The 69381-nt window shown below is 49.9% G+C and overlaps 4 protein-coding genes across 5 annotated transcripts in view; 2 read left to right on the forward strand and 2 right to left on the reverse strand.

Annotated features, from left to right (window-relative positions):
• Positions 1 to 15698: 15698 nt before the first annotated feature.
• Positions 15699 to 16641, reverse strand: FAM229A (family with sequence similarity 229 member A). Its single transcript, XM_059377044.1, has 3 exons — positions 16415 to 16641; positions 16187 to 16333; positions 15699 to 15957 (listed from the first exon to the last, which is right to left on the reverse strand). The coding sequence occupies exons 1-3, from the start codon at positions 16549 to 16551 to the stop codon at positions 15855 to 15857; spliced, it is 387 nt and encodes a 128-aa protein (XP_059233027.1). The 5' UTR covers positions 16552 to 16641; the 3' UTR covers positions 15699 to 15854.
• Positions 16642 to 16835: 194 nt separating this feature from the next.
• On the forward strand, positions 16836 to 20567 carry TSSK3 (testis specific serine kinase 3). Its single transcript, XM_059377043.1, has 2 exons — positions 16836 to 16924; positions 18065 to 20567. Exons 1-2 carry the CDS (start codon positions 16912 to 16914, stop codon positions 18724 to 18726), a joined length of 675 nt encoding a protein of 224 aa, XP_059233026.1. The 5' UTR covers positions 16836 to 16911; the 3' UTR covers positions 18727 to 20567.
• Positions 20568 to 20627: 60 nt separating this feature from the next.
• Positions 20628 to 42608, reverse strand: BSDC1 (BSD domain containing 1). Of its 2 annotated transcripts, XM_059377041.1 has the most exons (11): positions 42564 to 42608; positions 42240 to 42300; positions 37313 to 37429; positions 35172 to 35339; positions 33503 to 33557; positions 30687 to 30802; positions 30203 to 30271; positions 29950 to 30028; positions 28242 to 28721; positions 22400 to 22503; positions 20628 to 20897 (listed from the first exon to the last, which is right to left on the reverse strand). In XM_059377041.1, the coding sequence occupies exons 1-11, from the start codon at positions 42572 to 42574 to the stop codon at positions 20865 to 20867; spliced, it is 1293 nt and encodes a 430-aa protein (XP_059233024.1). In that variant the 5' UTR covers positions 42575 to 42608; the 3' UTR covers positions 20628 to 20864. The 2 variants fall into 2 exon arrangements, with proteins under 2 accessions (XP_059233024.1, XP_059233025.1); XM_059377042.1 differs by lacking the exon at positions 30203 to 30271.
• An 18627-nt stretch (positions 42609 to 61235) lies between these two features.
• The window catches only part of ZBTB8B (zinc finger and BTB domain containing 8B), a 23566-nt gene continuing 15420 nt past the window's right edge, over positions 61236 to 69381 (forward strand). Inside the window, exons 1-2 of the mRNA XM_059376199.1 lie at positions 61236 to 61290; positions 68728 to 69381. The exon at positions 68728 to 69381 is cut by the window's right edge and continues 347 nt beyond it. Coding sequence (XP_059232182.1) covers positions 68768 to 69381 — 614 coding nt within the window. The 5' untranslated portion in view covers positions 61236 to 61290; positions 68728 to 68767. The remainder of the gene's footprint in view (positions 61291 to 68727) is intronic.

Genomic DNA, 69381 nt, shown 5'->3' on the forward strand with positions numbered 1-69381 from the left:
GAGCCTCAGTGTCCTCATCCGCAAAGTGGGAATGATAATAGCCAGGCCTGGGGTAATTGTGCAGTAAATGAGCCGGTGCCAGCAAGCGAAACCCTTCTACGCATCACCTGAGGCACAGAGCAGAAAGGAAGCAGTCAGCAACATTCACAGGTGCCACCGAGTGAAATGCTGGGCAAGAAGGAGGCACCAACTTGGCATTCAACAATGTGCCCATTCCCTTCCCGGCCTGGGGGAAGGTGGAGGCAGGAGGCCAGGAGGCCCCTGAGACGACCTTGCATCCCCTCCCTCAACATTCTTCTGGGGGCAGTGGTAGAAGGACCCCCCCCCCCGGGCTGTTCTAAGGATGCTGAATTATTCAGAGGGAGATTTATTTGGCTCAATCAATTCCTTATATGGTAAAGGAGTCTGTCTCTGATTCTCAACTTCTCTTCCTGCAACCCAAGAATTGTCCCATTGGGATCTTCTCTTAGTGACTTTTCCTAGAAAGACATGCTAGGAAGTCCCCCTCTGATACATCTGTCTGTCCCCTCCGAGCCTCTCCTCAAATTCTCCTTCGCTCCTGTCTACCGAGGTGTCCTGATATGCTGGTGGCCCTCCCTGAGCACTCCAGGTCACGCCTCAGAGAGATCAAGCTTGCCGCCTGTCTCCTCCCTTTTTCTCTGGCTCACTGGACTTCGACTCTATTGGCTCTTCAGCTCCTCAGTGTTGAGCTTCCCCTGCCTCAGGGCCTTTGAACATGCTGTTTCCTCTGCCTAGATTGCCTCTCTCCACTTCCCTACTTACTGAATTTCTACTCTTCTCTCTCTCTTTTTTAAGATTTTATTTATTTGACAGACAGAGATCACAAGTAAGCAGAGAGGCAGGCAGAGAGAGAAGAGGAAGCAGGCTCCCCGCTGAGCAGAGAGCCAGATGTAGGGCTCCATCCCAGGACCTGAGATCATGACCTGAGCCGAAGGGAGAGGCTTTAACCCACTGAGCCACCCAGCCGCCCCCACTCTCTTTTTTAAGGTGTTATTTATTTGAGACAGAGAGTGAGGGAGAGAGACCATGAGTGGGGGTGGGGAGTGGGAACAGCAGAGGGAGAGGGAGAAGCAGACTCCCCTCTGAGCAGGGTCTTGACACGGGGCTTGATAAGGGGCTCAATTCGGGGCTCGATCCCCGAGACTCCAGGATCATGACCTGAGCCCAAGGCAGATGCTTAACTGACTGAACCACCCAGGCACCCTTCTACTCTTCTCTTAAAACCCAAATCAAACCACTCCCGAGGACCTCCAGGTAGAGAGGCTCTCCCCACCACATACTCTATAGCTCTGGGCTTAGGGCTCTCACTGCTCTGTTGCCCAAGATGGGAACCTGACAACCGCCCCCCTCAGCTCATCATCCCCCTTCCTCCACCTCCAGGATGGCGGCCCTTCTCACCTGTGCCAGGGACCTGCACCACAGCTGCCTTCCCGTGACCTTCTGTCCCACATCCAGCCTCTCTAGCTGCTCTCCTTTGCCTTGGGGCCGCTTTCCAGTAGAGGGTGCCCAATAAATAATTCTTGGCTGATGGGGTAAATGTGCTGAGGAAGGCAGAAGGAATGAAAGGGATGTCAAAATCAAACATGTCCCCTTGGTTTGAAACCTTTCTGTGGCTTCCTACTGCCCTCGGGGTGTCTGTCCCTTATACTGAAGGTTTCACCCTCAGTGCCCAGGACACAGTCCCGACTGCCCACCAAACTATAACCTTGCTCTCCCTGCCATTACACAGGGAGTCCCTCAACCTGGTCTGTCCCTTGGCCAGGCAGTAGGGAGACACTGGGTGGTTGCAGTCACCCAGGCAAGATACGATGGGGACCTGAACTAAAGGTACAGAGCGCAGCCCACACCAGCATTTCCAAGCTGCACCTGTCGCCAGCGTGGGGGCTTCCACATGTAGCTTTGGAGTCAACATCTGAGATGCCCGTTAGAGGCCCCGGGGACAGATCAGGCTCCCAGATGGGTCCATGAGCCTGCACTTCAGAGTTTGGGGTGTCCCAGATTTTTTTTTTTTTAAGATTTTATGTATTTATTTGACAGAGAGAAATCACAAGTAGATGGAGAGGCAGGCAGAGTGAGAGAGGGAAGCAGGCTCCCCGCTGAGCAGAGAGCAAGGCAGCGGCTTAACCCACTGAGCCACCCAGGCGCCCCTGGGGTGTCCCAGATTTGAACAGGACTAGATGGATAGATGGAATTCACCAGAGAAGGAGTGGCTCGAGAAGGCAGCTCCAGAGGCTCAACAACATTTCCACTCTGGGAGGGGAGCTAGCGGGGGCAGCTGACGGTCAGTGAGAAAGGAGGAGGTCCAGGGGTGGGGGTGTCCTGGAGGCCGAGGGAAGCAATGGTTTCCAAAAGGAATGAGTGGCCCACCATGTCAAATGCTGCTGAAGAGGGGGAGGAAGATGGAGGGAGAGCGGTGTGAGCGGTGTTCAGGGGGCAGAAGAGGCGGGACTTAGGGAAGGACTAAGGACTGAGGGAGCTAGTGCGTGAGGGAGAACTGAGCACGAAGCCCAGGGAGGGAGGGCCCAGCTCAGGCAATGGGGGGAAGGAGGTGCCAAGCCGCACACGGGAGCCTAGAGGAGGAGTGGTGGGTACACATGGAAATGGAGAGGTCAGTTTGGGACAGGCTGAGGTGGGGTGACTTTGGAATGTCATTAGGATCAATGGGTCTAGAGCAATCAGTGTTGGAGAGTAAGATGTGTGTGTGTGTGTGTGTGTGTGTGTGTGTGTGAGGAAGTCTATACGCTGCTGACAATCAAAGTTTCTGTCTCGGGGTGCCTGGGTGGCTCAGTGGGTTAAAGCCTCTGCCTTGGGGCGCCTGGGTGGCTCAGTGGTTTGGGCTGCTGCCTTCGGCTCGGGTCATGATCTCGGGGTCCTGGGATCGAGCCCCGCATCGGGCTCTCTGCTCCGCAGAAAGCCTGCTTCCCTCTCTCTCTCTCTCTCTCTCTGCCTGCCTCTCTGCCTACTTGTGATCTCTGTCTGTCAAATAAATAAATAAAATCTTTAAAAAAAAAAAAAGCCTCTGCCTTCGGCTCGGGTCATGATCCCAGGGTCCTGGGATCGAGCCCCATATCGGGCTCTCTGCTCAGCGGAGAGCCTGCTTCCCTCTCTCTCTCTGCCTCCCTCTCTGCCTACTTGTGATCTCTCTCTGTCAAATAAATAAAACATTTAAACAAACAAAAAAAAGTCTCTGTCTCTAGCCTGGATCTCTCCAGGACTCCAGCTATCCTTGGAGATCACTCTGGATGGCCCACAAGGACCTACAACAGCAGGAAAATAGGCCCCGTGGACTAGAAGGGACGGAGCTGTTGGCGGGAAAACCAGGGAGAGACAGGTCCAGATGAAAGCGATAGTGGCTGGGATGAAATGAGGCCAGAAGGCAGAGGAGAAGACAAAGTCCAGAGATGTTCAGGGAGCAGAGAGCTCCAGAGACAGGGACTGGGTCCCATGTGGAGGGAGATGGGTTGAAGGTGGAAGGGAGATGCTTCTAGAAGTCTGCTCCTATGAGGAGCTGGAGTGGGGCTCCTCTGTTGTTACCTGTTTATGTGACTGAAGCCCCCACAAAGGGCATGGATGAGCCATCTATAGGCCTCATGAGATGGGGAAGGGGGCTGCTGTTGGCCACTGAATAACCGAGTTAGGGTAACCCCCCAAAGACTCCCTCATCTAGCCATCAGTACCTTCTGCCAGATCTTTGTAGGGAGGCTTGGACAGGATCCACTCCTGGCCTCAGCCTCAGGTAGAAGCTGGGAGAGTGTGTAAGAGGGAGCCCAGGGACAGGTGCCCTGAGGCCTTGGACCTGGGTGAGGGCCAGAGGCTACTCACTGCTCACCAGCATCGACTCTGAATCCCCGGCTCTAGACCTGGAGATGTCATGAGGGGACCATGTCCCTTCCTTGCTTGAACCCTGTCCATGGATCCCAATCTCCTCCTGGAGAATGTCCAACCCCTTGCTTTGGTGTTCAAGGTCTTGGAAGCTCCAGGTCCAGTTAGCTTCGTTTTAGGCAGAGCCCCGGTGGCTGCCCTTCTCACAGTTACCTCAATGCGATGATCATTTCAGCCTATAAACGACCCAGCCTTTCTCCATGCTGCCCATTCAGCCTGGAGGGCTATTCCCGGTGTGTGCCTACCCAGTGCCTGCCCTCAAGGATCCCCTCCTGAGGTCTTTCCTGACCTACCAGAGGACTCACTGTGCCCCCAAACAAACTAACGGCACCCTCCCTCCCGTGGCACTTCACTGAGCTGGACTACGTCTCTGCTTTCCTCCTGCTATGGCACTGTGAGAGTCTGGAGAGCAGGAGCCGGTCGGGTTCCTCCATTCTTCCCCGTTGAGGGGGCCCCAGGGTGGGGGAGGGGCAGAGACGGGGGCAGTGGAAAGGTCAGGAGTGACAGCTCTCCCGGCCCTGAGGGTTCAGTCTAACTCAGCGTGTGGGTGAACGGGGAGAATCAAAATGATCACCCCAAAGAAGAGAGAGGCGAAAACGGCTTTATTTGGACTGTGAAGGGCGGAAATATGGAGATCCCAGGGGAGAGACCAATGGTGGAGAATCTTCCCCACAGAGAGAGATGCGGGAGTTTGCGGTGCTCCGAGAACACCTCCCTGCTCATCCTGGCCTGGCTCCAGTCAGCCTTGGGACCATGATGCGATGAACCTGAAGCCTGTCTCCCCGGATCCCTGGAAGGCAGACATCCATGAGTCTCCTCTGGAACCTTTAGGCAGAGTGTGTGTAGCTGGGCACCCCACACTGCCTGGGGTCACACACAGCTCTGTCACCAACTAGTGGGTGTCCTTGGGCAGGTCATGTAACGGCTTGGAGCCTCAGTCTTCTCCTGAGGACAGTGGAAATAACAGCGGTACCCACCCCGAAGGTTTGTGATTAAGTCTCGAAAAAGAAAAGGCACGCAAAGTTTTAGCACACTACCTGGCAGAGAGTAAATGAGCAATACCTATTAGTTGTTATGATGATTACTGTTTTGTCAGGACATCTGGGTTCTGATCCCAGTTCTGCCCCATTTCTCTCTCTGGGCCTGCCTGAGTTTCTGTCCGTAAAATGGGGTGTTGAAGGACTAAGTGAGAAAATGGATGTGGCAGAGGCTTCCAAGATGAGTGATCACCCTGCCCCTCTCAGGTTCACCTCCCTGGGGCTGCACGGGGGTGATCACCCCCACTCTGTCAGGTCTTTACTGGGCTCTGTCCAGGCAGGACTCCTCTGCCCGCAAGCAGAATGAGAGGAAGGACTGTGGTTAGATAGCATGAAGGACTTCCTGCCGGGCTACAGGATGCTAACCCTGGAAAGGAGCCAGAGGTCGTGGGACTGAGACTGCTGGTGAGAGGGCCTGCTTCCAGGGGAATGGCCAGGCCAGGCTAGGCTAATGAGGCCAGAGTAGCCCAGAGGGTGAATCAGATCAGCAGTGACCTCACTTCCAGACAGCCTGGAGGGGCCCTGTTTAAACGTGCCTTTCGATTCTCAAGATCACAGAGAATCAGAGACACAGCAGCAGGGCTACTCCAGGGCAGACGGCCAGAGGCGAGGGGCCACGTACCAGACATAGGCTGTTCCCTCCACTCAGAACACTCTTCCCAGAATCTAGAGTGGCTGACCCTTCATCCTTTGAGCCTTGTTACCTCCTCAGGCAGGACTTGACCAACCCATGCATTCACTCAACATTTACTGAACCTCTATTATGAGTCAGGCACTGTAGTAGACAGGACAAAGTCCCTGCCCACTCTATATAAAGTAGCACGTGGCCCACCCTATTCTTCTCAAACCCAGCGCACTGTTTATCTCTGACTTCTTTCTATTGTTTCTCTAACCAGAACGTAAGCCCCATGAGGGTAGGGACTTGGATAGCTTGTTTTACCAATGTGAACCTGATGACAGGGTATAAACCTGGCACAAACTAAAATAGGCCTTTGATAAGTATCTGTTGAATAAATAAGTGGACATAGAGATTAGAGACAGATGGACACCCAGAGAAACAGTCACGCTCAGAGGCAGAGTCAGACATTCAGAGAAACACACAGGATGACTGCCACAACTGTGACTTCAAGGCCACCCAAGCCTTCCTTTCTCAGGTCATTCAGCTTGGTTGCTAGGTAGAAACCTTGTTTGGAACTCTATTTTACTTTATGCTTATGATTATGATTATTTTTAAAAGATTTTATTTATTCATTTGCCGCAGAGAGAGAGTGCACAAGCAGGGGGAGCAGCAGGCAAAGTGAGAGGGAGAAGCAGGCTCCCTGCTGAGCAGGGTGCCTGATGTAGGGCTAGATCCCAGGATGTTGGGATCATGACCTGAGCCCAAGACAGCCGCTTAGCTGATTGAGCCACCCAGGCGTCCCTATTATTATTATTATAAAGTAATCTCCGTGGCCAACGTGGGACTCAAATTCAGGACTCTGAGATCAAGAGCTGCATACTCTACCGGTTGAGCCCGCCTGGCACCCCTATATTATTTTACCTTTTGAGGTCCCCTCTGATGAACAGAAATTTTAATATAGTCAAATCTGTCAATCTTGTAAAAACTCTTCCTGGCGGTCAAAGAAAGGAAGGGATGAATAACCCACGGAGTCCCACAGCTGGCCCGAGGGGTCCTCCACACTGCCGATCAGCCCCTCCAGGTACTGGAGTCTGAGAAGCTGGGCTGCGGAGGTCCCATCGGTACCTTGCCCTTCCCCCAACCATCTCCGCTAGGCCCCGCCCCTGGAGCCCCGCCTCCTCCTCCTCCTCTATCGGCCGCGCCCTCTTTTGGCTCCGCCCCTCACCAGATCTCACGGGCGCAGGGGAACTAGATGTCTCTTCCTCTTGCCCAGGAATTGGTAGTTAATATTCTGCCATCGGTGCTTCCACCTAGAGGGAGGGAAAATTGGGCCGACAGAATGGGGGCAAGGCTCCGCCCCGTCCACGCCCATTTCGCCTAGCCCCGCCCCTTCCTTCCACTCTCTGCAGCCTCAGGCCCCGCCCCTCCCACCCAATTTCGCCCCCTCCTCCTGCTCCCAGGCACCGTCAAGCCTATTCTATCCAATCCCTGACCGGCCCTGGGCTCTGGGGATTCGCCCCTCCGTCACAGGCCCCGCCCCTCCCGCCCCCTCCAGGGCCTCCGCCCCGCTCCGCGCGCTCACATGAGGCGCGGACGCGCGCCGTAGCAGCTGGGCCAGCGCGCGGAGGGGACGTCGGCCAGGCCGGTGGCCCCCGGCAGCAGCAGCAGGTTGCGCGTCGGCCAGCGCCAGGCGGCGCCCGGCGGGCGGCGGCGCTGCGGGCTCAGCCAGTAGTCACCCAGGCTGCGGCGGGAGGCGGGCGCCGGCAAGGCCGGGCCCCGGCAGCCCCAGAAACACAACTCCTGGTCCAGGCGGTGCGGGGGCGTGGCCCGAGGCCGCCTGCGGGGGAGACGGGGCAGCGGTCACCTCGGAGCACCACGGGCGGGGAGAAGGGGGCCGCCTCGGATCCGACGCGGCGAGGCCTGCGTCGGAGTCACTCTTGGTGGAGGGACTCTTTAGGAGGACAGGGAAGGGCACTGGAGGGCCTCATGGGGTCCTCGGCCCGGACGCCACCTCCCCCAGCTGCTGGACCAGGCCCCTTTATGCCGCCGGCGCCCTCCCCGGGGCCCCCCTCACCGGGACAGAAGAAAATTCACCACGAAGTGGGCAGTCTCGGTGAACAGCATGGCGTCCAGCCGGCCCGGCCCGACTTCGACTTCTTAAATACCCGCCGGGGTGTGTGTGGGGGCGGGGAGGCCTGAAAACCCATAGTCCCCCCGGGACAGCCAGCCGTTTTTAGCAGGAGGCATCAGTGGGCAGAACGGGGTGGGGGTAGTACCAGGCCCTTTGGCATGTGGGGTCTAGTCCGTGGTCTGACCTCATCAGCCGTTTTGGTGGGAGGGGGCCAGGCACCGGATTTTGAGATCTCCTGAGACACTACCACTCCCCACCTCCCCACCCTCACCACCCCAGTCCCCAGGACCAAGGACGGTAAAGGCGGCAGCAAGAGGGGGCCAAGGGCAGTAAGGTCAGCTGCAGGTTAGATAAACCTTACCCGTGGCCGTGCTCAGGCAGAACCCACACCTTAAAAGGTGGCCCGCCTCCCCAGGCAAAAGATCCCCCCCCACCTATGCCTCCCAAGGATCTCTTACAAGAGCTTTTTTCCTTACCTCAGGGCACTTTCAAATGTGAGAGGCGGCCACCTCTAGTTTAGGAGTTCTTATCTAGAGACAAAATATGAATGAACTTCTGGGGAATCCAGGACCCCCTAAACTGTCTCAAAGTTCCAAATACACATATATTTCTGGAAAGAATCTGGAAAGGATCTCGGACAGGATCACACTGCCGGTCCAAGAAAAAGCTAGAAGCTCTTGATCTGGTCTAACACACTTGCTTGGGAGAAGGGGAAACTGAGGTTTAGAGAGTGGTTGAGAAAAGCCAAAAGTAAAACCCAGCTTTCATACAACTCTGCCCACCCCTCCAGGAGGTGAGACAACCCCCTGTGCCCTCCTTCTGAGTGGAGCATGGGGTTCAGGGCTCAGCTCAGGGCTTAGAGCCCAGGCTGGGCCCTGCTCCCCGACCCCCTGGGATCTAGAGGAACTCGCTGGCCCAGCTCCCTTTCCCACACTGCCAGTTTGGGCTATTTCCCCCCCAGTGACTCACACTGGCTGCTGGGGAGAGTGGGCAGCTGTTCCGTGCCCCCAGGGCCCAATACAGGCCCTGACTTGCCCCCCAATTGTGTGGCCATATTTGGGGATTTAATCTCTTGTTTTCCCTCCTTAGGGAATCTCCCTCCCCTCATCCCTTCCTCTTTTTCCTATCTCCAACCTCTCCCTCCCTGATGGCTCCTTCCCAGCAGCAAACAAACAGGCTCTAGTCTTCTCTATCTTTGAAAAAGAAGAAAGCCTTCCCTCAACCCTATGTCCTTCTCCAGCTCCCCTTCACAGCCAACATTCTTGAAAGAGTTGTGTACACATGCTGTTTCCACTTCCTCACTCAGCCCCAGCAATCTGGCTTCCTCCCACACCATTCCACAGTAACAGCTCTGCTCCTCAAGGTCATCACTGACCTCCTTGTTGCTAAAGCCAAGGGATGGTCCTGAGTCTTTATCTAACTTGACCCCTTAGCAGCGGCTCACTTCGATACAAATTCTTCCTGCTTGAAATACTTCTGTGTCCTTTTTTTTTTCTGGACATTGTGCACTCTTCATTTTCCTGCGATCGTACTGGCTGCCGCCACATGGCAAATTTCTCATCCTTTGCTCACTGCCTAATCATGGCCCAAGGAAATCTCGTTGGTTCCCAGGCCTTGGGGATCTGCCTCTGTTAGAGACTCACTTCTCACTTTGAGCCTTCTTCTGTCTTCTCTGCCCCACACCAGTCTCCTGGCACCCCTCCTACCTCCCTCCTCCAGATGTCCCACCTCCCGGGAAATATGCCCCACACCTACCCTTCCTCCCATCCAGGTTCCCTAGCTTGGCCGTTTCCTCAGTTACCAGAACCAAAAATCTGGGTTTTGTTGTAGAAGCTTCTCTCTCTTTTCATATTGAAGCAGCTATGAAATCCTATCCTCTCCAGAACATTTAGGTTTTTTTTGGTAAAGATTATATTTATTTATTTGAGAGAGAGAGAGAGCTCGCACAATGGGAGGAGTGGCGGAGGGCGAGAGAGAGAGAGAGAGAGAGAGAGAGAGAGAGAGAATCTCAAGCAGTCCCTTTCCATTCACCCCCCCCCCCCCCCCCCGGGGGCATGGAGCCAGACTGACTCGGGGCTCAGTCCCACCACGCTGAGATCACAACCTGAGCTGAAATCAAGAGTCTGACGCTTTATCAACTGAGCCACCCACGCGCCCGCCCTGGACATTTTAAAAATCCCATAGCTGGGGCGCCTGGGTGGCTCAGTGGGTTAAGTCGCTGCCTTCAGCTCAGGTCATGATCTCAGGGTCCTGGGATCGAGTCCCGCATCGGGCTCTCTGCTCAGCAGGGAGCCTGCTTCCCTCTCTCTCTCTCTCTGCCTGCCTCTCCATCTACTCGTGATTTCTCTCTGTCAAATAAATAAATAAAATCTTTAAAAAAAAAAATAAAAATCCCATAGCTTCTCTCCATTTCCACCGCCAGTGAGTGCCTGTCCAAAGCCCCCTCGCCTTTCACCTGGGCCCCTGCAGCCGCTGCCTGACTTGAATCTGTAGCCACTCTCTATCCCTAACGTGGTCTGTTCCCACAAAGCAGCCAGGATTGTCTTTCCAAAATATGAGTTTGTTCCTCTGCACAGTGTCTTCAGCACCAAGTTTACCCTTGGCATCTACCAGTACCGGTGCCAGGGATAGTCCCCTCATGTCCTTGCCTGGGTCACTGCTGCTTGTCTCAGCTCCAGCTTGTCTCTGTTTGTCCTTTGGGGAACCATTCCGGGCCTCCTAGCTAGCTCTGCTGTTAACTTCTCTTCCCAGCACTGGGGCCTCTCCTCTGTGGCCTTCTCAAGCGTTGTCTAGCTAGTCTAATCTGTAGACCTTCTCCCAACTCCTGAGCCCTGCCACTCGAGGCCCCTGGGGTGTCAGGAAGAACCTGACAGAGGCCCTGCCCTCAGTGAGTCCCCAGTGTGGTGGGGAAGGCAGACATTCACTGAGGAGCAAGGTATGTCTGAGTACACAGTGGGACAAGCAGGTGCTATGAGAGGGGAAGGTCAGGTGGTCTGAGGAGCCTTCTGCGAGAAGGGACAACTGGGGGAGGTTGGAAGGGTAAGTGGGTTGGGAGAGAGGCTGCTCCAGGCAGAAGGAGCGACATGCTGAAAGTGGAAGAATGTTACCTGCATCGCTGGGGGATGTCTGGTGTGGCTCGATAAGTGATGCAAAGAAGCCATTGATGAGTCTTAAATAGGATAATGGTATGGCTGGGTTTGTGGTCTTCATAAATAACTCTGGACTTGGGAATGACGGGTCCCTGTGGGGCAAACGGACTCTGGTTGCCTGGAAAGAAGGTGAGGGCAGAGACAGGGAACAAGAATATTTGTGTTGGCTTCACCCTGGAGAGTGGGTGGGGAGAGGCCCGCAGGTGCTGGGACACCGGTATCCCTGTGGTGTCCAACCCTCTAACCTAGCTGGTGTCTGGTTGCCTGATGTCTTCCCTTGGGCCCTCATCCAGCCTTTTCCCTGGAAGAGCAGGTGGAGGCCCGAGAGGCAGCAGGCTGCTGTGAGGGCCTCGGAGGAGGCAGAGGGGAGGAGAAGGGGAAGTTGGGCCAGAGTCCGGATGTGACGGGGTTTCAGGGAAAGTGGCATCTGGGGTTTCCTCAGAGTCTGGAAATTCCACTCTTTCTGGTTCCCCTTGAGGACCACCCCCCACACCGCCTCCTGTTCTGAGGTGCTCCAACTCAGGAGTCCAGTCCCTGGAAGACCTCTCTAGGCTTTCTAGGGGCTGTGAGTCTCTGTCTGAAGGGTTGCGTCTGTGATGGATCCCAGGACTCAACAGTCCCTAATGTCAGCACCCATTTCCCATGAGCTGGCCCAGTGCCCATGACCCATGACCCCTTGTAGTCCTCACACTAGTCCTAGGAGGCATGTAGCTTACTTGTCCCCGTCGTACAAGGAGACTTCCAGGGCTTAAGGAACTTGCTAAAATTCCCACAGCTTAAATTTGAATGAAGATTTGACTGACATCAGAGGCTGCTTTTAACTCTGTGCTATATTAAGCCCGTCGACCCCCTGGTTGATTGGCTCAGTAAGGGAAGGAGGCTTTGTGGGGTATTTGCTTATGGTTGGGGTGGCTGTCCCCTCCACCCCCATCAAGCAACGGGAAAGGGTAGTACTGACGTCAATTGTTGCCATGACGATACAGCAACCTTTTCCCTGCCATCTCCATGGTAACCTGGGGGTCCATCTGTACTTCGCCCCCTCCTTCTAAAAGGGGGTCCTTTAGGGAGGGGCTAGCTAATAAGGTATCTGAGAGGCAAGTCAGGGGAAGCCGTAATTGGAGTATGCCCCTTTTCCCAGGTCCCTCCTTATTCTTTGGGCCCAGAGAATAAGGTTGGGCTCAGGGAGTCCTGCCTTAGGGTCTGGGGGCAGCTTTACCCTTAAGGGTGAGGGAGGAAGCTCTCTCTTTCCCACTTGGTGATTCCCCTGGAAATGCCCCCCAACCAAGATCCTAGGCTCACAAACGGAAAAGCTGGGAACTGGCAGAGAGAGGCAAGAGGGATTCCCCAGCCCTCTCCAAGGCTGGACCTCACCCAGGCCCAGGGGACATGACTGGCTGGCTCTCTGCTGCCCCTCAAAGCCAGAGGTAGGAGCAGCAGCAGCCTTTCTTGCTCCAGCGCTGTCTGTGCCCGAGACTCCTGCCTGGTGCGGGAGATGCACGCAGACTTCCAGCAGGTGTCATTAGCCCCATTTCACAGATTTGGAAATGGAGACTCAGAGAGGCTAAGTAACGAGACCAAGTTTGCACAGTTAGAAAATTGCAGAGTCGGGGACGCCTGGGGGGCTCAGTTGGTTAAGCGACTGCCTTCAGCTCAGGTCATGATCCTGGAGTCCGGGATCGAGTCCGCATCAGGCTCCCTGCTCAGCAGGGAGTCTGCTTCTCCCTTTGACCCTCCCCTTTCTCAAGCTCTTTCTCTTTCTCTCTCATTCTCTCTCTCTCAAATAAATAAAATCTTAAAAAAAAAAATTGCAGAGTCGGGACTCAAATCTAAGAATTCAGGCCAGTGACTTTTCCGGGGGGACAAAGGAAGAAATGATAACAGGATGGACAAGGGGAAAAGAAATCGGTGAGCGAGCGCGTCAGGTTGGAGCGTGTCATGCTGTCACCTGTAGAGCGAAGCTCAAATCCAAGCCTCCTTGGTCCAGCTTCTCTTCGGTTAGGTTCTTCGTCAGATCCCCTGAATTCTGAGCTCTGCCAGGGCCAGGGATCTGTCAGATTCAAGTCTAGGTTCTCAGCACCTGGTGTAGCCCATATGGGTAGGTGTTGGAAAAAGGTGATTGAACTGATTTCTTGGAACGCCCCTGCACTTTCCAGACTTCAGGCCTTTGCGCACAATATTCCCTCCACTTAGTGGAACTAACTGGCCCCAGGGTCTGACCCCTCCAGGCAAGGTGTCTGTAATGTTCGCCTCACTGACTATCCAAGCATATGGGGGATGGCTGGCAGTCAGTCTTTTTTTTTTTTTTTCCTTTTTTTAAAAGGTTTTATTTATTTTAGGGAGAATGAGAGAGCTGGCGGGGAGTGGAGGTGGGGGAAGCGTGGAGCCCAATGTGGGGCTTGATCCAATGACCTGAGATCATGATCTGAGCATAAACCAAGAGTCAGACACTCAGCTCAACCAAGTCATGCAGACACCCCCCCTTTTTTTTAAGTGTATGTGTTTAAGCAAGCTCTACACCCAACGTGGGGCTCGAATTTACCACCCTGACATCAAGAGTTGCATGCTTTTCCAACTGAGTCAGCCAGGCAGCCCCCCAGTTTTTTTAAACTAGTAAGGAAGGAACTTGCTGAAGTGAGGTCTTCTGCCCGCTAGGCTGTATGAGTCCGTGAGGGCCAGTGCCCGTGTCCTTCAAGTTCACTGCTGAATCCCCAGTGCCCTGCATGGGCCTGGTGGATGGACTTGTACTGACTGAGGTAGGGAGAGCCCAAATGAGAACCCAGTGGCCTGACTCCTTTCACACTGTCCAAGGCTTCTCAGTGCCATGGAACAGAATAGCCACCCTGGCCCCTGCCACTGTCTCTCTCTCTCTCTGGGCTTCTTTTCCTCTCAGGGATACTGAATCTTTACATAAGCTCTCTCTTCTCCTGGAATATGTGTTTTGTTTTGTTTTGCATTTCTTCCCATTGTTTTCTGGTGATGCTGTCCATCACCTGGCCATGCTTCCACCTCAAGGGCAGGTTCTGCTGGCCCAGCTGGATCAGTTACAGTCTCGCATTTCCCTGAAGATGGTAATTGGCCAAAACAGTGTGCATGCGACTTAAATGAAGGGCCAATCACTGCCCTTCCCAAGGTCAGATAAACTGAGGCTGGGAGAAAGCACGTCTCCCTTCTACTGCAGATTTCCAAACTGCCACAGCCATGTTCCCTGCCCAGAGGAGATAATCAGGGATAAGAGATGAACAAAGGAGCAGTCCTGGTGGGCCCAGCAGACACTTTGGTTTCTACAGTTCTTCCTTTGAGCTTAGGTATCTGGAAAGCTTTTATTCTTCCCAGCCACTGGAAACAACCAATTCTTTTTTTGGCATAAGTTAACTTCATTTGTTTGTAAAGGAGAGACCTTACCAATACAGAGGCCAATAATTTTTTCTCTCTAAACTTACAGTGGTCTTGTAAGAAGGGGGGTGACTGTTTACAGGAAGGCCCCCTTCTAGCACAGCTCAGCGCGGGTTATGCCGAATAGGGCCTGCCTGGCTGGAGTTTGATGGGGATGGAAACAGCTAGATTACTGCACTTAATAGAGTGAACTGAGAGCCCCGGGGGCTCTCTAAGAATGGAGGAGGTGGGGAATAAGGAGGAGAGAGAAGTCAGCACTGTGGCCTGAAGCCACGGATTCTTCTGGTGGGTGAAAGGGAAAGAGAAGCAAGGGAAGACTTTCCAACACCAGGGTGTTTGAAGGACCAGGCACTGAGTGGTCGTCTAAAATCCTCACTTTGAAGTAGACCCTTTATTGGCAAACATCCTTTCCTCTTTTTTTTTTCTTTTTAATATTTTTATTTTACTTTTTAAAATTTTTAATTCCAGTTAGTTAACATAGTGTAATATTAATTTCAGGTGTACATTATAGTGACCTCTTCTCCTCTTTTAATGAGTCTCCTAAGTTTGGGACTGCCTGGGAGAGAATTAATGTGGAAACTGAGAATGGTGGTCCTTTTGGGTGAGTGTGGGATTTTGAAGTACTCTAGGGAGGGCTGGGAATTCTACTCCATGTGGATTAGCGGTGTTAGGTCCTTTGCCTTTAGATTTCAGGGGACAGGAGAGAGTGAACCTGACCTCTGGGTTATGTGTATTTTTTCCCCAATATTAAAATAATACAGACTCATTAAAAAACAAAACTGGAAAGTGGAAAATACTTGTTCAGCTAAATGCTATACTTCCAGGCATACTTGGGTCATGGATGGATTTTAGAGTATTAAGTCTGAGGACACTGAGAAGTGTGCTAGCCTATCAACCATCATCTGCGGGAGCCTGGGCAAGTGTCTCAGGCTCTGTTCCCTCGCCTATAAAAGGGGAATGAGAAATCAAGGTGTTTCAAACGACTTCTCTCCCAATCTTTTTCTGGTTCCACTATTCCTAGGAGAAATCAGGCTCTAGATGGCCCCTAACCTGAGCCGCCCAGGGTCACAGAACAGCAGGTAGCAAACTCTAATTCCAACTCGGGAGCATTAAATGGGCGGGTGTGGTTGGCCATTCTCTTTATTCTGAGTTGTCTGTCCAGCCCCTCCAGTCGGGAGCTTCTCTGGACCCCCAGAATCTAGCACAGCTATGCGGATTGCATTGGAAAACCCAGGAGAGGGATGAGGAGAAGGATGAGGCCAGGGGCCGAGGGGAAAGATAATCCTGGAAGGGGTCAGGATCAGTAAGAAGTTGGGTGCAGGGCGTTTGGGCCGACGGGGAGGGCCGGCCTCTAGGGCTAGGTCCGAGGGAGGAGGCCGCCAAGAGGAAGGAGCTGTTGGATGGGGCGGAGCAGTTTGCGGACCGATGGACGGGACAGACATACACGGCCAGCCCGGAGTGGAAAGAACAGTTTATGCTGTGCTTTATTAAAATGTGCATCATTCTTTTATTTTAAAATGTGCATCATTGTCTCGTGCTCGGCGCGCGCGACCTCAGCGTGGTGGCCCGCTCTGGGCCTCGTCCCCGCCCGGCTCCCGCGGAGCCGCCGTGCGCAGGCGCACTCAGGTGGCGCGGGCCCGGGGGCTCCCGCCCATGGCCAGGTAGACGTCGATGGGCACGTGCAGCAGCGTCAGGCAGTGGCAGCCCGGGCAGCGTCGAAGCGGCCTGAGGAAAGTGGGGCCCCGCCTCTGCTGTTGGGAACTCGCCTGGGGACTGCACCCGGGCCAACCCGCCCCCACGGGGGTTCCGCGGTGGCGGAGGGTGGGGGAGGCCCTGACGCCGGGACGGGGTTATGGGCAGGGAAAGCCTGGACGCAGGCGGTCCGGAGGCCCCGCACAGCGGGGACGGTCGGGGCGGCGGGGCGGGGGGGCGGCGGGGAGGGCGCCGGCCTCACCTGACCGGGTTGTGCTCCGTGGCCACCGGCTCCTGGCTGTCCTGGGACTCGGGGGCGGCGGCAAGGCCAGGGGAGTCTCCGGCCTCAATGGGGAATCTTCGACCCTGCGGGGGCTCCTGGGCACTCATGTCCAGGCCCCGGGGCGCTCTGCGAGGGGAGTGGCAGTCAGGCCGCTCCTGGGCCGCCGGGCGCCCCCTGCCCGCGCCCGCCCCCTGGGCCGTTGCTCACCTGCCGGAGGCCGAGGCCGGTCCCAGGCTGGAAGCAGCTGCCGGACCCCTGGCCGCGGGAGGACGCTCCGGTCCAGGCGGAGCCCGGCAGGTGTCTGCGGCGCGCCGCGCCCCGGGCATCGAGGGGGCGGGCTGCATTGTGACCCGGGCCGCGGCGCGCTGACCTCACAGAGCCCGTTCCTCTCGCGGGGAACCACCCTCCCTCCCACCCCCATCGACTCGGGAGGCCCGGCACTCAGTGCGGCCGCGAGCCGGGGCTGGAGGGCTCCGGCCATGGCGCCTCGGCACTGGGTCGGGCCGACCCCCGGCAGCCCGATGGGGGCGCAGGAGGCGGCTGCAAGCAGCCGCGAGGTGGCGTCCACGAAAAGGAGCAGCTCATCCCGGGCAGCGCGCAGACGCCCCCGAGCGCCCCGGGGCGGGATGCGACTCCCTGCCCGCCTGGGGGACGGGGGCACAGGCGCGGCGAGGACTTAACCCGTGGTGGGTTTGGTGGTGGTGATGGTGAGGGCAGGTAAGGGCACTGACAATTTTGGCCAAGGGTCACACAGCATTTACATCACAATTGGGCCGGAGTTTTAAAATGTCTGGCCCTCTCCCTCCCCACCACCCGTGGCTGCTGTGTTCAGACGGAGAATGTTCTAGCGCTGGGGGCGGCTGCGCATGAAGTCCTTGGGGGGAAAGGGAGCAGGCCAAGGGCGATGGTGGAGTAGAGCTGCCTCACCGAGGCAGCATGAGCTGAGAGGGTGATAGGAAGGAAGGAGGCGCTAGACAGCATGGAGGACTTTCTGCTCTCCAGTGGGTACCAGCTGGGCAAGACCATTGGGGAAGGGACCTACTCAAAAGTCAAAGAAGCATTTTCCAAAAAACACCAAAGAAAAGTGGCAATTAAAATTATAGACAAGATGGGAGGGCCAGAAGGTGAGCTGGGGCCCCTTTGGAGGAAGGGAGGGCTGGTTGAGGTGGGTGGGCACTTCCTCCAGTTGGGAAGGATCGTCCCCTCCTCCCGTTTGGTCTGGAACCAAGGAGTGCAGGGGAGTTTGTGGCTCCGGGGAAGAGGAGTGGGGAAGAGGAGGATGCTGGCAGTCCAGGAACGTTGCACCTCTAAACCCCAAGATTAAAGTGGCGGGAGGTAAAGGGTTCTCAGAGGCACAACCCCAACTTGCTGGGCCTTCCCTGTTCCCTCTGTCCGCCACAGAGATGGGCAGAGAGGCCCTGGCCTAGGCTGGCAGAGGATAGGAGCTGCTGCCAAGGCAGGCGGAAGTGAGAAAAAGGAAGACAGGGCTTGGGAACCGTGGGTCAGGAGGCAGGTGTGTGAGGAGCTGGCCCACCACGCTGTGGGCAAATCAGGCCTCATACCTGAGATTCAGTGGTTTTGTCTAAAATCCCTCAAAGCACTTTGATATCTGTGGTTTCACAGGTTGCTCACAATAGTCCCTGAGGGTACAGGGAGTTGTTCCTTTGAATAATATATTAACTAAAAAATAAGTGTGAGCATTTTTTGCAATGTCCAAGCAGCTAGACTTTTACGATTGAATGGGAACCCAGGCACCAGAACCAGACACGGTGGGCAGACAGAAGCTGGGAGGCAGGAGACAGTGGAGAGTTATGCCCTTCCGGACTTGATACCCCACATCTTTTCCCATTTCCTCAGAATTTATCCAGAGATTCCTGCCTCGGGAGCTCCAGATTGTTCGCACCCTGGACCACAAGAACATCATCCAGGTGTATGAGATGCTGGAGTCTGCTGACGGGAAAATCTACCTGGTGATGGAACTGGCTGAAGGAGGGGATGTCTTTGACTGTGTGCTGAATGGGGGGCCACTGCCCGAGAGCCGGGCCAAGGCCCTCTTCCGTCAGATGGTCGAGGCCATTCGCTACTGCCATGGCTGTGGTGTGGCCCACCGGGACCTCAAATGTGAGAACGCCTTGTTGCAGGGCTTTAACCTGAAGCTGACTGACTTTGGCTTCGCGAAGGTGTTGCCCAAGTCACGCCGAGAGCTGAGCCAGACCTTCTGCGGCAGCACAGCCTACGCTGCGCCCGAGGTGCTGCAGGGAATCCCCCATGACAGCAAGAAGGGGGACATCTGGAGCATGGGTGTGGTCCTGTACGTCATGCTCTGTGCCAGCCTACCTTTTGACGACACAGACATCCCCAAGATGCTGTGGCAGCAGCAGAAGGGGGTGTCCTTCCCCACTCATCTGGGCATCTCGGCCGAATGCCAGGACCTGCTCAAGCGGCTCCTGGAACCAGATATGATCCTCCGGCCCTCAATTGAAGAAGTTAGTTGGCATCCGTGGCTAGCAAGCACTTGATAAAAGCAATGGCAAGTCCTCCCCAATAAAGCAGGGGGAGAAAGCAAACCCAAAAACCCGCTTCTAAGATGCTGATATGTATTTTACACTTTACTTCTCTCCTGAAACTTACCTACACCCTCCCCAGCTTTACTTCTCTTTCCCTTAAAAGATCTTCATGCAACCAGAGGGCCTCATTCAGACTTCCCTTTTATTACAGCTAACAAGTGATTTTCACACAGGTGTTTAACTCAAGTTAATGAAAAATAGACCCCAGAATCATACACACACACCGGGGAGGAGAGGGGAAAAGTGACCAAGAGCAACTGGAACCATCGCTGTTGCAACTTCCTTTCCAAATAAAAGCAGAAGCGTTGAGAATGCAGAGACGGCCTCTTGACTCCTTGCCTCAGTGAGAGGCCTGCTGGGGGCCCGGTCTCTGCCTCACCCCAGAGTCTAAGCTGAGTCTAAGGTGAGGACAGGGGACCTCCTAGGGACCCAGACCACCCCTGCTGCCATCCCTGCCCCTTCCCCAGGCTCGACGCCAGAAGCCAGCCTGCACACTGTATTTGTCCTGCCCTGCCTCTGGGGCAGCCACTGCTGGGGATAAGAATAGACCCCCAGACACCTTCCAGCTTCTGTTGAATCTCTTTAATGCTGTTAACGGCAAGTCTGGAAAAGGTTCAGGACAAAGTTCTTTTTTCTTTCTTTTTTAATTACAAAACTAACAGCTGTTAGAATCTTTTTTTTTTTCCTTTTTTCTTTTCCTGGCTACAAAATACTCTGGGGAGATGCATTATAATTTAAAATATATAATATTGCACAAACAACCAAAAGGTTAATTAAACTAAAATAATTACAAAGAGAAAAACCCCATCCCATCAAAAAAAAAAAAAAAAGATTCAACATTCTTTCCATCCCACCCCCTCACTGAAGGTCTGGAGTGGAAGTGACTGCCACTCTCTTAGCACACCTGACCACACTCCCTTTAGATCACTGGTGAATAAACCAGACTCAGTACCAGAATCACCGAGCAGCATCATGAAGCACCAGGGTCTCCAGGAATTCCTGCAGTCCCTCATTCCCCCAAGAGAGGAACAGCTTTACCAGAGTGGAGGGTGAGAGCCACAAAGACTGGGTCAGTCTTCAGGAAGAAGAGCTTTTGCAGAAGCCTGATGAGAGCCTCAAGAAGTTCACCCCCAGCATATCCCTTCAAGAAGCAGAAGGGCTGAGGGGGAGAAGCTGGGCTTACCAGAGTCAGAAGTACTCGGCTTCGATCGCTGCTCTGTACTGTTGGTAGCTGGCTTGTGTCCTAAGCTACAGGGGGGTGGAGGTGGGTAGCTGGTTGGACAAGGTATCCCGCCAGGCAATGCACAGAAGGGCCTGAAGTGACCCCCTCCCTTCTCAGGGAGGGGAAGAAATGCAAGAGCAGACTCTTGCTGGTGGCACAGCTGGGCTAAGGACTTGGGTGCATCTGACACAAAGAAGCCCTGGGAGAGGCATGGGGACATACCAGCCTGGGCCAGACAAGAGGAAGGAGATGGGAACTCAGGGTTTGGTCTCTAGATTTGGAACCACGAGGAACCTTTCTGGGAATGGAAAATGCCTGGGAGGGAGAGATTCCCCAGGAGAGGCAAGTTTCCCAGAGAGGAATGCCTCTTACTCACTGGGCTAGGAACCAGAATGTGCTTGCCATCCCGGTCTAGCCAAGGACGGTGGGATGGCCTTCCTTGCCTGCTTATGGGTGGACAGAGTGTTGTCTCCGCTTCCTCCAGGAGATTGGTGCTTAGCTTCCGTCTACACAGGTAGAGGGGCTAAAATGATCCCTTGGGACTTCCCAGCAAGAGTCCCTAAGAACAATGGGTGTTCAGCAGAGAAATGTAGGCTCTTCTGGTGAGGGGGTTAAGTCTCTTCCCCCTTGAATCATCCTATGGTTGGCACAAGTCAGAGTTCCTGGTTTGGATTTAGTGAACCCCTTCCCGGATGTGAGCAGAGGTCCAAAGGACCAGCAAGGAGCCACCCCAGAATCTGTGCCCAGAGCTCTAGTTGACAGAGGCCATTGGGGGGACATTCTCAGTCAGTGTCTTCCAGGGCTGGGCGGAGACGAGCGAGAGGGTGGGAGGTTCTGTGGGCGGGGGAGCTGCACGCTCCGGCTCCCCTCATTCCCAGTCCTCCCACTCGACATCTTCCAGCTGCAGACAGAAGGGCATAATGGAGAGCACAAATACATATTTACTCCTCTGAGTCAAGCCCAGGCCCAACCTCCCCTTGCTGCCTCCATTTCTGCATAGGCCCCCCCGCAACACCCCCCCCCTGCAAAGACCAGCCCATCCATCCCCCCCACCCCAGCCTCGCCTGGGACCATACCCTCCTGCCCTCTGGGAGAGTGAACCACTGTCTTAAGGAATGTGTCTGGGGAGCAGAGCTGCCCTCCGCCTAAGTGGTGGGTCTGCTGCTCTGATTATTCCAGACCCAAAGGAAATGCTTCACCAGCCAACACTGGATGCTAGAAGGGGACACGTTGCCTCCAGGAGCCATGTTGGTCAGTCCCTTAAGGAGAACTGGAGAGGGGCACTGTAACCAGAAGCAAGGTGGCACTGGGCTCGGGCACTCACAGGGTCTTCCTCAGGGGCTCTAGCACCCTGCTCCCCCAGCTCAAGTGTCCCCAGGGCACTTTCTGTCGGCCTGCTGTCAGCTGATCCCGGGTCTGAGAGGCGGTAGAATGACTCTGCTTACGTAACCAGCTGTCAGGTTTTACAGAGGGCCGTAGAAACACAGAAAGCATCAAGCCCCTGTGACATGAGAGGGGCTCAGGGGCCTTCTCTGCTCTGGGTATAGTGAGGTCACAGGAGCCAAAGACTCTTGGGTGGGTCTCTACCTCTCCCTGGGCTTCAGTTTTCCAATATGAAAACCGAGGCCCTGCCTGTCTCTCTCATCTGTTGCCCTCTTTACAGCAGGTTCATGAGCTACATGGTGGAAGGATTCATGTGGTTCTTGGGTGACAGTGGAAGAAACATTGACTTGAATCAGATGTCTGGGCTGGAGCCTCAGTCCTGTCACTTAGTAGTTCTGAGAGCTTTTCTCCCTGTCTTTCATTCAAAATGACCCACTCGACTCTGGCAGGTAAAGAAGCCTAAGAGTAGGAAGGCCTCTGAGCTTCTAGTTGGACTGGGTTTTGTGGTGGCTTCAGTAATGTTCACTGCTACTCCCATGTCTTAGGCACGATGCCTAACATGTCTAGGTGTGTTATCTATCACAGCTTACAAGCGTCTAGGGCCAGTTCTAGGTTTTCGATGGGGAAACAGAAGCTCAGGTTAAGTGACTTGCCCTAGATCACACTGCCGTTTGCCCCAAGGCCAGGAAATCTGTTCAGGTCCCATCGCTGGGGACCATGAATCAGAAGATGTGGGGCAGGGTTTGGAGCCTGCGTTTTTTTTAGTAGTTCCTCAGGTGACTTTCATGCAGAGCTAATGTCAGGAACTCTCCCACCATCCATCCTGGAACTTAGGGCAAGCAGAGCCTGCTGATGGGAACAATTCAGGGCCTGAATGGAGGCTCCAGCACCCTTCCCAGAACTACCATCTCAGAGAGGAGCAGGGATCCACCCTTAGGGGATGGCTGGGCCCAATGGGGAGAGTCCTCAGACCTTGGGATCATCGGGCTTGCTTCCCTGAGGCCAACCAGGCCCACTCACCTCCCCAGAGGCATCCACTTTGGAGAGTGCCATCTGCACTTCTTCTTCGGTCATGTCCAAGTCAAAGTCCTTTTCCCAGTCTTCACTGATGTCCGTGCTTGAGCCTGGAACCGAGATCCACAGCGTGAAAGGCGGGAGGGGGTATGTATGGACAGTCTATAGCTGGGGGTGACGGAACTCTTTAAAAGGGCCTGGCAAATATACATCAAAGGTCTCACATTCTGTTGTCACTCTGGCTCAGTGATCCTCCTTTTTGGGAATCTATTCTAAGGAAAAATCCTGGAGTCAAAGATTTAACCAAAAGGAATTTCACTGTAGTGCTGTTTATAGTGATGAAAATTAAAAAAACAAAAACAAAAACAAACTTAAGAGTTCACTGATAGGGAATTTTAAAAATAAATGGTATAGTCACATAATAGATTATGAGACTTTTAAATGTTAGGCTGCAGAACACTTATACACATGGCAAAACAGTCTAAAACTATTAAGTGAGAAAAAGGAAGTTACTATAGTGGTGACGCAGTCTGGTGTGGAGGCTCCCCATAGCCACAGATATCTTCCAGAAGAAATACACAAAGAACATTTTCCTTTTCACTTACTCCACTCTACCTTCACTGACCTTGCTAGTCCTGAAACATACCAGACACATTCCTGCCTTAGGACCTTTGCATGGGCTTCCTTGTACCCAGAACTCTCTCCTCAGACATCCACCCACAGGCCAACTTCATCTCCTTCACACCCTTGCTCAAATCGTCCCATCTAAATGTGGCCTACCCTGACAGTCCTACTTTATTTATTTATTTTTAGAAGATTTTATTTTGGGGGGCGTCTGGGTGGCTCAGTGGGTTAAAGCCTCTGCTCAGGTCGTGATCCCAGGGTTCTGGGGTCGAGCCCCACATTGGGCTCTCTGCTCAGCGGGGAGCCTGCTTCCCTTCCTCTCTCTCTGCCTGTTTCTCTGCCTACTTGTATTCTCTGTCTGTCAAATAAATAAATAAAATCTTTAAAAAAAAAAAAAAGAAGAAGATTTTATTTATTTGAGATAGAGAGTGAGGTAAAGAGCATGAGCGGCGTGGCCAGAAGGAGAGCGAGAGGCAGGCTCCCCGGCGAGCAGGGAGCCCAATAAGAGGCTTGATCCCAGGACCCCAAGACCACGTCCCCAGGGGAAGGCAGACGCTTAACCGCTTCACCAACTAGCCACGCAGGCACCTCCGCTGCCCCAAACCATCCTACCTTATACTTTAAACTACTTGTTTTTTCCCTGTTGTATTTACCAACAGCATGAGACTGACTCTGCTTATTTGTAATAACAGAGGAACTGGAAAGTGCGCTCCCCGAGGGCAGGAGCTTTGTTTTCCTTTCTCAGGTCTGCCAAGTGCCTCGAATACAGAGTTCGTGCTCAATAAATATTCATGGAATCCTTTTCTAAAGCAGGGTTGGCAGACGAGGAGGCGCGGGGACCAAATCCAGCTTACTGCCTGTTTTGGGAAATTAAATTCTGGAGCAGGGCCATTGCCATTTGTTTCCCTATTGGCCACGGCTGCTTTCCTGCGCCGACAGCAGAACTGAGGGCGTTCCATCAGACTGAAGCGTTTGTGATCTGGCCGTAGAGAGAAAAGCTCTACTAATCCCTGCTCTAGGTGATTCCGATGTCTGCTAAGTTTGGCAATCACTGCTCTCAACATGCACATTTGGGTATGACTTACAGGCGATATTAAAAAAAAAATGTACACGTGAAAGTTATTCTAAGAAGAAAACTACAAAAATAGATTTTTAAAAAAAGTAGATGCGGAAAAAAAGTATATGCAGCATGATTCTATTAAAAAATAAGCCGAGATGTTTGTACACATACAGAAAAGATGCATAACATACCCACAATAATGCTAACAAGAATTACCTTTAGGAGATGAGGTTGGTGGGTAATTTTCTTTTTCTTTTTTCCCTAAAATGAACATAAACTACTTCGTATTTTTTCTTGTCTATTAAAAGCACCTTCAAAAAGAGTAGGTCCCTGATCTCTCAACAACATGACCTATAAACACGTCCTTGCTTTTTCTTGCTCAGCTTGCTCCTCACCAGGGACCCAGGCTCTGACACCCTTGCCCCAAGCACCCCTACGGTCCTTATAAGGGGTCTTGTACTGTTCTTCTTCTTAGCCACCTGGCTGGCCACAAGCAGCCTTGTGAGATCATGCCTGGTCTCTGGAGCCACGCAGACCTGTGAATCCCTACTTTTTTATCTATTGTACAGTCTTGGGTTAAGTTATTTTGGGCTTCAGTCTATTTATAAAATAAGGATAAAACCACCCTCTTTGCAGAGAACCACACAGGAGATTACAATGCAGGCGACTGCCTCCCAACCCCCCTCATTCAGACCCTGCAGGCCCAGGTAAGTGGCCCAGAATTCTGCATTATGAATAGGTACCTGGGGACTCCTTGTAGGCCTGGGCCTGCAGTTCTAAGATACAACAGTGATAGCAACGTGAAGTGCACGTAACATGTACACATGGTGGGAATTTAGCAAATGGGGCTGTCAGAGGCACTGTCTCCGAGGTAAGTCGTGCTGCATGTGGCCCCGTGACTGGCCAGGGCAGACCAGCAACAGAGGCCCGGATCTTCAGATGCCACATCCAAGTCTCCCTATGTCTTTGGGACACTCAGGTGGCACACACTGAGCTTTCTGTGGGTCAGAAGCCCAACTCCTGAAAGATTCCTCATCTCAGAGCTGTGGCTGTGGCCATGACAGCTTTCCCTGACCTCAGGTTGCCCTCCAGGGATGTGAAACTCTCATTTTCAGGCTTTAAATTCAAGGGCAGCCCTTCCAGGGTGGAAAACAGAGTATCAGCTTACAGTTTGGAGCACTTCCTATCCACCCTCTGAGGCGAGTATGAACAGTGCCGATTTAGAGGACGAGATGAAGGCTTCGAGTGGCAGAGATGAGAATCAGGGCTTTCTTTCTCATGTGCCTCCTTCCCCCATCCTGTCCTGTCACACGACAAGAGTGCTAAGATCTCCCTGACACCGTGCGCGTGGCGGAGAACAGACTCATGCCAAAACAATTTAAGCTTTCATGAAGTTTTGCTGTTGTTTTTTTAAGAAAGGGGAATTTTCGGGTGATTATTAATCTCACAGTGTTGTCACTCAACTCATTTTATTCTGTTTAACCAGAACTCTGCTTCCCCAGAGAAGAAATGGAGGCAAAAGCCACTGTCAGGCCAGTCACTGGGGAAGGAGGGCCGTGAGCCCAGGGCTCCTCCTAGCTCGCGGCCACAGGCCTATCCCCAGCTCTCCTCCTCCCTCCTGCTGAGGGAACCTGAGCAGGCTAAGTCCAGGCTCTGAGATTAAGTGGATCTTGGGACAAAATGAAGGCAGGAAGCAGCTCTACAATGACAGTGACTGCCGCGGGACCTTGGGAAACCCTGTGGCGAGGCCACCGCAGGAGACTCTGCTGTGCGCAGGGACCAAGCTCTCCTCTGTCCTCTAAGGATATGGACATAAGAGGGAAAAGGAGTCACTGTCTCCAAGCCTTCATTCTTTTAAGATCCTCTCTCTCTACTCTGTTTCCACTGGGCCCCCCTAGTCCAAGACCCCAGCTTCCCCCAACTAAGTGATGACAATTGCTTCTAGTGGGTCTTCTGCAGCGACTCACCAGCCCTCCTGCAACCCCCCCAACCCCAGAGCGTGTCAGAGGCAGGAGAGCAGAGGGATGGAGAGCTCGTGCTACAGCTTCTCCATAATCTCATTTTGTCCAGCTTCAACCCACCATTAATTCTTCTGATCCCGCTCTCGCATGGCCCAGTTCTACATAACCACTACCTCAAATGGGCCTGTTGCACCACCCAGCCAAACCCCCCACTGCCTTCTGGGCATCACCTGTTCTTCCACCTTCCCCAAACACTGTTTTACACTTTTCTGAATACTTGGTGGGTGGGTGATTGATCTGTTTCCTTCCAGTGAAAAAAATGGGGAAAATTACTCCGATCTCTTGGGCTTCTGTGAAGATTGAATGATGTGCATATACAGTGCTTAGCACAGACCTATACAGACATAATAAGTGCTCAGACATGGTTCCTTATTATCATTTCCCAAAACAGGGCTCTACTCAGATCTCCTCCCTGAATGAGGGCTTATCGTGAAACAGTTACCCCCAACTTACAGAGTATTGAGTAAATGGGGCTTAGAGAAGATCAGTAACTTCTCAAGTCATATGGTTTAGGAGCAAGGTTGGGGTTTGGACCCAGAACTTTCTGAACCCTAGAGCCCGAGTCCTTAGCCCCGACATATAAAGCTCTCAGTACCGGTCAGGCCAAGTCCAACCTTCCAAGTTTGCCTTAAGGTTAGGCTCTTAATTTCTACTTCTGAGCTAATCCATCCATCCATTTTGCTCCTCTCTCTCCTGGGAGATAATACAGCAACAAAATGGGCTTCCGTCACCACTCCTGCAAGGTGCCCCGTGGCCTCTGCTATCCACGCGTCACAGGTCCCTCATCCGGGACTACCAAGCCCCCTGCACCTGCCCCAAACTCTCCACCTCTCCTCTACAACGCCCGTCTCCTCGGTGAAACAACTGCCAATGCCGGAGGTTCCTTCTTTCTCTGAACTCCAGCACTGAGCCTGGCCCATACTGCTTCATGCTCCATCATAAAGACTGCAGCTTTTGCCCCTCCCTCCTCAGTGTCTCATAAAGAGTAGGTAGGAGCTCAATGGATGACCTCACTGAACCAGAGCCAGAAGGGAAGCATTGTGTTGGAAACTGGAAACCCTACACTGCTGTTCCCATCAGGGAGCAGGGTAGGGGTGGGGCGGGGCCAGTCTCCCTTCCACTGCGACAAACCAGTCCTCACTGCGCTGGCAGGCATGGGCTCACCTGCTGGGCAAGTTTTGTGGCTGACTGGTACGCGTGTGAGCAGAGACTGTGTGTGTGTGCGCGCATGCATGTGTGTTTCAGGAGAGGCTGGTGCGTGTGTGTGTGTCTGTGTGTGTGTGGAGTGGCCTTTCGGACAATCAGCTATCTCTGAAGAGGCAGTCTGGATGTGGCAAAAAAGTCAACACCAGAGCTATCACTGTCCTTTAATTCCAGGAATTAGAGAGGTTCCCCTTTGACAAAAAGTCAGTCTCCAGTCTAAAATTCCATTACACAGATAAGAAACTAAAGCTTTATTACTTAAGCTGGGTCACAGCAAGTTCATGAGGATTCATTTTATTCTTTTTTCAACTGTGCCTCTAAGTGCTGTTTATGTTTCAAACTCATAACAATGCAGTAAGCTTAGGGAAGCTACATGACTTGCCTGAGGTCACCCAGGGGAGAAGACCTCTGACATCCATCAATGTCACAGGGATTTCCAACCCAGCACAAGGCTGCATCGTCCAAATGCAGGGAAACTGGCACAGGGTGGTAGGTAAGGGCACGGGCTCCGAGTCCGAGAGACCCGGGTATGAATCTGGGCCTGCCACTTCCCGGTCATGTGAATTTGAGCAAAGTTACTTAATGTTTCTAAGCTTCACTGTTTTCACTATAAGAAAGGACAATAATACTGACCTCGCTGGGCTGTGAGATGTAATGAGAAATTAAGCGAACCTGGCACAAACCTTACTTTGTTGAAACTAAGACCCTAACGATTGTAAGATGCACCCTCATTTCAGAAAACAGGTACATTTTAAATGCATGAAATATGGTAATAAACACTTAACAGACAGCAGCTGTCATCATCATCCGTATCACAAATGAAGGACAACTGCTGCTGGGATCCTCCCAAGGGGTGAGGACATAAGTCTGCCTTACAGACTAGCAATGCTAGTCCCCCCTCCCCCCGCCGCCCCCAACCAGGGCTTTGGCCTTGACTTACCTTTCTTTCCATTGTTAGAGGGGGTAGACTTCCCACTGTCGGAGTTCAGCTCAAACACCCGTAAGTCTGTGAGCACCTCCTCCCTCAGAGTCTCTACTCTGGCTGGAGGCCTCGGCTCTGGGCCACTGGGGCGGCCAGCAGGGGTGTGGGGCTTCAACGGAGCTGGGGGCGGGGGCCCAGTCTCACCCACATCCACAGTCAGACCCTGGTCCTCCAAAGATGCCTCTAGAAGCTTTTGGGACAGGTCCTTGGGCAACCCTGGTGCCTCGGCTGCAGTAGCAGGTTTGGCGATCTGCGTCACGAGGGAGACACTCTCGCTGCTCTCTGACGGGGTCACCTCTGTAGGAGGCTCAGCTGGAATCACAGGATTCTCTTCACAGGGGCTCAGGGGGCCAGGTCCTCCTTCAGGGGATGTGGAAATTTTGGCCACAGGAACCTTTGCCTCTTTTGGAGACGTGGGTGAAACGCTCACAAGCTCCTCTGTTGAGAGAGAAAGGGGAAGAGGGCTATGTGCCCTGGTCAGCCCCAAGGCAACCTTGGAGCGCTCTGCAGACAGACCTCAGGTTCCTGCCAAAGCTTACTCTGGTCAAGACTAAAGGGTGCCAGCTTCCTCATCCTCTCCCCATTATGGTTCATCCACAGATACTCCCTGTCGGTCAAAAAATCTCCTACCCATGAGGCCTAGCATATGGCTGGTGGACACTCAGCTTCCAGCAGCACAGCCCAAGGTGGTGTCATAGATTAGAAAGTTAAGATCTGACAGTAAATCAGTTCTGGGTTCAGGACCAGCTCTGCTATATCCTAACTGCATGATCTTAGACAAAACACTTAACCTTCCTTAATAAGGAGAACACTTAATAGATGTGTTAACGGCCTACGGTGTCTCTAACTTACTGCCTAAGCCAAGCTACCAGGTAGAGGATGCTCGGCTACCTCCGTAAGCCAACACTTTCCAATGGTTCCTGAACCCGGCTAGGCATGCACTTTACGAGGAGAGCTTGTCAGAAATACAAGTTTGGGAGCGCCTGGGTGGCTCAGTGGGTTAAGCCTCTGCCTTCGGCTCAGGTCATGATCCCAGGATCCTGGGATTGAGTCCCACATCGGGCTCTGTGCTCGGCAGGGAGCCTGCTTCTTCCTCTCTCTCTTTCAGCCTGCCTCTCTGCCTACTTGTGATCTCTGTTTGTCAAATAAATAAATAAAATCTTAAAAAAAAAAAAAATACAAGTTTGGAGGTGCCTGGGTGGCTCAGTTGGTTAAGTGTCTGACTCTAGATCTCAGCTCAGGTCTTGATTTCAGGGTCACGAGTTCAAGCCCCGTGTTGGGCTCCCGTGCTTGAGCATGAAGCAAAAAGCAAGTCTGGCCACATCCCTCCAGAGTCTCTCTAGAATGGGGGGTGGGGGGTGGGAAGGGAATCTGGAATTCCAGTCAGCATCCCACGTGACTCTGAAGGGGCTGGTCCACGGGCTGGCAGGGGAATCTGCTGCTCCTGACCCAGTGATTTCTGTACCTGAACCAGGAATTCCACCAGCCCAGGCAAACATTCCCTTGTTAGCTGAGCCTGTCCTCAGCCTATACAGATGCTGTATATATGCCCTATGCTTCCCTGGGTATCAGGTCTCTTCTGGCAGAATGCTCACAGAATGGCCAGATGGTCCCCAGAGGCACGACAGGACCTGTTACTTGCCCACCACCTCTCACTATCTCTTACCTTCTTCCTCCTCCCAGCCAGGCTCTTCAGAGATGCTCTGTTCTGCCCGTTGCTTCAGGGCATCCCTCCGGGCCTGCTCCTGAGTGTGTTGGGGGGTGGGAAAAGATGGCCAGAAGCGGTCAGAGCCAGCTCTTCCCAGACCCTGGCCCTGACCCCAGAGCTCTTGGTACCAGGTGCCCCTTCTTCCCTCAACAAAATCCAGCCTACTTCCCCAAGGGCTGAGTGGAGGACCTCCCAGGCCAGGCCAGCATACCTGCTCTAGTTGATGGACTTTATAGAAATACCGAAGCCAGAATTCTGAATGGGAAACAGCTGCTGGGACCTGGAGGGAGGGGACAGTGGAGATGAGACTCTGGGAGTGGTTGTGTAGGGTCTGTGCCCCCAGTCTTATCAGCCTGCCCATAGCTGCTCTGGATTTCAGATGTGGTTAAGTGGCTGGGCGGTTCTTCTCAGAGCACTTACACCCTCCACCCCTACACCCACCTTCCCGACCCAGCTTGGCCAAGGAAGGAGAAAAGAATTCCCATTAGGCTTTGCTGGCCCTTCCATTTCTCACATGAGTGCCAGAAATCAGCTTTACCCACGTGGATTCTTAGCTTAGGACCTGGCTGGTCTGCCTCTAGAGTCTCTGATGGCTCTTTGGGCCAGATGACTCCGGAGTGACTCTGGATATGTCCCTCCCACCTCCCGACACCTGAAACCAAAGCTGGGTGAGGTGCTGCCAGCTGCGCCCTCACCATCTTGGTGTAGAGGGCCCGGATGGAGGGGCTGCCTACAAGGAGCTCTGAGATCTCCCCCTTCTTCTCCTCCAGGCAGAACTGGGAAAGCCAGGCGTCAAACAATTCCGGGGGCCCTGCAGAGGGACAAACACTGATGGTCAGTTTCCTGGGTCTGGAGAGGGAACACTAGGCCTACAGAAAAGACACCTAAGCATGGACAAGGACAGTGAGGGAAGCTTAAGGTTTTTTTCCAAAGCCATTTTGCCAAAGGTGGGGGGTCCGGAAGGGTAATGGGGTAGTAGGCCCCACTGATATCATGGCAAGGCACTGAAAAGTGATCTCTAGGACGGCCTGTAGTCTGCATGTTCTCACAAGCCTGCTCACACTTTAGCCCACTACACTTGGCCACTGAGCCCCCTCCTCTCTGAAACCACTATTCTCAGGTCCTCACGGGCCCCATGTTTCCAGTCTAAAGGCTACCTCTCTGCCCTCCCTCATGTGACCAATCCATCTCCTGATCCTGGGAGCCCTCTTCTCTCCTGGCTTCTTGGGCTTTTGTGATTTTCCTCCCACCCTTCCAGTTGTTCCACCAGAGTCTTCAGTGGGCTCCTCCTTTCCTCTCCTTAGCTCTTCTCCTTCTCTTTTTTCCCGTAAGATGAGCTCCACTAAACCACAAGTTTCAACCACTGCCTCCGCTGACAACTCTTCCATCTTCACGGCCCCAGCTACCCTTCTGGGCTCCAGATCCGGGGGTCCAGGTGTGCTCCGGACATTCCTGCCTGCTCAAGCGCAGCAAACCCCACGTGTGTTCACTTTCTTCTCTCCCACGCTGTCCCACGTGGTTATCCCCTAGAGCCCTGGGGGCCCTCCTGGACTCCTCCCTTATCCGATCCCTCTGCATTCCACTTCCTCAGTGTCTTCGTATGCACACTGCCCTCTTCCATGCACCTGCCACTCCCTAGGCTCTGGCCTTCCTACCAAGCCTCCTATCCAGTCTGCCCATCTTCTGTCTTTCTCTAGTTTACCCTTTACAACCATGCTTGATGACTCTTCCACAAAACGCAAAATCTAATCACCCCAGCCCACAAAACCCTTCAGTAGTTCTCTAGGGAGGGCTTTTATTTTTATTATTATTATTATTTTTAAAATATTTTATTTATTTATTTGACAGACAGAGATTACAAGTAGGCAGAGAGACAGGCCGAGAGTGAGGGGGAAGCGGGCTCCCTGTTGAGCAGAGAGCCCGATGTGGGGCTCGATCCCAGCACCCTGGGATCATGACCTGAGCCGAAGGCAGAGGCTTTAACCCACTGAGCCACCCAGGCATCCCATTACTTTTTTATTCAGTAAATTCTTACACCCAATGTGGGGCTGAAACTCACGACCCTGACATCAGAGTTGCATGATCAGCTGACTGAGTCAGGCAGGTATGCCCTCTAGAGAGGTTTTTATTTATTTATTTTTTTAAAGATTTATTTTATTTATTTTAGAGAGAAAGTGAGCGTGAGCAAGTGAGTAGGGGGGCAGAGAGGGATGGAGAGGGATAAGCAGACTCCTCTCTGAGTCTTTGATCTCAGGACCCTGCTCTCATGACCCTGAGCCAAAACCAACAGTAGGAAGCTCAACCAACCCAGCCACTCAGGTGCCCCTAGGGAGGGCTCTTTTTTTTTTTTTTTTTTTTAAAGATTTTACTTATATATTTGACAGAGAGAGAGATCACAAGTAGGCAGAGCGGCAGGCAGAGTGGGAGGGGGAAGCAGGCTCCCTGCTGAAGAAGAGCCCGATGCGAGACTGGATGCCAGGACCCTGAGACCATGACTTGAGGCAAAGGCAGATGCTTAACCCACTGAGCCACCCAGGCACTCCTAGGGAGGGCTTCTTAAGCTAGGACCCAAGAATGGGCTTCAGAGGGTCAAAGAATTCCCCTGTTGCATTATAAAATTTTGTGGAGGGAGGGCTTATCATTATCAGCAGGTTTTTAAAGACCTCTATGACTAAAACAAGGTTAAGAACCACTACCTTGAGGCATACAGAGCAAAATTCAAACTGCTTAGTCTGGCACCCAAAGCCCTTCTGATCTGGCCCCCACGGGGCCCCCACCGACAGCTCTCATTGCCTCCTTCCCTCACATGCCCCCTTGTCAGCCTTCCCCAGTGCAGAAGCTTCAAATATCCTGTCACCACGCTTGAAAGGCCTTCTCCCACTGCCAAAAGTAAAATTAGTTTACTTCTCTTTTCTTTTTTTAAGTAGACTCCACACCCAATGCGGGGCTTAAACTCAGCACCCCAAGATCAAGAGTTGCAAGCTCCACTGAGTCAGGCAGGTGCCCTGAAATTAGTTTACTCCTAATTCACCCTTAAAACCTCCATGTCAGTGTCACCTCCTAGGTTCCCCAGGTCAGGCTGGATGCTTTCCTTCTGGGCTCCCATCTATGGAAGCAGGACTCCATCCCTACTATCACTGCTTCCACGGTTGCCCGTTTCTCTTTCTGAGCTCCAGTTCCCAGCCTGGGACTTGCTGCATGGCAGGGCTTGGCAAACAAATGCTCAAGAGAAGGCAGACAGGGCAGCAGGGCTGGGGTGGGATGGGGGCCTGAGCGGAGTGGGAGGGAGTGGAGTAAAGTCTCTGTAGACCAGGAGGAACACAGTTCAGGCTCAGGGAGGAAAAAGGACTGACAACCCATCCCGCTACATGTAAGGTGCGCTCTAGCCCCACTCTTGTCCCTCCACACAGGGGAGCCGGGCCTATGCTATCAGAGACAAACAGGGTGCTCATCCCAGAATCCCCCCATCTCGCTTCCCTACAGGCCTGCCCCCTCACAGCTGCCCCCTCACCATCTGGTTCATTGCAGTAGGTTGCCGGGTCTGACTGCAGGCTATAGAGGCGAGCCTGTAAGAAACAAAGAACAGGACTTCTGGAGTGCTAGGTAGAGAACACATGTCCTCTCTGGGAGCAGACCCTACCATTGTTGTTAATTTAGGTGCTTTGAAGATGTCCCTCCCCTATACATATCCTCCCACTAGAAGTCAACCTCAATCCAGCTTCTCCCCCTGCTGGCTGCCAGACTCACGGGGCACTCGTCAGCTCACCCTATGGCTAGAGAGGAGAGCACTGTGCTATGAGGGCAAAACTGGGGCCTTCAGAAAAATAGTCTTTCCCCTAGTATTTATTCTGCCTTGGGAACTAAGAAAATACAGTGTAAGCAGACTACAAAATTATATGTATAAAATGCTTCTGAATTATGTGAAACTTGAAAAATGTTAGTTCAAATATATTAATAAAGCCCAAATTTATGGGTAAATTTTGAAGGAATGTAGCTCCCTCAAATTAAAACCATTCATCAAGAACTTCTTAATATTTTTTTCTTTTTAAAAGATTTTATTTATTTGAGAGAGTGAAAGAGAGGTGAGGGACAGAGGGAGAAGCAGACTCCCCACTGAGCAGACAGCCTGATATGGGGCTCGATCCCAGGACTCTGGGGTCATGACCTGAGCCGAAGGCAGATGCTTAACGGCTGAGCCTCCCAGGTGCCCCAAGAATTTCTAAATTTCATAGCAGTCTGCCAAATGAATTACCTCCTGGGTTCCTGTTAAGGTCACAGGAGTGACAAACAGAAAACCTCACCTTCCTTCCTATTACGTGAAGCAAGGACTGGCTGTCTTCATCAGAACTTCAGCAAGGGCCTTTGTGATCCACTGCTGTTAGAATTTAAAATCCTACAATTTAAGAAATTTCACACTTCTACTCAAATGGTCACTAAGTGGTGGTATTAGTGATAATACTTGAAAAATCATTGTGTTTCAAATGGAATTTCAATGTGGTAAAAATGCTACGAAGGCCCAGCTGCCGTGACATCACACTGTGCATTTAGGAGAAAATACTCTGAAATGTAAGAAGTAATGCTGAGAAGATAAAATGTGTAAGAAATATCCTGCCGCTGTGGTTGATTTAGGTGCTTTGAAGACATCCTCGGCCCATGCACTCATTCCCACTGGAAATCAGCCTTAACCTCAGTGTTGAGAGGATCATGCCCGTAGAGCAGTCCTTATTACGGTTGAAAGCTGAAGGGAATCTAAATGTACAACACGAGGAAAATGAATAATGATGCTATCTTTACTTGCAAGAATTCAAAGACATTACGATGATGGTAATTAAGAAATATGCTAATATATTTTAAACATTTTTTTTTATAGCAGGTTATGAAATGGCAGGTATAAAGTGCCTTTTCGGGTAAAAAGAAAAAAATCCAAACTATCTTTACCAATGCTCGCAAACAAAAAGAAAGGACAGGTTAGACACCAAAGAGAGATCAGTGATTCTCCTTGAGGGATGGGATTATGGATTTAGGAATCATTATACTTCTGCTTACTAGTATTCTTCAATTTAGTTACATACACATGTTTATTTTCTGGCCTGAACACGTATCACTTTTGTGAGTGCACGTTGGAAGCTAGAACCCAGTGCTGGTAGGCACCTGCAGAGAAGGATGCATGTAATGGATACCTTCGTGCCATCATAGGGCTCAGCTGTGCCAGAGGGTGTGCCCATCAGGGTGATGACATCGCAGTCTATGGTTTTGTCCGGTGAGGGAGCAAAGGTGTCGGAGATCACCCCTAGGAAGTCAGACAACCCCTTCTTCATTTTCTCTGTTGCCCCCGAGGAGCCTTCAGTCTGCAGAGAGAAGCAGGCAGAGGAAACAGGTGGCCCAGCAGCAGGCTATAATCTAGGGGATGGGTACTGAGGGGTGAAGCATCAGGGGCAAAAGTGTGCTCTCTATGTGGGGACCAGGGATGTGCTCATGACCTCTCACCCCATCTCTGGGATTGGAGAAGGACAGAGGCAGCCAGGGTCCCTCTGTACACCAGATGGGGGTGTGGAATGGGGACCCAGTAGGCTTGGGTAAGTCAGAGAAGAACTCTCTGATTGGTTCATCAAAATTTCAAGGCCAGTCAGGGTGATCAAAAATTGGCAGGAGAGGATGCCTGCCATACACGGTAAGTGGGGAAGAGGACCTCTGGATAGAGTAGTGGGAAAGGTACCACTTTTGGAGACCTAAACCTCCGTGAGTCTGTTTCATGATCTGTAAAATGTGGATAAACAGACTTCCTTGAGAGGGCTGCTGTGACAAAAAAGATAAGGCATGTACAATGCCTGGCATACAACAAACATTTACCAAACAGCAGTACTGTAATATTACAATTTCATCATCATGGCTATTCAGCAAGTGGAACATTTTGTACAAAAGGCTGGGGAAATACGGGCAGGATGAGAACAGATATCCCTGCCTAGAGGCAAACCTGGGACCAGCTGAGGGCCAACATATGGATCAGCTAGAAGGGGCAAATGGGACACAGAGCTTGAGCCACAGTGGTCAGAATGGCCTCGAAGCAAAGCACAGATGGGATGCTGACAGGGCCAAGCTCTAAACCTCATGGAAACCATAATATTTACTCCTGATGAGGCTATCCCAGCATTTTACAGCTGGAATCTAGGAGCATGCTGGCACATGCTGGCACAGATACACAATCAATGAATGAAGAAAAGGAATGAATAAATGGAAGAAACGAATGGCATCTGTGCTCCTGGCTGGACTCTAGCAGATCAGCAGGGTTACTCCTTGTCGTCCATGCCCATCAGCAGCTGGGATTAGCAGGCAGACAGTAATTTACAACAAGTTACAAGAGTTAACTAAATAAGGTTGGTGGAAAGAACTCCAAAACATGTTTCTCATAACATGGCCTCTAATCACAGGGCAAATGGTTCAGCGGAAGCTCAAATGAAGAAAGTGCAATTGTCCCAACACTAAAGTAGAAACTGTTCATACAAAACCCGTATATTATACCTCATCAGAAGCTTGAAATTTGCAGGGATAGCCAACCATACACAACTTTCACTTTTCATGCTGACTTTTAGAATCTAATTCCTACCTTGCAATCCGCTATACGTCTTTCTTTGATCAATAAAAACAGGGCCAGTAAGAATATAACTTGGCACAGCCTTTCTGGAGGGTAGTTTTGCAATAAGTATCACAAGGCCTAAAATTGTAATCACCCTATGATCTTTTCCAGTATTTTATTATAAAGAAAATACTAAGGGCAAAAATTTAGCAATCGGAATGTTCAATGTGGCTCTGTTTATAGTACCAGTAAAAAATGCAGTAGGAACCTAGGAACTGGCTGAACCTACAGAGCAAAGTAACAGGCCATTTATGATGCTGGAGAGCGTGGTTTGCAATGATCAAGTCAGAAAGTAGGTTACAAAACATGACATTCAGTTGATTCCAGTTTTGAAAAAGAAAGTGGACCTAAGGAACATATCCCCCAATATTAACAGCTGTTATCTTTGGGAGATGGAATTAAGGGTGTCTCTAGGTCTTTTTCTTTTACTTAAGGTATTCTCGAAATTATCTATAATGAATGACTTTGCTAACAGGAAAACATTTGCTGACACAATAAAAAAATGGGACAGCCTGTTAATACTTCTTCCACGTAGCTTGTTTGCTCGACAGACACCATTCTTTCAAAGTGGGAGCCTCTGGGCAGAAACAATTACTTAGTAGTACAAAGGTTGGGGTGTCCCCACCAGGGGCCTGGGTTGGGTCAAGCTGGAGGGACAGTCACTCCAAGGGCAGAGGCAGTACTCACAGCTAGCTTCTCCTTGACCACGCTGGCTGTGGCCGCAATGGTGCAGGCTGTGTCATGCTGTACCACCTGGGTGAACTCCGTCAGGTCTCGCTTCATGAACTCCAAGGCTTCGGAGGACTACGGAAGACAAGAAAGACAGCTGGCACCACTACCCTTTGTTCCTGTTCTCTGGGCTTCTTCCGTCCCAGAAAGACACATGGAAAACTCAGGTGCCATGGCACAAAAACAATGCTGGCTTGTCTCAAGCCCATGACCTGGGATTACCGAACAGCAGCACACAGAAGGACTTCCTGCTGCTCTGAGAATGGGGATGAGTCTCAGCCTCAGCACTTAGAAGCTCTGGGGCCACAGGTAACATCAAGTCTCGGGTTTCTCTTATAAAATGAGGGAGGTGGCCCTGTCAGTGGTTCAAGAGCAGGCTGGGGAAGGGTCACATGTTGTCTGGAAACAAAACAGAGTCTGACGTGTTGCTCTGATATGCTTTAAGTTGTGATGTTTGTTTCAATTCAAATAACATGAAGAAAAGGTATGTGATTTTTTTAATCAACGGAAAGTGTTCCTACTTTTCCTTTTTTTGTTACAGGGAGATTCAGTCGAAATATGTGGCAGTATGTGAAATTATTTGTCTGAAAAATTTCATGAACCTGTCACATTAGCTTAGAAAGCATTTATGAATAATTCTTGACAATTTAATGCCAGTAAAAAGGTGTGTGGTTTTTATACTCAACAAAGGGGATGTCGAGAAATACTGGACTGGATTCTCTCTGACGGGTTCTTGGTTCTACCACGCCAGGATTCTATTCATCCATAGAGCAGAATGGATATTTGCTTCTGTCAGACTGACGTGCCACTCGTCCTGCACTCAGATGACATGAGACCGCAGGCCATCAGCTCCGGTCTGAGTCTTGCCCTGCTTTGTTTCATCCTTACCCACTCTGCGGGGTACCTTCCCATACTACCTGTGTTTGCCCTGGCAAGCCTTCTCATTGTGTGTGCGTGTGTGTGTGTGTATTAGCATTTTTGAGGGTTCTGGTGATTTTTTCTTTGGGGAAGGGACTAACTAGTTTTCATCAGCTTGGGACGTCTCTGGATGGGGCAGTGTCATCTATAGATAAGAAGCTTCTCTGGGAGTGGGAATCATATCTCCATTTCAGACTCAGGACAACTTAATTAGGGTGGAGGGGTCATTTATTAATTCACTCTCTCCATCCACTCTGCCATCACCTTGGTCTAGGCCAACCTGCTCTTTCAAACTGACTCCTTGCAGGGTGCATCAAAGACCTCCACTACATTCTCCTTGTGCCACTGCTGCGAGTTTTGGAAGTCAAAGCGAACCAGGCTGTCCCTGCTTTCCATTCTTCAGTGCTTACACAGTATCCTATGAGCAAGCAAAAAATCTTTACCTTCACTTCCAAAGCTCATCTCATCTCTTCTCTGGCAGACTCTCCCCTACCACTGTGTCCCTCTCTGAGCTCTAGCTAGCTTTCTGCAAGTTTCTCAAATGCTCTAGCATCTTCCCTACCTCCAGGGTGTCTGAACCCATGACTGTAACTCTTCGGAACACATACGTGAACAAACACAATGAATGGCCCCCCTCACCTGGTTAACTCTGGTTCTTCCTTCAGATCTATGCTTATATGTCACCTCCCTAGAGAAGCTTCCCTGATGGTACCTCAGATTAGCTTGGCTCCCTGCTTCCCAGGGTACCTGCATGTTCTCTAACATTTGTCATGCTGCAGACTTATCACTGTCCGTTCAATTATCTAGCTTGATAACAGAGTTCTGTGAACATCGAGCCCGTGTTTTTTGCTCACTGATTCTCTCCCTGTGTATGACATAGAACCTGGCATGGAGTAGGTGCTCAAAGAAAGTCTGCTCGTTAAATTTTCATGTACATGGGCACATTTTAATTAATTATATAACCATTGCCATGATAATGTGATGAATGGCTGTCTCTCCCTCACTAGACTGTGAGCTCTGAGGGGACCCGTATGAACCGACAGGGTGCTTGCCCTCAAGAAGGTCATCATCTACCGGGAAAAATGCTCCCATGACAGTGTCAGTGTACAAGACCAGAGTGGTGACCGGTGTTTTCTCAGGAAGTTAGAAAGACTTGATGAAGGGAAGCCTGGATTGAGCACCTCAAAGAATGAGCAAGAGAAGCCAGTAAAGGAAGCCGGGGCACAGCAGGGCCCAGGGTTTACTGCAGCCTCTGAGCATTTTAGTCCTAATGAACATTGATGGAAATGCAAAAGTAGTTTGGAAGAAAGCTGGAGAGGCTGCCAAGGGCAACTACGGTGGGCCTGGTCAGCCGTTGTGGGAGTTGGGGAGCCGCTGAGAGTTTGAAGGAGGGGGGACAGGATGAGTTCTGCATTTTTCATAGGTCACTCCAGTGACTGGCCTGACAAAAGTGACAAGATTAGAAGACGGAAGAGAACCCATCAGGAGGTTGCTGTCAAGTTCAGAAAAGGAAATGAGAGAATATGAATAAGGATAGTGCTGGTCAGGATGAAAGGATGGGACCGGTTCAAGAAATAAGAGCAAAAAAGGTGGATTTAGGGATTAAATAATGTGTTGAGTGAGGGCAAGAGAGAGTCAAGGAAGAGCCATTGGCTGCTAACCTAGGTGACTGGGTCGATGGACCACTGCCAGCTGAAAGAGAAAATGCGGAAGGGGGAGCAGGCTTAGAAAGAAGGTGATGACAACGATTTTGGTCACGTAGGATGTGCGATGACAGCGGGCTAACTGGGACAGTCATCCAGCAGGAGTTATTCTCAAACAGTAAAGCTCAGAGAAAAGGACTAGGAATCACACGTGAAAATGGAGAAGTCTCCCAGGAAGAGTTTGTCGAGTGAACAGAACAGTGAGCTGAGGACAAGACCCCTCAAAAACCACACCTTTAAAGGGTAAGAAGGGAAAGTCACGCAACAGTGAGGAAAGAAGAGCCAGGAGATGTGGAGAATTGAGAGAGAAGCAAGCCACAAAGCCAAAGGAGTAGAGTTTCAAGAAAGAGGCTGAGTGATCACTAGTGTCAAATGCAGCCGAAAGGCCCAGGAAGATAAGAGCTGAAAACCACCCGATGGATTTGGCAAGTGGTAGGTGAAGCTGAGTGTGTTTACCGATAAGCTCACATGTGGTGGCCACAGGGATGGGGAGGGAGTTATGAGAGATCATGTTGTTGACTTCAAATATAAAAAGTAGGAGGCGAGGGTTTCTCCTAGAGGTAAAAAAGAGGAAGTAGCTGAACAGAGCACTGGAGGGAAGAGTAAGGTTTGGGGAAAGTTTCTCGAAGATAAGGGGAAGAAAAGCAAATCAGAGACTGAAAAAGCTTGTTGAGGGCTGGTGCTCAGGCCTAAATAAGCTTGGGGAATCTGGGGTTGGACCAAGGAGCAATGCCTTTATCAGTGTCTATGCGTAAATGCAAACAAGCACGATGCCTGCAGGAGGAGGGAAGGAGCAGAGGAAGACAGATCACAGCACCAACTCAGAACCGTGGTCTCTAGGGCAATGGATGCTAGGGGTGCAAGGGAACTGAGGGTCCTGGGAGCTGAGTATTCTAGATGGAGCCGCAATGGGAAGGCAAGGGGGGCAAGGCCAGAAAAGCACTGAATGACCAAGGGAAAAAATGGAAGTAAAAAATGGACTAGTGGTGTTTAAGAGGTTTCCCCAGCACCCTCCTCAGGACTTAATAAAAATAACTGATGCTTATATACTACTTATGGTGCGCTAAGTATTGTTCCTAGTGCTTTACACACATTATTATTTAATCCTCACAACAGTACTATCAGGTAGGTGTTCTTAGTACTCCCATCTTACAGATGGGGAACTCAGGTTTAGAGAGGTTAAATAACTTGTACAAGTTCATGTAACAGTAACTAGCTGAGAGGGAAATTAAGTCCCCTCTTTCTGAATGGGGAACTGTCAAAGGCAGAAACAACATCCACACCCTGGCCTCAAACAGGGAGCTTCCCAAGAACAAAGATGGAAAGCCAACCAACTATCTATGAGTTATGGTAAGACCGGCCTCGAGGGCAACACACAGAAAGTCCTCGCCCCAGTTGCTGAATGAATGTCAGATTCTCTTTCCAGGAGATCGCATAACAGTATTCTGAGGTCCTTTGAGAGCTTTTCAATTAAACTTCAGTGTGAAATTCTCTTATTCCTCAACAACAACATAAACAACTCAGGACATTCTCAGATTAGCTAGGCTGTAGCTAGCTGAGAGGCTGAACAGGAGTATGCAGTCTAAAGGAGGTATTAAAATGCCCCCCAGAGCAGAGGACTGATTTAACTGAGATCAGAAGCCTCCTGGAGTCTGCCCTGAAGCAGGACTCACCCCAATTTCTTGAAGTAAACAGTAATTAACTTTTCCTCCAGGATTCACTTGGGCTGGTTCTGACAAACTAGTATGGGGTGGAACAGAAACACACAACAGCCTTGTCTATTGGCAGAGCCAAGGCTCACTCATCATCCCACAGGGATTGCTGCCTCCCCACCAGACTGTGAGCTTTGTGAGGCCCAGGATAGCATCTGCACCCTCAGGACCTGTCAGAGTGCTAGCTGTGGAATTCCAGTATTTGAATGACTACAGAAATAAGTTTCTATTGCAGACTTCTTTGTAATCGATCAAAGGTTCTCTCTTCTACGAAGCTGTGAACTTCCTTAGCTGGAATAAACTGCTCTTCCTATGGATTCCTACAAAAAGGAAGCTCCGGCCTTTAAAACAATCTGTATTTCACCGTGGCTTGTGTCACACTGCTCCGAGTCAGGGGTCAGTCCTCCCCAAGACCGACAGGGGTAACAGTAGGGCCCGGGTGGGCCTCATCTTTGAGGCCCAGCGCCCACACTGGTCGGGCGGGGCAGCTTGGACCTGCTTGTATGAGGCGGCGCGAGGCCCTGGCGGAGAAAGGGCGCCGGCCCGGCTTACCTTCTCCTTGACTGCCTGGTAGCTCTGTTGCAGCCAGCTCCGCCACCAGCCCACGTCCTCCCTGCGAAGACAGATATATCTGGCGGCCCTGCGGTGCGACTCTTGCCCGCGCATGATCGGGTCTCAGTTTCTCCCAGAGATGTGGTCCGCGAGCCCAGACTTGGCAGACCGTTTCCCCACCCCCTCGCACTGAGACTCCACCCCGCCCTTTCAGCCCCGTCCACTCCCGGGCTGGCCTCCTGTTCCCCACAGGGACCCTGGCCCAGCACCCCGACCCTGGGAGAATTCAGGCCCCAACGCCCGAGAGCTGGATGACGGGCTCACCCTTCCGCCATCTTGCCTGCATGACATCACCACTATTTACTGACCTCTGACTTCCGACACGGCACTACCCCCCCTTCCCAAGCACCGCCCCAGAGCGCCCGGCCCAATCCTCGCGCTGACACCGCCCACAGCCCAATCTCCGCCCCGGCCCATCACTAGGCCCCGCCTCCATGAGCTCGGTCCACTCTCTGTCTAGAGTTCGCTCTTAAACTCCGCCCCTGAACTCTCGGCCCAATCCTCACTCAATTCGGTTCTCAAGTCCACCCCCAAGTGTTAGCCCTACCCCCACTAGCACCTACTTTTTATCAAACTGACTTCGGATACGGTGGCTGCCAGGGGCCACGTCCGCCGGCCTGGACCGCGGAGGTGTACTCGCAGAGGCGAGGAAGGAAGGGAGCGGGTCTGGAGCTCGAAAGTCCGGATCCTAGAGCGCAGGGCTAGGACCACCCCCCTTTATGAAACAAACCGCGTAGCGGTTGCTTGGGGTCTCTTCGGGCTAATTCAACAAGCGCAGAGCAGGGCACTGGGCCAGGGTCTGCAGGTGTACGGAGAAAAATTCTTCAACGGACATGGATTAGCTTGTGAAAGGGAGAGACTTTCTGGATCTGCTACCCATCAAATACCATCACCTCTTGTCTGTTTACTGGGAGAGCTTTAGTAATCCCCCCACCCCCGTTCTGTTTCCCCTCTTTACAGGATTGTTCCTGTCATACCTGCTGTTTCTCCCATCTTAAAAGCGTGGAAATAAATACCAACACTCTCTTGATCGGACACCCTTTCCCCTTTACAGCAAAACTTCTTTAAGACTTGTCTGTACTCACTGGCTCCAATTCCTGTCTCTTCCCATCATTTATTGAATTCACTTCCGTCCCGTTTTTGCCTGACTTGTATTGGGATGCTAAGAGCAATGACCAACATTCAATCTTTCTTTGGACCAGCAGCATCTGACTTGACACAGTTGGTCACCTTCCTACTTTTAAAAACACTATCTTCACTTGGCTTCCAGGACACCAGTGCCCTTCTGACTCTCCTCTTACCTCACCAGCATCTCCTTCTCACTGTTCTCTACTGTTTTTTTCATTGACCTCTTATTGCTGGAATGTCCCAAAGCTCAGAGCGCCCTCTCTTCTTGTGTGTCTGTAATCATTCACCAGACGATCTCATCAAGTCTCATGATTTTAAATGCCATCTATACACTGGCTGCTCTCAAATTTTTTCTTTAGCCCACACATCTCTGAATACCAGGATCATTATCAATATTTGGTTGTGTAATAGGTATGTTAAACTTAATATGCCCCCCAACTCCTGATGTATTAATCTCAACTTTCTGCAAACTTACCCAAAGCTATAAGTGGCAACCTCGTTCCTTCAGTTGCTCAAGCCAAAAACGGGGAGGATCTATATATCTTTTTCAAGAATAAGCTTTTTTTTTTTTAAAGATTTTATTTATTTATTTGACAGACAGAGATCACAAATAGGCAGAGAAGCAGGCAGAGAGAGAGGAGGAAGCAGGCTCCCTGCCGAGCAGAGAGTTCGATGTGGGGCTCCATCCCAGGACCCTGGGATCATGACCCAAGCCGAAGACAGAGGCTTTAACCCACTGAGCCACCCAGGCGCCCCGCAGGGGATATATTTTTTATCTTTTTCTTTCTTACTCCAAAGCTAGCTGCTCGGCAAATCTATTCGTTCTACCTTTATTTTTCTTATTTATTTATTTATTTATTTATTTATTTATTTATTTATTGAGAGGGAAAGGGTGGAAGGGGCAGAGGAAAAGGGAGAGAGAGAATCTTAAGCAGGCTCCACACCCAGCCTGGAGCCCTACACAAGGCTCTCTGTCTTATAACCCTGAGATCATGACCTGAGCCAAAATCAGAGTTGATCCTTAACAGACTGTGTTGGCTCTACCTTTAAAGCAAAACTAGAACCTGGTCTCTTCTTACTATCTCCCCTGCTACTATGTAAATCACAGCCACTGTTTCTCATCTAGATAAATTCGAGAAACTTTTAACTGGTATCTCTGTCCCAATCTTGCCTTCCCATTGTATAGCCTTAATTCATCCTGAAAGTAGTGTCTTGAAAAATATACAGAATGTAAAATGGCGCAGCTGCTCTGGAAAACAATATGGTGATTCCTCAAAAAACTGAGCATAGAATTACCATACCGTCCAGCAATTCCACCCCTTGGTATATGCCCAAAAGAACTGAAAGCAGGATTTTTTAAAAAAAGATTTTATTTAGGGGCGCCTGGGTGGCTCAGTGGGTTAAAGCCTCTGCCTTCAGCTGAGGTCATGATCCCAGGGTCCTGGGATCGAGCCGCACATCGGGCTCTCTGCTCGGCTGGGAGCTTGCTCCCCCCTATCTCTCTCTGCCTGCCTCTCTGCCTACTTGTGATCTCTGTTTGTGAGATAAATAAATAAAATCTTTTTTTTAAAAGATTTTATTTATTTGAGAGAGAGATAGTGAGAGAGAGAGAAGGAGCATGAGGAGGGGCAGAAGAAAACTCCTCACTGAGCAGGGAGCTCAACATGGGGCTTCATCCTGGATCTGGGATCCTGACGTGAGCTGAAGGCAAATGCTTAGCCGATTTGGCTACCCACGTGCCCTGAAAGCAGGAATCTTAACATATTTCTACACCCATGTTCATCTCTGCGTTTTCTTAATAGCCAAGAGGTGTGAGAAACCCAAGTGTCTGTTGACAGATGAATGGATAAACAAAATGTGGTATATACATATAATGGAATATTATTCAGCCTTAAAAACTAAGGAAATTCTGACATATGCTATGGTGTGGATGAATCTTGAAGACATTACGCCAAGTGAAATAAGCCAGTCACAAAAGGATAAATATTATATGATTCTATTTATATGACATACCTGGAGTAATCAAAATTCATAGAGACAAAAAGTAGAGTGGTGGATACAAGAGGCTAAAGGGAAGAGGGAATGGGGAATTATTGTTTAATAATGGGTTTGGAGTTTCAGTTTGGTATGATGAAAAAATTCTGGAGATGTGAATTCACAACGCTGTGAATGTACTTACTGCTACTAAACTGTATAGTTGGAAATAGTGAAGTTCTAAGTCTCATGTTCTATTTATCACATTAAAATTTCTGTAAATCAGGGGTGCCTGAGTGGCTCAGTCGTTAAGTGTCTGCCTTCAGCTCAGGTCATGATCCCATGGTCCTGGGATCAAGCCCCACATGGGGCTTCCTGTTCAGCAGGAAGCCTACTTCTTCAGCAGGAAGCCTACTTCTTCTCCTTCTCCCACTCCCCCGGCTTGTGTTCCCACTCTCCCTGTGTTCTCTCTGTCAAAATCTTTTTTTTTTTTTTTAAAGATTTTGTTTATTTATTTGACAGATAGATCACAAGTAGGCAGAGAGGCAGGCAGAGAGAGGAAGGGAAGCAGGCTCCTTGCTGAGCAGAGAGCCCGATGCGGGGCTCGATCCCAGGACCCTGGGACCATGACCTGAGCCGAAATCAGAGGCTTTAACCCACTGAGCCACACAGGTGCCCCCTCTCTGTTAAAATCTTTAAAAAATATTTTGTAAATCAGATCATGATCCTCCTCTGCTCCAAATTCTCTGATGTCTACTTATTGCACTCTGGGAAAAGCTGCTAAGTCTTCACAATCTCCTTTAAGAAACTATGTAGTTGAACTGACCTCAAACTACTTTGCTCATTCTGTTCCAGCCATACTGGCCATTTTGATGTTCCTTGAAAGTTCTCAGCATTCCCCTCTGACTCCAGGCCTTTGAACTTGTTCCCTCTGCTTAGAATGCTCTTATCCCAGATATCCATGTGTTTCAAACCCTCACCTCCTTCAAATCTTCACTCGAATATTGTCTTTTACGCACTCTGAACACATTATTTAAAATTGCAACTTGCATCCTTGCATTCCCATCCCTCTCTCTGGCTCATTTTTTCCCTCTACACCACTTACCGCTGTCTGATACACTATCTGTTTTTACTTTTAAAAACAGAAAAAGGGGCACCTGAGTGATTCAGTTGGGCATCTGCCTTTGGCTCAATTCATGATCCCAGAGTCCTGGGGTCGAGTCCCACGTCAGGCTCTCTTCTCTGTGGGGAGTCTGCTTCTCCCTCTCTCTCTCCCTGTCTACTCTGTCTCTCTCTCTCTCTTTCAAGTAGATAAATAAAATCTTTAAAAAAAAATAGCAGAAAAGAACTGTCTGCCTCCCTGTGACTCAAATGTGTCTTCCATGAAGACAGGGATTTTTTTTTTAAAAACGATATTATCGGGGCGCCTGGGTGGCTCAGTGGGTTAAGCCTCTGCCTTCGGCTCAGGTCATGATCCCAGGGTCCTGGGATGGAGGCCGGCATCGGGCTCTCTGCTCAGCGGGGAGCTTGCTTCCCCCTCTCTCTCTCTCTGCCTGCCTCTGCCTACTGGTGATCTCTGTCTGTCAAATAAATAAATAAAATCTTTAAAAAAAATTAAAAAGATAACATACATAAAACCAACATAAAAACATAAAAATATCCATAACATATTGTTAAGCGGGGGAGAGGCAAGCAAGATACAGAATATGAAATGTATGGGGCGCCTGGGTGGCTCATTGGCTAAAGCCTCTGCCTTCGGCTCAGGTCATGATCCCGGGGTCCTGGGATGGAGTCCCGCATCGGGCTCTCTGCTCCACGGGGAGCCTGCTTCCTCCTCTCTCTCTGCCTGCCTCTCTGCCTACTTGTGATCTCTGTCAAATAAATAAATAAAATATTAAAAAAAAGATATTATCACCAGAGATAGGGATTTGTATTTTATTTATTTAATTTTTTTTTAAGTAAGCTCTATGTCCAACGTGGGGCTCAAACTCACAACCCCAAGATCAAGAGTCCCATACTTCATTGGCTGAGCCAGCCAGGCTCTGCTGAAGACAGAAATCTTTGTCTTGTTTACCTGTCTACTCCTAGCACCTGGACCGGTGCCTGGAGCATAACAGACACTCAATATTTGTTGAGCAAATGAAAGAATGAATGTAAGGAGAGTAAGGACAGAGACAGGACTAATTTGGAGCAAGCTGGAGTGGCTAACATGAGAAGGGAAAAGAGGAAGATAGAGATGAAGCTGTAAAGGTCGTTAGCATCTAGTCCTGAGACCCTTGGAGGCAGGGCTAAAAATTCAAACTTAAGCCACAGCCAGAGGAGAGTCATGGAAGGTTTGTGAATATGGAACTGGCTTGTGCTGTGAAGGTAGTGGGACCAAGTGACCAGACTCTACTGCTAATAGGTCTAATGATGTTATTTATTAAACAGGTGAAGCATTTTACATAGTGTACCTTGTGTGATCTTCCCAGGAACCCTATGAGGTAGAAACAATTTTTTAAAAAGATTTTATTTATTTATCAGAGAGAGAGAGAGAGAGAGAGAGAGCGGGAGAGAGCGAGCACAGGCAGACAGAATGGCAGGTAGAGGCAGAGGGAGAAGCAGGCTCCCTGCTGAGCAAGGAGCCTGATGTGGGACTTGATCCCAGGACGCTGGGATCATGACCCGAGCCAAAGGCAGATGCTCAACCAACTGAGCCACCTAGGCATCCCGGTAGAAACTATTTTTAATCTTCATTTTGAGGAAGCTGAGATTCAGGGATGGAGTGACTTTCCCAAGGCTGATTTGAACCCAAGACTGTCTAATCCAGTTTCAGCACGTCTCACAAGTCTTACCTCATCCAGCCTCCGTCCTGCTTTCCACCTAGCCGATAAGCTGCAGACAGACAAGGACAGCAAACTACTTTTCGGTTGGCATTAGCTCAGTCCCTGGCCCCAGGCTTGGCGCAATGCTTGCCCGTGAGGTCCTCAGTGTGTGTGGACTGACTGGGACCCTTTGCTTGGATTTCTGGTCCTCCTCATCTGCTCATCCCCACACCTGGTCCCTTGACTCCCTTCACTGCCAGTCAGCAGATCTGGGTTCAAATCCCAGTTTAATTGCTTCTCAGTCCTGTGGAATCAGTCAAGTTAATGTCCCCTGGCTTTATTGTCTTCATCATTAAAATGGGGATACTACTCCTGGTTGTTGTAGGGATTAAGTAAAATAAGTAGGACACCTAACACATCATGTGCCAAAGTCCTTAGTATGGTAATTATTACTGTTTTATCCCCTTTCCCCTCTCCTCAGAGTCTAACACAGTGCTAGTCACTGGTAGAGGGATAATAATCATCTGTTTAATTAAACAATATTTTGCAAGAACACTGGATTTTGATTAGCAGAGTACATTTTAACCCTGGGTTATGGGTATTGGTCACTTTTTCTCACTGGAACTGTTTTTTTTTTTCACCATCCTTAGGATCTCTACATTTTCTCCTAGCTCTTAGATGAGGTATGAATGTATAAATTTGGCCCATCCCTGGCCCTCAGACCCTCCTTTAGCTGACATTCCCCCACTCCTGCCCTGCTGGACACCTCTTGGCAGATGGTTCTTATCCCAGGCAGGATCTTCTTGGCTTCCGCTCCGAGGGAGACCTGACATCCTGGGGCCGCCAGGGGGTGCTATGTTCTCATTCAGGTGAAGCTGGTTCCCGGTCTCCAGGCAGAGCAGATGGAAACAGTCCTAGGATGCCCTCTGGCTCCCCTAGAGAAGCTTGGCTTCCTATGTGGAAGGCAGCTAGCCCTGGGATGATCCTGGGAGGTGAAATCTCCAAAACCCACCCTGATTCTACTATGGAGATTTCAGAAGTGTTGGGAGCAGGACCTGCTACATTTGTGGGACCCAGTGCAAAATAAGAATGCCTGAGATCTGGTAGAGGCAGCATAGGGCATGCCTGAAAGCCTGTAGAATGGTTCTAGTCCAGCCTTTTAGAACTGACTTAAAATTTTAGAAATCGTATAAGCTGATTGTTGAACACAGCCATTACAAAAATTATATAAAAATGATATGAAATAGATTATATAAAAACAAAGGTAATAAATGTCCTAAACTCATCACTATACAATTATTTTTATACATTTCATGATCATCTATGCCTTTGAAGTGGCTTACATTTATTGTACCTATTTGCTTCACATCTCTTGCCAACTCTGCTCAGTGAGGTCACATTGGTAGTTTAAAATCAAAGAAGGTTGGAGTACTGAGGTCATCAGACCTACAAATATCACAAATCATGTCCCCCCTCCACCCCGAAGCCAGTTAAACTTTTACCAGCACACCCTGGGTCCTGGTTGTACTCCTAATGTCCTGTGCTGTGTAATCTCCAGCAAAGCTCTTTTCCCTCTGGCCACCCATACATTTGTGTATCACTTTATAATTTACCGAAGGGAACACTTTTTTGTGTGCTGGGCACTGTTGTCTCATGCAACTCTTACAACCACCCAGGATGTGGAGTGCTGTGGTACAGAGAACAAAGGATGTTGGCACAGTAGAGTTAATGACTTTGGCTCCTGGGATAGCTGTCCTCAAGACTCCAGAAGGTGGCGCTGTGGTCTAACTCAGAGAAGCAAGCCACCTTCCCTTTCTGAGCCTGTGTCTCATATTGAAAAAATGTTAATTAATAATAATAATAATAATAATAATAATAATAATACAATGTCTTTCCAGCAGCTTCCAGCATTTTTCTTGAGACACACACACCAGAAGCCTGCTCCCTAGCTATACCTAAGACTAGGTAGAGGAAAGATCTAGCCCCCTTTGCTCCTGCAGAAGGTCAGAGCTGTAGGAAGAGAAAGATGGAATTTCCTTCTTACTAGAACATCAGAGAGAGAGGGTCTTCCCCCAAAGGGAGACTAGGGTTGGATCGTTTAAGAATTCAGGAAATGCCAGCACAAAATATGACGCTTTGATATACTGATTATTTTGAGCCTTGCCCCTGAAAAAACAGCAAATTGGGGAAGAGGCTTTCTCCGAATTCCCCCTACCTGCTCAATGACAGATCCTTCAAAGGAACTCATTTGTCTCACATCCCCTCCCCTGGGACTTCATCAACCTGGGAAGATTGGCTTTTATCACAGGAGAGACTAGAAGTCGACACCACGCCACAAACCATCTATCCCCTTCTCTTCTTCTAAGGGCCCTTCATTTACTCTCTCCCCTGAGTGGCCTACATCTCTCCACCCCTTCCCCTATTAAAATGTAATATAAGCCCTCAATTCCCATTCCTTTTTGGGGTATTTCTCTTTTTCCTTCCCCTGATCCCCACTTGCATGTAATATCAAAAGTGAATAAATTTGTATTCCTTTTCTCCTATTAAACTGTCTGTTATCAGTGCATTTCATAGACCCAGCTATGGAACTTAGGAGGGTTGAGGGAAAGTTTTTCCTCCCCTGTAATGGGGGGGGGGCAAATATTAACAGTCCTATGTATTCCTCTAGCTGCCAGATACATACACCCTGTGTCCCAAACTTACACTTGCTTCCTAATTAGCAGAAAGCAGCTATGACTGCTATAATTAAAAAACCGTTACTCCCCAAGGAAGGAACCACAACGCCTTGATGTTCCTCCTCTAGCTTTCTTAAGACTCTTCAGTCTGTGACTAACTGGCAAGGTTAATCTCCCTGCACAAGGGCCTGGAGACCATGGTAGGGGAAAGGGAGGGAAAGGAGAAACATCTAATATACATATGTGTACACATCAAGGAGGGAAGTTCAAGTAGAGACTATAATCTTTTTTTTTTTTTTTAAAGATTTTATTTATTTGACAGACAGAGATCACAAGTAGGCAGAGAGGCAAGCAGAGAGAGAGGAGGAAGCAGGCTCCCTGCAGAGCAGAGAGCCCAACGAGGGGCTTGATCCCAGGACGCTGGGACCAGGACCTGAGCCAAAGTCAGAGGCTTTAACCCACTGAGCCACCCAGGCGCCCCTAGATACTATAATCTTTACCTCGATAAGACATTTTAAGGCTGATCTTGTGGGGTGCCTGGGTGGCACAGTCGGTTAAGTGTTTGGCTGGGGTCATGGGCTCAGGGTTGTGAGATGGGGCCCGGTTTTGGGCTCTGCACTAGGCATGGAGTCGGCTTGAGGTTCTTGCTCCTTCTCCCTTGGTGCCTCCCTCTTCTCTCTCTAAAATAATAAATAAAACGTTTTTTAAAAGGCTGATTTGTATTTATGGCTTTCCTTCTTGACTCTACCTCTTCCAGGTTTCTTCTGCCTGGACAGCTAAGTTTTTTTATTTTATTTTATTTTATTTTATTTTATTTTATTTTATTTTATTTTATTTATTTGACAGGGAGAGACACAGCAAGAGAGTGAACACAAGCAGGGGGAGTGGGAGAGGGAGAAGCAGGCTTCCCGCTGAGCAGGGAGCCCAATATGGGGCTTGATCCCAGGACCCTGGTATCATAACCTGAGCTGAAGGCAGACACTTAATGGCTGAGCCACCCAGGCACCCTGGACAGCTAAGTTCTTAACTCACAGAAGAGACCCAAACTTTCATTCCTGAGAGATCTGGGCCCTGGGGGGGTCCTCTTGAATAGAACTGCAGCCATCTTGCAATGACTGTGATCATGGGATTTGGACTAGGAATAGGATCATTAGAGCATACAGTCAAAAAAATTTTTTTTGAAGATTTTATTTATTTATTTACTTGAGAGAAAGAGAGAGAGAGAGAGGAGTAGAGGGAGAGGGAGAAGCAGACTCCCCTGCTGAGCAGAGAACCCAATTCGGGGCTTGATCCCAGGACCCTGGGTTCATGACCTGAGCCAAAGGCAGGCGCTTAATGACTGAGTCAGCCAGGCGCCCTCAGTTAAATCTTTCATTGAGCCTCCTTGTCCCAACTGTGTGGTAACAACTTATTTCCCCTTGATAGCCAGAGATTTTGACCCCAGAACATACTTTGATTTCTCCTTTGCTTGCCTCTTCAGTGGCGTGAGGTGTTCAAAATGGATGGCTAAGTGGCAGTTTCAACTTCCAGTTCATTGGGAAAACTGGGTCACTTGGTGAAGGCATTCCTCCCTTGGACACTACAAGCTTTTTTCTTTCTTTCTTTTTTTTTTTTTAAGATTTTATTTATTTGTTTGACAGATAGAGATCACAAGTAGGCAGAGAGGCAGGCAGAGAGAGAGGGGGAGGCAGGCTTCCCACTGAGTAGAGAGCCCGATGCGGGGCTTGATTCCAGGACTGTGGGATCATGACCTGAGCTGAAGGCAAAGGCTTTAACCCATGGAGCCACCCAGGCACCCCACACTGCAAGCTTTTAACACAGCTTTTTTCTCTCTAGTCTCATGAGGCCAAGAAGCAGGTAGTGTTTGAGTGTGTCAAGAAGTTTCATTGTGAGAGAAGCCACTCCTACATCAAGCCCCTTGGTTCTTGAGGTGCTATCCAGCTGAAGGAGAAACAGTAGGTTCCCTGGTTCAGAGCATTCCTGGACCCTGTGGAATGCTCTAGAAGGCTGACTAACAGAGCACATGGTAAGCCCAGTGAATCCTGCAGGTGTCAGCTCAGTGTCTCACTTCTTTTCTTGTGGAGTGACTTCCATGGTCAGAAACAACATCTTGTGGGGCGCCTGGGTGGCTCAGTGGGTTAAAGCCTCTGCCTTCGGCCCAGGTCATGATCTCAGGGTCCTGGGATCGAGCCCCGCATCGGGCTCTCTGCTCGGCAGGGAGCCTGCTTCCCTCTCTCTCTCTCTGCCTGCCTCTCTGCCTACTTGTGATTTCTCTCTGTCAAATAAATAAATAAAAATCTTAAAAAAAAAAAAAAAAAAAGAAACAACATCTTGTGAGATCACGAGACTGTATAAAGTGCACAGATGGGGGTTTCTGGCAGAGGCGAGCAAGACAGGAAAAGCAAATTCAAATCCAGAGTAAGCACAAATTCCCCATGAGGGACAGAGTCCTATCTCATCCATTTGCCCCTTGGTAGTTGGCCTGAGTCCTCGAGGTATGACATCAGATCTAGGGTCCAGCGCCAGGGGCTGCTGTGGGCAAACTGGGGGTCAGTAGTGGGGGCTGCCAGGTTGGCCTTGGTGAAGGGAAGACCCTCTTCTTCTTCTTTTTTTTTTTAAGATTAATTTATTAGAGAGAGAGAGAGAGGGATAGCATGCACGCGCATGGGCAAGTGGGGGGAGGGGCAAGGGGAAGGGGAGAGAGGCTAGCAGGCTTCCGGCTGGTCACAGGTCTGAGTGGGGGTGGATCTCAGGACCCCTGAGATCACGACCTGAGCCAAAACCAAGAGTTGGATGCTCTACCAACGGAGCCATGGAGGCGTCCCGGGACGTCCTTCTTCTTGAGCCCATGCATTCTTAGTCTCCACTCCTGTCATCTTGCTCCTTTGTCAGTGAACCCACTGAAGGACAGCTGGACTGGCTGGGGGGAAAGGTTATCTAGTTAACATCCACTGAACATCCTATTTGCTGATTATTAAAAGCGTCTGCCTTCGGCTCAGGTCATGATCTTAGGGTCCTGGGATCAAGCCCCATGTTGGGCTCCCTGCTCAGTGGGGAGTATGCTTCTCTCTCTCTTTCCCCCTCTCCCTCTGCCCCTCTCCCTGCTTGTGCTCTCTCTCTCTCTCTCAAATAAATAAGTAAAAACTTAAAGCAACAACAACAACAAAACCAACTTCCGCCACAGTAGAAGCCCAAGGTCAACATTTGAATGGCATACCTGCTGTCTCACGATCACGGACCTTTCTAACAAATCTATCTTTCTCAAAGCTCCTCGTCATGAACTTCCAATCTTGTAAGCTGCTCAAATCATCAGTCACTGCCCATGACCTGGTACAGCTCCTCACCTCAGGCCATCTCTCCTTCCAGGCAAGGTTGGTAATGAGATATGCTGCTTACAGTTCTGCCTGCTGAGGGATGTTCTACCCCATTATCCTTTGGGACCACGTACCCATTTCCATAAAGCTATTTCTTGCTGTTTCAGAATCTGTCATCAGAAAACCAGGCTCTGATATTTCCCCCTTCACAGTGGCTCCTTGTTGCAATCACTCATCTAGCTTGGAACATTCTACGGGCCCAGGCCTATTTCGGCAGGTCTGTCCTTGCTCCTCCATCCCCAACCTTCTGTTCCCAAGTCTCTTCAGTAATCTCTTTCAGTAGCCACTGCCTAGGATTCAGTGTTGATCCTAATTTCAGGCCATCTGTCCTTCCAAAGTAGAAACCCACAAGCCTCACTCCCTCCGAGTTCTACCACAGGACAACTTCCTGCCTCTGCTCTCCTTCAGAGTCATCCTGAGAAGGCTGCTCAAGCCTTAACAGTCCGTTTCTGGCTGGTGCCAGGACACACATAAAGTCATTCCACATTTCTTTCCTCCCCAGTCACCTGGGTTAAAGTCACTCTCGCAGCGTGGTGGGAATGGACACTCTGGGGGTGAGAACACCCTGTCCATTGCCCCTTTGAGGCTGTTGAGGCCAAGTTCTATTGGGACCATTTCCCCTTGAGGACTGCTGGGCATAAGGATCAGATGCCCATTGGATCGACAGGCAGCTCGGGTTACCGGGTCCCCTGGGGTGCCCCTCGGTGCAGTCCACCGAGCCCAGCAAAAACCCAGGAGCTATTTCTCTAAAGAAAAATGCTCACTTATGAAGGAAGCATGGCTTTGCTCCTGAGCCCTAAGGGCCTGTTTCCAGAGGGCTCTCAGTATCTGGGGCTGACCCCACAGAGTGTCCTGATTTACTTCAGGTGCTCTGAGCCCTGGTCTGTTCACTTATGAGGGCTAAAAGGCTGAACTCTGTGCATCGTGTGGCCTGGACCAGGGAGGGAGACCTATTTTGCCCTCTCTTGTCCGGTGCCTTACTCAAAGCTAGAGACCAGCCAGTGGGTAGGAGCAGTGCACCGGGATGTTCTATGTTGCCAAAATCCAGAGACCTACCAAGCATTGGAGCTCCTTCTAAGATGAAGGAAATCCAAAGTGCAGCAACCAGTCCTTTGCCCGGGAGGGAATGTCCTGAAGGGATCTCAGAACATATGGCACTCAGAGTTTTAATGTTGGCATTTCTCCTCCATGATGGGATTTATCTTCCATTCTTTGGCACCTGATCTTCTCTTTCTTGGGTTCTATCAGCATGGGGACACCAGTGGGATAAAGGGACAGACACCTGGATTGATTCTTGACCTCTAGTCCAACCTCCTTCTATTTGAGGATTTGTAGAGCAAAGACCATGTCCCACGTTCCCTTACAGCTAAGGAAGGTTCTGGATGTAAATTCAGTTTCTTCAAGTAGGTGCACCCACATGAGACTTGGGAAAGCAGAAATAAGACAGACATCATCTCTCTGCAGCGGGGGCTGCTGGCAAGCCAGATCTGCTTGAAACACCTGGAGCAGTTTCTGTTTTCTGCACTGAACAGACTGATAGAGACAGCAGTAGGGTCAAGGCTCCCACAGACTAAATTAGGGCATTCAGCAGCAGGGTTGGCTTTTCTTTGAAGTAGGATTGTAAGCTAATTGCTTCTCGCATATTCTTTGTCATAGTGGAGAAAAATGCATTTGCCTGATCAAGTTCTGGGGTGGTCCTGATATATGCCCCCCCCAAAAGCCACAGCTGGAATGGTATTTGTAAATGGGGTCACCATTTGTTTACGTTTACAATATTCTTCTGCCTCCTTCAAGACTGTTTTTTCCACTTTCCTAACAAAGACGTGGATATTAATGGGACAGAAATCACCACCTCTGCCTATTTTAAGTCTTTCATGGTGGCATCATTTCTGTGATGCTGTCAGGATCTTTTATTTTAATTTATACTTTATGGGAATGAGGCACTTCGGTGACTCGTAGTTTGTTTTTCCTATCCTAAAAGCTGTTGACCTATGGCCTGAGAGCCAGTGTAGGCTCCTTCATTAAATTCCTCTCTGCTTGAAATACGTAGGGTGGCCTCTGTTTTCCTGACTGGACACTGATTCACACATTTCCCATAAAGCCCACACTCGAGAGCAGCTCAGATGCATTCTGGGTGTCCAGGAATTAGTGTGGCCATAGTCTGATTGTTCCCAAAATGTCTGAATATTTGTGCCCAAGTTCTCTGGAGAAGAGACAGGAGAAAGACTCATGGTATGGTCCTGCTGTGTTATTGTTGGGTCTTTCCTTAAGGGTCCTTAACTTTCTTTTTCTTCAGTGGTCTAGGTACCTGAATTGACTCAGGTGTGGGAATTGGATGAAAGACCAAAACTGTTTATTGTATCAAGATAGGCCTTTTTTGGGGCACCTGGGTGGCCCAGTGGGTTAGGCCTCTGCCTTTGGCTCAGGTCGTGATCCCAGGGTCCTGGGATCGAGCCCCACCTCGGGCTCTCTGTTTAGCAGGGAGCCTGCTTCCCCCCCCACCTCTCTGCCTGCCTCTCTGCCTACTTGTGATCTATCTGTCAAATAAATAAATAAAATCTTAAAAAAAAAAAAGATAGGCCTTTTTCACTGATCATGGAAGGTTTTTTTTTTTTTTTTTTTCTGTTATAATAATTAAGGGCAACCCTCTTGGGTCCCCTCCCTCTTTGAAAGTTTTGTACTATCACTTTGCTATCACTCAATAAACTTTGCTTTGCTGCCCCCCAAAATAAAATAAAATAAAATAAAAGAGTAGAATAAAATAAAATAAAAGTGGGAATGTAGTAGGTTGTCCATGATCAGCTAGTTGTTTCCCAAGATCTCTGTGGATCAAACCATTCTTCTTTTTTTTTTTTTTAAAGATTTTTTTTCATCCATTTGACAGAGAGAGACCACAAGTAGGCAGAGAAGCAGGTAGAGAGAGAGAGAGAGAGGAGGAAGCAGGCTCCCTGCTGAGCAGAGAGCCCGATGCGGGACTCAATCCCAGGACCCTGAGATCATGAGCTGAGCCAAAGGCAGCGGCTCAACCCACTGAGCCACCCAGGCGCCCCTGGATCAAACCATTCTGATTTCATGCCAACCCTGCTGTTTATTCCTAACACTTCCCACTTCGTATTTGTTGGGTAACTGCCACTACTGGGTTGTGTCACTCCAGAGTCCGCCCACCCTCCTTGAGATGAGAGTGTATTTCAATTATAGGCCCACCCACTCTCATTCCTGGCTTAAAAATGATGGTCAGGAAAGTGCTTTTTAATGATTTTGGCACTCTCCTTATCGATTGTCCTTTAGCTTTGGTAAAGGAGGGGGTAATTCTGGGCCTTTTCAAGGCATATAATTTTGGGGTTGGTCAGCAAGATGCACATACAGATTCAATAAGTTATCCTGACTCCTGAGATCATTGAATTTATTCCTCTGGTTTACGCCAGGATATTTCCACTGCCATTCAAATTAATGACAGGTCGGTACTGTATGTAGGTTTGCATAAACCAACACTTCAGATTACTAGAGTAACAGCTACCAGCTGTCAGGGCAAGCATCCTGGATACGGAGTCTCCAGTGAGTACACTCAAACAAAGCAATTCATTTTGATCTGAAATTATATTCTGGGTTTCCTTAATTAAGTTCTCTCCTAATTCACCTCCATAAATAATCACCTGTTTTTTCCCAAGCAATTAAATAGATTCCTGCAACTGTTTTCTTTGGGCAGAGCTCCTTTTCCCTAGTTTTTATCTGCTTTTCATCCTCCAGGACCTGTCATGTTTGGACTTTGGTTCTGCTCAAGGGTCAAGAAGGGATTTAAGTTTTCTTTAGTGATGAGGGTTCAATCTTATCAATTAAGGATCAAATTCTTCAGGTAAGGGAGGTGAGAACACCTCAATGGATTCAACAGACAACACTCTACACTCTTGCTGAGAAATTTAATCCGGTCTCATAAGCTGGATTAAATTTATTGAAAATAATTTCTTTTAATTGACCCATACTTAGCTGAACTTGCTGAATTAACCAATACTCTTTCTCCACACTTTAAAAAAAAATTAAGGTAAGATCCACCTAAAATACAATTAATCATTTAAAAGTGTACAATTCACTAGAAGTTAGTATAGTCACAATGTTGTACAACCACCCCTTTGTTCTGGTTTCAAGTGTGGGGTGTTTCTGAGTGCAGAGCTCTACGTAACTGACCACTCACGTGGCATGCCCATTAAGCTGGTCTGCCTGTCACCCAGCCCTCACCCCAGTGGCCATCCTCCTGTTTCTTAGGCATGCACCAATCTGTTTTTAGAGCCTTCCTACTAGCTCTTCCCCTGCCTTGAATGCTCTCCTGTTTAATCTTAGCATGGCTCACTCCTCATTAGGGTCTTCCCTGAAAGGTTGCCAACTGAGAGGACATCCTTGACCCTCGACAACATAGTCATGGAACTAAATCACTTTGTTAGATCACCAACCTGTTTTTAAATTTTATTTATTTTATTTTTAAAATCAACATATAATGCATTATTTGTCTCAGGGGTACAGGTTTGTGATTCATCGGTCTTAAACAACACCCAGTGCTCACCACAACACATACCCTCCCCAGTGTCCATCACCCAGCCACCCCATTCCTCCCTCCCCTCTCCACTCCAGTAACCCTCAGTTTGTTTCCTAAGATTAAGGGTCTCTTATGAATTGTCTCCCTCTCTGGTTTCATCCTGTTCCACTTTTTCCTCCCTTCCCCTATGATGCTCTGCTTTGTTTCTCAAATTCCACGTATCAGTGAGATCACATAATAATTGTCTTTCTCTGATTGACTTACTTCACTCAGCGTAATACCCTCTAGTTTCATCCATGTCTTCACAAATGGCAAGATTTCATTTTTTGATGGCTGCATTATATTCCCGTGTGTGTGTGTGTGTGTACCACATCTTCTTTATCTGTTCATCTGTTGATGGATATCTGGGCTCTCTCCATAGTTTGGCTATTGTGGACACTGCTGCTGTGAACATTGGGGTGCAGGTGCCCCTTTGGATCATTACATTTGTATCTTTGGGGTAAATACACAGTAGTGCAATTGGGGTCATAGGGTAGTTCTATTTTCAACTTTTTTTTTTTTAAGATTTTATTTATTTATTTGACAGACAGAGACCACAAGTAGGCAGAGAGGCAGGCAGAGAGAGAGAGAGGAGGAAGCAGGCTCCCCGCTGAGCAGAGAGCCAGATGCGGGGCTCGATCCCAGGACCCTGGGATCATGACCTGAGCCAAAGGCAGAGGCTTAACCACTGAGCCACCCAGGTGCCCCATCTATTTTCAACTTTTTAGGAACCTCCATACTGTTTTCCAGAGTGACTGCACCAGTTTGCATTCCTACCAACAATGTAGGAGGGTTCCCCTTTCTCTGTATCCTCACCAACATCTGTTGTTTCCTGACCTGTTAATTTTAGCCATTCTGACTGGTGTGAGGTGGTATCTCATTGTGGTTTTAATTTGTATTTCCCTGATGATGAATGATGTTGAACACCTTTTCATGAATCACCAACCTGTTTTAATTATTTACCATGCGCTTCATTTATTTCCTTTTTTTAAAGTTGTTTACTTGTTTATTGGCCGTCTCCCAGTTGTTATGGGTTGAACCCCCCCTTCCTGTGTTGAAGTCCTAACCCCCAGCACCTCAGAACCTGACTCAGTTTGGAAAACAGGATTGTTGCAAATGTAAGAATTAATTAAGACAAGGTTGTACTAGGGATTCCTGGGTGGCTCAGTGGGTTAAGCATCTGCCTTTAGCTTAGGTCATGATGAGTGAGGGGGGTCCTGGGATCAAGTCTCCCGTGGGGCTCCCAGCTCAGCGAGGAGTCTGCTTCTCCCTCTCCCTCTGCTGCTCCCCCTGCTTGAGTACTCTCTCTAACAAATAACTAAAAATCTTTTTTTTTTTTTTTTTTTTTGACAGACAAAGATCACAAGTAGGCAGAGAGGCAGGCAGAGAGAGAGGAAGGAAAGCAGGTTCCTCTGTGGAGCAGGGAGCCCGACGTGGGGCTCGATCCCAGGACCCTGGGATCATGACCCGAGCGGAAAGCAGAGGCTTCAACCCACTGAACCACCCAGGCGCCCCACTAAATAAAAATCTTAAAGAAAGAAAAAAGAGAGAACCCCTAATCCAATATGACTGGTGACCTTATATAAAGGGAAATCTACACGCAGAGATGTTACGGGAGAAGCTCTGCGGACATGAAGAAGGCGGTCTACAGGCCGGGAGAGAGGCCTGGAGCAGATCCTCCCCTCTGAGCCCTCAAGAGGAACCAATCCTGCCCACAACTGGACTCCTAACCACCAGACCTGCGGAACAATGAGTTTCTGCGGTTGAAGCCCGTTTGTAGTACTTTGATGCCGCAGCCCCGGCCCACCCATGCACCTGCTGAGAGAACTCGGCTCCCGGGGGCGGCAAGCTGGGGGGTCTTGTTCGCAGCTGTCCCACAACCCGCGGTGTCGGTACTGAGCCGGCGGCACATCGCCCTCTAACCGTTTCACGTGTATCCGTGAAACGGAGTGTTGCGGGGTTGAGTGGATGATATCCTTTCCCTCATTTCCAGAATGCTCGCGGAGCGCGGGCAAGTGGAATGTGTGCGGACTGACGGGTGAGAGGTCCTGCTCTCCAGGCCGCTGGAACCCGCGCAACGCGCTCCCGGCTCTCAGCACAAAGACGCCGTACTTCGCAGGTCCCTCAGTGGGACTCAGAAGACCCCGCCGAGCTCCAGCCTTCGGCAATCCCCGTTTCCTGGTATCTCGGTACTTGTAGTTTTGTCCACTCTGTCTTCGCGGGAGAAGGGAACGCTGAGACCACAACTCCCGTCACCGCGCGAGCGCGGGCGCGGCCAGAGCGCAGCCTCGGGAGGGGGCGCTGGCGCCATTGACTAACCTGCTGGCCGCAGGGCCCGCCTTCCTAAGCCCAGGAGCCCCTGTGATTGGTCAGCTGCCTCGCCTCTCACGGAGGGGGCGACAGGTGAATGAAAGGGGGGCGTGTCGGGGCGCTGAGCTCGGCAGCCGCGCTGCTGGATCCGGCTGAAAGGTGAGAGCGGAGAAGCGGGTTCGCGCTGCAGCTTTCATTGGTTTGGGGAGGATTCGGGGCGCCGCGAGAAGTCGGCCTTGGGTGGAGGGAGCGGGCAGGGAACTCCCCTCTCGGTCGGCCTCCTTTGGACCTCTCGGCCCTGGCTACTCCCGAGACCCCCACCGCGTGAACCTGAGCTGGATGACCGACCCTCCATCCCCTCCCGCGTGGGGAGGGGTAGCGTGGCGCGGCGGTAGCTGTCCCCCATTCGCTGGCATTGGGTTCTCCCTGGCGCGTCGTCCCGCTGTGTGGTCCTGGTGCCCACCCATGGCGATGGTGCGAGGGACGGGGCGGGGGTGGTGGTGGTAATGAGGACTTGGCCCGGCTGGGGCAGTGCTCACCGCAGCGATGGTCACTTCGTCTGCAGGAGGCCCCGGGAGGGGCAAGGCCCTAGTTCCCCACCCTCAGGAGCCAAAGACAGGTCCAGTAACTGGTTCCCGTGATCTCTGCAGGGTCGTCTGGCTCTAGAAGGCGGAGGGGGGAATCCCCTTTTCTTGGGAACAGTTTAGCAGGTGAACCGAAGATGCAGTTGACCCCGAAATTTTTCCGGTGGAAATGGACACTCTTCTCCCGTGTCGTTCCCCTCCATGGGAACGGAGGAGAGGAGTGACTTCCCCAACCCTTTTGGGGAGTCAGGTTGGCATAGTGGTTAGCATGTCAATTCTGGAATGAAACTAATTTTGGTTCCAATCCCAGCTCGGGCGTGTTAGCTATAAATCTGACCCTCAATTTCTTCCCCTGAAAAAGAGGGTACAACGATTATATCTACTGCATTAGGTTATTGTGAGATAAAACTTAATGCTTGTAAAGTACTTCTTACAGTGCTTCATGAGGAGTGGTATGCAGTAAATGCTAGCAATAGATGAGCAGTTTCCTGTTTTCTTTTTTTTTTTTTTTTAAAGATTTTGTTTTTTTATTTGACAGACAGAGATCACAAGTAGGCAGAGAGGCAGGCAGAGAGAGAGGAAGGGAAGCAGGTTCCCCGCTGAGCAGAGAGTCCAATGCGGGGCTCGATCCCAGGACCCTGGGATCATTACCTGAGCTGAAGGCAGGGGCTTTAACCCACTGAGCCACCCAGGTGCCCCATCCTGTTTTCTTTTTAAGATTATATTTATTTACTTAAAGATTTTATTTATTTATTTATTTATTTGAGACAGAGGTGGGGAGGGGCAGAGGGAGAGGGAGAAGCAGACTCCCTAGTGAGCAGGGAGCCCCATGCAGAGCTCCATCCCAGGACCCCGAGATCATGACTGGACCTGAAGGCAGACAATTCAACCAACTGAGCCACCCAGGTGTCCCTTATTTATTTATTTTAGGGAGAGGGAGAGAGAGTGTGTGCATGAGCCGTCAGGAGGAGCAGAACGGGAGGAAGTTGGAGGGGTAAGGATTTCAAGCTGGCTCTGTGCTGAGCACTGAGTGGAGCCAGACCAGGGGCATTGATCTCATAACCCTGAAATCATGTCCTGAGCCCGAAACCAACAGTCCAGTGCTTAACCACTGAGCCACCCAGATGCATACCCCCACTTTTTTTTTTTTTTTTTTTTTTGATGAGTAGGTATTCACTATTCTCAGGTTGCTGAGACTGAAGGAGTCTTGTCAGAGTTAGTGGGTGGAATTCAAGTCTGGTTTTGGTACCTGAATGAAGATAGTGGTGGGATCTGGGTAGGAGTCCCTGGGGAATGTGGGAGTGTGTTACAGGCAGGAGTGTTGGCATCTGCTCTCTCCTGGAGGATGTGCACTGTACCTGGTTTATTTTTTTAATCCTGGTATCTTCCTTGTGTCAGACATTGTATGGAGCCAGTCATTGTTGAATTGAATTGAAACAGTGAGAGGGCTGGGGTGGGAGGGCAGGGTCCCTGCCAGAGTGTGGATAAATGTACTTCTGGAGAGCAGTACACACAGAGAGCTTCTTCCCAGGGAGAGGTAGTGATCCTCAGCGTGTCACAGGGATGTAGGACACCGAAGGCAAGTGACATGAATAACAATTTCTACCGTATATGCCAAGTATAGGGTTGGGGACAGACTTTTGCAAAGTTAGGGAGTATTTATGTGACCCAGTAGAATCTACATTATTTGGAGCAAGAAAGCCAAAGGAGATGGGTTTGGGTACCACTGCTGGAAAAGAGCATCTTCCAGTGAAAGATGGAAGTGCCCTGGAGATAAAACCATTCTTCAGGCTAAGAGATGTTGTACCTACACTGGTTTATCTCCCCGGTTTGCCAACTTCTTATCCCTTTGCCCCTCCTCCTTTCTCCCCTTTGTTTAAAAAGAGAAAATGAAGGAAGTACATACACATAGTAAAACACCCTAACAGTATAGAGAGGTTGAAAACAGAAAGTGAGGGTCCCTCCACATACCTCTTACCCTTAATTGCTCTTCTCAAGCGTAACTGCTTGATCATTTTTACTTTTGCGCTAGTACTAAAACCTGGTGAATGGACATTTCTGAACTTGTAATTTGGTATTTTTTGGCAACACATCTGAAAGGGTAAATTTTTACATTGAAATTTCTGGGACAAAAGAGGTGTGCATTTTTAAAAATTTTTACATCTTATATTTATTTATTTATTTTTAAATTTTGAGAGAGAGAGAGCACATACATGAGCTGGGTAGGTGGGGGGGGCAGAGGCAGAAGGAGAAGGAAAGAGAGAGAATCTTAAGCAGGCTCCATGCTGGACCTAACTACCGGCTTGACTCAGGGCTTGATCTCACATCCCTGAGATCGTGCCCTGAGCCAAAATCAGGAGTCAGATGCTTAATGCACTGAGCCACTCAGGTACCCCAAAAGAAATGTGCATTTTAAGTTTTTTTTTTTTTAAAAGATTTTATTTATTTATTTGACAGAGGCAGAGAGAGGGAACACAAGCAGGGGGAGTGGGAGAGGGAGAAGCTGGCTTCCTGCAGAGCAGAGAGCCTGTTGTGTGGCTCCATCTCAGGACCCTGGGATCATGACCTGAGCTGAAGGCAGAAGCTTAACAACTGAGCCACCAAGGTACCCCTAAGTTTTAATAAATATTGCCAAATTCCTCTCTGAAATGGTGTTCCAAATTACATCTGCATCTGCAGTGGATAGAAGCACATTGAAAAATGTGATTTTTACCAGTCTGATAGGCTTTCTTTTGGTTCTTTTTCTCTTTCTTTCTTTCTTTTTTTAACATTTTGTTCATTTATTAGAGAGGGAGAGTATGAACGGGATAGGGAAGAGCAGAGGGAGAGGGAGAAGCTGACTACCTATTGAGCAGGGAGTGTGATGGCTGGGCTCTATGCCAGCACCAATTCTAGGACAGATCCCAGGACCCTGGGATCATGACCTGAGTGGAAGGCAGATGCTTAACCAACTGAGTCACCCAGGTGCCCCTTTCTTTCAGTTCTGAAAAAGAGTGGAGTGTGACATTGGAATGTTGCATTTTCTTATATCTTGTTTTTCCCTTCATATTTTGAGAGCCAAAGGCAATGGCAGGAACTGCGGGGAAGACTTGGCTGGAGCAGTCAGAAGAAGCGGAATGACAGTGAAACCTTACTCCCGTGACAACTTTCAGGGTTGATATTTTTGGGAATAGTAGAATTGTGCAGCTATCTGGCAGTTTTCCTCCTTTCTGAACCAAATGTTAATTTTACTTTGGATAAGAAAAAAATTCCAGAAATTATGACATAACTTCCTTGACTTTAAAATGAATATAAACAGATAAGAATCATCTTGATGACTTAGGCCCATCAATGATAGCCCCAGGCTACAGTTTAGTGCTGTCCTTAGGCCATTTTGAATATGTAGGAGCATTTAATATGCTTAGCTACATGGCCTCAGGCTGATATTTTGAAAAAAATTCCTGGTTCTATTTTTTTAAGTAACTTTTTTTTACCTTTTCCTAGCTGTCCGTTCTCACTTTTGTCAGTTTACTTGCTCCGAGACACTCTTCGACTTCTCTCCCTACTGGGTTGTCTAGTTTCTAAACTTAATGCATCACTTGCTATAAATACATAGAAAGTAGGTGTGAATAGCCTCTTAATAAGGTTGTTGGGGGTCTGGTCTGTGCAATTAGTCTGTCTGTGCCATTAGTACACAGACCTTGGGGAGTCTCTTTTCCCAGTGGAAGGGCCTTTTTTGTGGGGAGGGAGTGTCTGATTTCTGACTGTGTGAGGTATGGTTTTGTTGCATTGTAGAAAAGGAGGGTGCTAAGGAGTTGGTTGTGGTTGGCAGCTCCAACTAGGCCTTTGTGATTCCAGTAGAGGGAGATGATGTACTGGGTTGTAGATACTTCTCTGTGTTCCATGCGTCAGTATGGAAAAGGAATAGTTGATGGCCAAGTTCATGGCCAAGTTCAGCTGCTTGTTGCTCAAAAGGCCACTACTCAAGAGAGGAGCCTGGCCACCTGGGGGGAAGGCAGGCTCTTGTCCAAAAGCCAACTCTGAGTTTTCTGCCTGGCCTAGAGATTTTTTTTTTTTTAAGATTTTACTGGGGCACCTGGGTGGCTCAGTGTTAAGATTAAGCCTCTGCATTTGGCTAAGGCCATGATCTCAGGGTCCTGGGATCAAGCCCTGCATTGGGCTCTCTGCTCAGTGGGGGGCCTGCTTCCTGCTCTATCTCTGCCTGCTATTCTGCCTAATTGTGATCTCTCTCTCTCTCTGTCAAAGAAATAAATAAAATCTTTTAAAAAATTATTTATTTCTTTGACAGAGAGAGACACACAGCAAGAGAGGAAACACCAGCAGGGAGAATGGGAGAGGGAGAAGCGGGGGTGGGTGGGGGGCTTGAAACCAGGACCCTGGAGACACTTAACAACTGAGCCACCCAGGTGCCCTGGCCTAGAGATTTTTATTTTTATTTATTTATTTTTTAAAGATTTTATTTATTTGTCAGAGTGAGCACAGGCAGACAGAGTGGCAGGCAGAGATAGACAGAGAAGCAGGCTCCTGCTGAGCAAGGAGCCCGATGTGGGACTCTATTCCAGGACCCTGGGATCATGACCTGAGCCAAAGGCAGCGGCTTAAGGAACTGAGCCACCCAGGTGTCCCTGGCCTAGAGATTTTTAAAGGGAGTTCAATGGTCTTTGACATTTCTTGATGATATGAAACTCAATGATGCTAGCTGCAGAATTATCTCAGTACACAGGTTGTGCAAGAAGGTCTGGCTCCTGGCTACCCCGGGGTTGTGCAAGAGTACTCTGATCTTTCTGTAAAGGAGGCCAAGGTTTACAGATGCGCAAAGGGAGGTCAGTAGAGTCATCTGCGTGACCTTAAAAAAGAAAAACATTTTGTTAAAAGATTGCTGGGCTAATCAGAAAGCTGAGGCAGCTTCAAACAGACTTGCTGGCCTCTGTGGCCTGGGAGAGTTCTCTAGTTCTTCATTTTCCAAGGCCAGTGGTCTGCAAATCTTAAAGAAAGCAAATGAGTTTGGTTATAGATCAAGGGCCTTAGGTTGGTAAGCAAGGAGTTGTGTTAACTGGAAGCACATTAACCCTTAAGACCAGCTACAGTGCTGTGGCGGGATGGCTTTGTGGTTTGTGTGATGGGAAGCAATGGAGGCGAGAGCTCAGTGAAGAAGGTCAGTGTCCGTCTTTCTCATCAGCCGAAGGTTTTTTTTTTTAAATTTTTATTATTATTTTTTAAAATACATATATATTTTTAATTTGTCAGAGAGAGAGAGAGAGCGCGAGCACAGGCAGACAGAGTGGTAGGCAGAGTCAGAGGGAGAAACGGAGCAAGGAGCCCGATGTGGGACTCGATCCCAGGATGCTGGGATCATGACCTGAGCCGAAGGCAGCTGCTTAACCAACTGAGCCACCCAGGCGTCCCAGCCGAAGGGTTTTAAACTTGATTTATACCTGTTCTACTCAGCAGTTAAGCAGGGAGTCTTCCAGGATGCCTGGGTGTCTCAGTTGGCTAAGCATCTACCTTCAGCTCAGGTCATGATCCCAGGGTCCTGGGATCGAGTCCCGCATTGGGCTTTTTGCTCAGCAGGAAGCCTGCTTCTCCCTCTGCCTGCTCTGTCTGCTGCTCCCCCTGCTTGTGCTCTCTCTCTCTCTGACAAATAAATAAAAAATTTTTTTTTTTTTTTTAAAGAAGGGAGTCTTCCTTTTTACTTAGCCAACCTCCTTCGTCCAGAGCACTCTGCCAGGTTCTGTGGGGCATAGCAAATGAGCTAAGACATGGCTCATCCCTTCAAAGGCTTGGAGTCCATTGATATTCAAGGGACAGGACATTTTAAAATTTGAGTGAGTGAACCAATGGCTGTGGAGTCTGTCAGTGTGGAGTCTCTCATTTGCAAGAGATAGAAAACCCAACTCAGACCAGCTAAAGCAAAAAGAGACTTAATTGACTTTTGGCCCAGCATGAGTTGGGGCTCAGATGGTGTCCCTGATGCTCCTGCCTGAGCTGGACTGTCTTCTTTGTCGGGCTGGTTCCCCTGGTGGCGAGGCAGCATCTCAGAAGAGATGGAACCCCCAGTAAACGCGCGTTGCCTTTTATTGCTCTGACCAAGCCACGTGGCCATCTCTGAGCTAACCCCTGCGCTCAGAAGGTGGGATACCTTGGGGCGCCTGGGTAGCTCAGTGGGTTAAAGCCTCTGTCTTCTGCTTGGGTCATTATCCCTGGGTCCTGGGATCAAGCACGCATCCGGTTCTCTGCTTAGCAGGGAGCCTGCTTCCTCCTCTCTCTCTCTCTGCCTACTTGTGATCTCTGTCAAATAAATAAATAAAATCTTCAAAAAAAAAGCAGGTGAGATACCTTGATTGTGTTAGCCTCTGTTCTATCTAGAGCCTGGGGGGATGGCACCGGCTTGATACAAATCACCTTGGCCAAGAATGGGGGACGGGTGGATCTCTCAAAGCCACACAGGGCACTAAAACCGTAAGAATGGTGACTGCATGCTGGCTAGCCCAAGAATCTACCATGCTTCCTTGAAGGGATGATAATAGGGGTGTGTCTCCAAGTTCCATGCCAGGATTGAGCTGTAAATATTAGATTTGGGAATTATGTATATTTTGAGTCTTGAAGAAAGTAGAGTGTAGACATAAGAACAGGCACTCCAGGGGATAACTGACCTGGTTTTGAGTCTTGGCTCTGTTCCAGCTGGGTCATCTCCTACCTTCTCTAAGTCTCCGATTTCCTTATCAGAAAAATGGGGACAGCATGGGTCTTTTATCATCGGGTTTTTATAAAAATTCATTGAGAGAGTCCATGTAAAATGTGCAGTTCGTCCTGGTTATTTTTTGTTGTTTTTCATAAATTCACCCCGTGGGACCACCTCTAGATTTTTGTTAGATCCCCAAATAGCTGGTATCATAAAGACACTATTGAATCAGTGTTTGGGAGAAGAACGAGGAAAAAAAAAATTAAAGCTGAACATCTTATTTGTAAGGTTGGGATTGATGAATTAACTGGAAAAAAAAAATCTTGGCAGAGATACAGGCCACGCCAGAGCAGCCGCCGCTGGTGGAGCAATGGAGATGCAGTCCTATTATGAGAAGCTGTTGGGGGAGCTGAATGAACAGCGCAAGCGGGACTTTTTCTGTGACTGCAGCATCATTGTGGAAGGGCGGATCTTCAAGGCCCACAGGAACATTCTGTTCGCCAACAGCGGCTACTTCCGAGCCCTGCTCATTCACTACATTCAGGACAGCGGGCGGCCCAGCACGGCGTCCCTGGACATTGTCACCTCCGACGCTTTCTCCACGATCTTAGACTTCCTGTACTCTGGCAAGCTGGATCTGTGCGGGGAGAACGTGATCGAAGTGATGTCGGCTGCCAGCTACCTGCAGATGAACGACGTGGTGAACTTCTGCAAGACGTACATCAGGTCGTCCCTCGATATCTGCCGGAAGATGGAGAAGGAGGCGGCGGTGGCGGCAGCAGCGGCGGCCACGGGGGCTCATCAGGGTGATGGTGGAAGCCCCAGTTCAGGCAGGGAAGGGACCTCCTGCGATGCCAAGAGCTTGGGCTCCTCCGCAGCCGAGGGAGAGGAGAGCGTGGGCTGTCTGAGAGAGTCCCCTTGCAGTGACTGCAGAGGCGGCCACCGGCTGGGACTGGTGGTGAAGGACAGCCAGGGCAGCGGCCC

Source organism: Mustela nigripes, chromosome 14 (genome assembly GCF_022355385.1).
Source record: "Mustela nigripes isolate SB6536 chromosome 14, MUSNIG.SB6536, whole genome shotgun sequence".
In the NCBI taxonomy this organism is placed as follows: Eukaryota; Metazoa; Chordata; class Mammalia; order Carnivora; family Mustelidae; genus Mustela; species Mustela nigripes.

What these genes read in the sequence shown, in the direction of transcription:
- FAM229A (XM_059377044.1), bottom strand. Translation starts at nt 16,551, where the DNA reads ATGCAGCCCGCCCCCTCGATGCCCGGGGCGCGGCGCGCCGCAGACACC. An exon ending in CCGGCCTCGGCCTCCGGCAG is followed by an intron (nt 16,334 to 16,414) that starts GTGAGCAACGGC and finishes CTCCCCTCGCAG; the next exon opens with AGCGCCCCGGGGCCTGGACA. An exon ending in ACGGAGCACAACCCGGTCAG is followed by an intron (nt 15,958 to 16,186) that starts GTGAGGCCGGCG and finishes CACTTTCCTCAG; the next exon opens with GCCGCTTCGACGCTGCCCGG.
- BSDC1 (XM_059377041.1), bottom strand. An exon ending in AAGTCCATCAACTAGAGCAG is followed by an intron (nt 30,029 to 30,202) that starts GTATGCTGGCCT and finishes CAACACACTCAG; the next exon opens with GAGCAGGCCCGGAGGGATGC. An exon ending in AAGTGGATGCCTCTGGGGAG is followed by an intron (nt 20,898 to 22,399) that starts GTGAGTGGGCCT and finishes TTCTGTCTGCAG; the next exon opens with CTGGAAGATGTCGAGTGGGA.